This window comes from Lytechinus variegatus, chromosome 9 (assembly GCF_018143015.1).
Source record: "Lytechinus variegatus isolate NC3 chromosome 9, Lvar_3.0, whole genome shotgun sequence".
NCBI lineage: Eukaryota > Metazoa > Echinodermata > Echinoidea > Temnopleuroida > Toxopneustidae > Lytechinus > Lytechinus variegatus.
This window is the reverse complement of record NC_054748.1, coordinates 34,845,136-34,917,224: the sequence shown is the minus strand read 5'-3', so window position 1 is coordinate 34,917,224 and position 72,089 is coordinate 34,845,136. Positions and strand designations below refer to the sequence as shown.

The window sequence follows — 72,089 nt, the reverse complement described above, 5'->3', positions numbered from 1 at the left end:
TGGATTGCTTCCTCTACCTCATAAATGAATTCTGAGTTTGTTAAACTGATCCAGATCAGATTATTGACATCTCAACACCCAGTGAGTGACTTCTGTGTTTGGTGTTATATTCATGTAAAAATTGACACCTACACCAAAAAGGTCAACACTGAACTTGAAATCACCCAATGATGGAGTGAATGGGGGTCTTGTATGACTTATTGGCATCTATATTTGACTATGATGTATACATTGCACACATTGCCACAATAAGTGGAGTTCGGGATTCCCCCTCCCGGCTCCCTTTTCTACCCCTTGTGCCCACTGATTGATCTCCTCCCCGAGGTATGTTTGAAAACAACTATGTTCTTTGAGTACATATACGTGGCCTCAAAAACGGAGTAGGTTCAGAGTAACTTAACCATGTTAACGAGACAATACATTTTCCCCGGTATTCAATGAAGGGCGATTCCATGCTAGAAAAATCAGTTATTTTCGCAACATTTTTCAACCTATTGTCCAAACAAATGAAGAACTTCCATTTGTTTTGTGGTAATAATAGAGTACTACTGGGGATACATATGAAAAAATGACAACCAAGAAAAATATGCTGTCCATGGGTGAATTAGAGGTGAAAATGTTGCGTGTCGTACGGGACATTTCCGAGTCCCGTACGACACACAACATTTTCGCCCTTAATTCAGCCATAATCAAATATTTTTTTTGTTGGTAATCAGTTTTTCACATGACTATACCCACTATAACTTTATTATTGACCAAAAATAATTTTTCATTGCTCAAGCAATCATCTAAGAGACTAGAAATTGTCGACAAAATGTCCCGTACGACACGTATTGAATCGCGCTGAATGTTTTTTCAACTTCACATCTGAGGGAATCTCTTCTTTTTGCATATACCCATTTCCCACCTCATTTATTTTCTCCGACACACGCACCCCACATACATACACACACCCACATACAACCACAAGCCCAAATATCTCTCCTAGAAAGATTGAAGTGCTAGACAGTTTGTTCACGTAGTAGACTATGTAGAAATGTAATATTACAATTTAAGACAGTACCTCACCGCGAACACCTCGACAGTGTGGAAGTTCATAGTTCTTCACACAGTGCACAATGTGGCAATGTACTTCACACTGTTAGAATAACCAAGTTCGAGATAATACCTTGCTACGGACACTCCTACAGTGTGAGTGTTCACATCGTGTTCACATCCGTGTTGTAGTGCATTGATGCTCGGCCTTGGCCTTAAGGCCCCTTAAGGCCTACTTTTTCAAAGCCTTGGCCTTGAACATTCAAGCCTTGGCATTGAGAGGGCCTTGGCCTTGAGGATTTTGAGCTTTGAAAGTTCTAGGCATTTTCAAGGCATTTTGTTTTTTGTACTTTTAATTTGTTTTTATATAAGTAATTATAAATGTTACTATGTTATTAGTAATTGTTCTTTATATTCAATGGCACTAATTCCAGTCAGCAGAAGTAAGTGTACTAGCAGTGCCATAAATTGTGATTATCACCATCATCAAGAATTATCATCATATTTATGTATGTGACAAAGAAAACAGTAATGATGAAAAATAGCATGTTGTGATCATGACTAATGATATTAATGATAATAATCTTATGATAAAGATTACAGTGATTTGATGACAGGAATAATTCTGACAGATCTGACAGCTAGTTTTGACAACAATTTTCATAAAAAATAATAACAAGGACCTTCCTTGTATTATTTTCTATGGCCAAGAAGAATGTTTTAAATCTTAATGTTCTGAAAAGATTTGGTAAACTTGAACACAATCTTCAATTTTGTCATATCCAAATGGGTTATGACAATGGCATAGTGAACCAAAAGTTTTGAGGGGCGAAGCATGGCATATATATATACAGTGCGTATAAAAAAAAACAGGACAGATTTGAAAAGCCTATAAATTTTTTGTTTCAAATTATGTCTATATTTTGGTGTGAATAGGTGCTCTAAGGTCTTATCTTTGAAATGCAATTAAGAAAAAACAAATTATTCATGCTTGAGCGAACACGGGACGTTTTTGTTGGGGGTTCAAAAAGAGGCTTGCGCCAGAATTGCAGAGTAATATGATGATCAGACTTCTTGCTAATCAGGAGACTTCCTCTTAACTTTTTCATTATCTGTCCCACAATTTTCGAATTATGCTGTCAAATTTTATTTAAAAATCTATTTATTTACTTGAATTATTTGTTGTTTTTTTCATTTAAACTTCTCTTGCATTTTATTTTTCCTTCATAAGTAACTGAGAAAAGAAGATTTTTTTTGTCAACCCAAGCAAGAAGATTTGCATTAGTAATTGGGAAAACTTGTGATTATTCAAATCCTTTTATTACGTGAAAAAATTATGTTATGTACCTTTAAAAGACATGAATCTATTTATCAAGGGGTCATCGATTCCTTGACCAAGTTTAATTGCTTGACAGGAAACACAGGAAGGAATTCATGTCTTTCAATGACAATGGTGTATTGGGTCAGTTTTGAAAGGGGCTAGATATGCTAGATCGGGTAAAATGTATTAAAAAAGTTGTGAGCAAGCGAAGTGAGCATGCAAATATTCCCATTTTTTATTACAATATCAAATTTTGTGATATGAAATGAAACAATGAAAGGATTCGAAAAAAAATTCACGCTCTCCCATACTTCGGTTGAACAGAAAGCATATTAAAAAGAAACAACAATAGAACAATTCAAGCAAATAGATCTGAAAATGAATTTTGACCGCATGATTTTGAAAATTATGGCAAAGATAATGAAAAGGTTAAGAGGAAGTCTGCTAATTAGCAAGAAGTCAGATCATCATATTTATTATTTTATGCCATTTTGTCGCAAGCCTCCTTTTTAAACCCAGACAAAAACATTTCGTGTTCGCTCAAGCATGAACAAAACTAATGTTTTTAATAGCATATGAAAGATTAGATCTTAGAGCACCTATTAACACAAAAATATAGACATTGAAATTCGAAACAAAAATTCTAACGACTTCAAATCTGTCCCGTTTTTTTGATACGCACTGTAGAGCAAAATTTCTGCCAAAAGAAGCTGAAAGCGATTGAAGCAAGCAAAATGTTTCACCCACTTACTATAAGAAAAGCTAATTTTTGTGATAGATTGTAACAATATGTGAAGAAAATGATATCACATTTACTCATTTATACCTTTCCTTTTCCTTTTCTAAGTTTATTCTTGGTGGTGGAACTTCTCTCTCTTTTTTGAAGGGGGGGGGGGGTTCTGATATTTGTAAAGAGGTGAGAAAGAGGGAATATAACTTAATTTTGTTAGATATTCTTTATTCCGGTTTTTGAGGTAAAATAAGTGTAGAAGATACAAGAAATGAAAATTGAAATATAAAAGGGGTTGTGAGCAGGAAAAGAAACATGAATACGGAGACGAGTCCCAAAAGTGACTCATTTTCAGGTGAGCATTCGAAAATTTCAACTTGTGCTCTCTTGCCCCCCCCCCCCCCGAAAAAATCCTTATAGGAAAAACTGCCCCTTTTCCAAAATCGAAAATGCTTATTTTCCAAATGAAATATGCCCTTTTAAAATAAAATACATTTTTTATAGTAAATTATAATACATTTTAGGTTCGAAAATTGCAAAATTTTGCTTCGCGCTTGCATCAATTATTGTTTAGTTCAGTATTAATCCTATTCATGGTTACAAAAATGTTTAGAATTTCAGGTTAGAATATCACAAATTTTTGGTTCGCGTTCTGCACTTGCATCAATTATTGTTAGGTACATGTAAGGTACTCAGTATGTTCCTGTTTACAAAAAAAATGTTTAGAATGTCCAATTCTCAGATTGGAATATCACAAATTTTTGAGCTCGCGCTCTGCGCTCGCAATATTTGATCGGTGAGTTATGTATCATATTCATGAGTCATTAAAAATTCTGAATTTAGTACTTAACAGCTTACTTTGCAGACCTGTCAGTATATTAAAAATTTCAGCTCGCGCTTAATTCTTTAGTTAGATAAATTATGATAATAATAATTCAATATTAATAATAATAATAATTATATGTACAAAGGTAACTATATAATTATTTTTGAATCTACCATGAAATTATTTTTGTTTTTCATGTACAAAAGTAAAAATTTCTGTTCGCTCAGTTCGCTCACTCTCACCTATTAAAGTTTGAAATGCCTTGGCCTTGGGTTGAACTATGTATACTTTTAAGTGGTTACACTTCCTAATTCCGAAGGTTCTTTACTTCAAAGATCCGTAATTCCGAAACACGTAAATTGCCTATAGACCAATTTCACAACGGGTCGATGTGTGAGAGGGCAGCAGACTGGTCGCCATGCTGCGGTGGGCGAATCAACTTTTATAGTACACAAGTCAATAGGGTATTTGGTACATTCGTTCGATTTTTTTTTTATTTTGGACCAATTGAGCAGATTTCTTGTAAGATTCACAATGAGCATTAATCGGAGAAGTTCAGGTCGCAGCTGTGCTGTGTTCAATTGCCACAACAATTGGAGAAAGCTTCAGGATTGGAAGCAAAGTGAATGTGAAATTCACTCGCCTTGGACTCATGAAGCCTGTTTGTGTGTGAAGCCGTACTCCCTGCATCCTTTTACTCTGTTTGTAGTCAGAGATAGAAAAGAAAGTGTGTTTATGTGTGTGTGTGTGTGTGAGAGAGAGAGAGAGAGGGGGGGGGGGGGTGGATGGCCCATAGGTAGATTTACTTAGATGAAAAAAGCATTATGTTGTTGGATCTGGACCCCATTTCATAAAGAGCTGTTACAATAACTCTTGCTGGAATGACAACTTTCACCAAAAAAAGCCATTCAAGGCCCTGTTTCATAAAGAGTTGCTATGATAGCAACTCCTGCTGGAATGGTAACTGCCATGGCAAAAGTGAGAATTCTGCTTCCTGATTGGCTTTTATAATAAAAGTTGCCATTCCAGCAAGAGTTGCTATCATAACTTTTTTTATGAAATGGGCATTCTCACTGTTACCATGGTAGTTAACATTCCAGCAGGAGTTGCTATCATAACAACTTTTTATGAAACAGGGCCCTGGCCCTCTCTTCCCCTTCCTCCTTTCTCCTTCCTCTCTGTTTTATTCTCTTGCCTTACCCTCTCCTTTTGGATACTTATAGGCCTGCATAAAATATGATGGTGGTGGTTTTTTGTGGGGGGGGGGAGGGAGGGGGATTTATTTGATCATGCTTAGATGAAAATATCAGTCCCTCTCTCTCTCTCCCTCTCACTATCCCCTTCTCTGTATAACACTATCCCTCTCTCTCCCTCTCTCACACTCTCGCTAGCCCCCCTCTCTCTCTCTCACTACCCCCCCCCTTTCTCACTATTCCCCTCTCCCCTCTCACTATCCCCCTCCTCTCACACATACTCTCTCCCCCCTCTCATCCTCTCTCTCATCCTCTCTCTCTCTCTCACTCTATGTCTCGTTCACTCTCCCGCTACTCTAACACAATTTACCAGCAACAAGAAGTGAGTTCCCGATAAACCAACAGCGATTCTTGGTCATCAACTCACTTTTACTGACAAAACTAAGGGGAAAAAGTAGCCAAAGTGCAAAAATTTATCATACCTTCATCGGTCAAATATGGCCATTGTCTCACATCGTCTACCCAGGTGTCCATGCTTTATTTTATTGATTTATGATGAAGTTAATGACACAATATCAGAGCTTATCTGTAATCTTTCATTGAATTTGTACACAGAGCCAATCGCGGTCAGCGCACTTGCCCACCGCAGCAATGGCGTCACCGATAGAGGGCCAAATACATAAACCGGCCGTGAAATTGGTCTATACCTCGATGTTCGTTAATCCAAAATCGTAAAAGGGTTCGTTAATCCAAACATTTGTGGCGTTATACCGAATGTTCGATTATGCGAAAATGAAATAAGGTTCGATGTTCCGAAGGTTCGATAATCCGAAAACGAAATAAGGTTCGTTGTTCCAAAGGTTCGTTAATCCGAAAATGAAATAAGGTTCGTTAGTCCGAAAACGAAATAAGGTTCGTTAATCATTTCCTTTTCGGACTAACAAACCTTTGGAATTACGAACCTCATTTTGTTTTCAGATAAACGAACCTCCAGAATTACGAACCTCACTTCTTTTTAGGACTAACGAACCTTCGGAATTACGAACCCCATTTCGTTTTCGGACTAACGAACCTTCGGATTTACGAATGTATGCGCTTTTAAGTAACAACAGTCAAATTACACCCCATGTTTTTAAAAAGTCATCTTGGATTTTTTTTAAACATACAGACAACTGACTGGTCTTGTAACTTAGCCTAGTATATCACTTGACACTTTAAACCATTGTTTAGACACCAAATTTATATTCCCAGGACAGATAATGAACAAACTATGTTCTTTTGTAACATCATACATTTATTTACTCCATATTTGGAAGCCATCTTGGAATTTTGGACATACTAGACGACTGACTGTCATTGTAACTTGTAATATATAATTTGACCCTTGAAACCATAGTTTTGACACCGAAATCAAATCTCACAGGTGGATATAAAATGAGCTATGTCACTTTAAAGTATCAGCAGCCATTTTAGAATCAATTTTTGGAAGCCATATTACATTTTTGGTCATACCAGAGCACTGACTTTTTTTAAAACTTGTCCTAATGTATTATTTTGACCCTTAAAACCAGTGGTTTGGACACCAAAATCGCATCTCCCAGAACGATCTGAAATAAGCTGTAACCGCTTCAAATAACAGCAGTCAATTTAGAATCAATTTTTGGAAGCCAGCTTAGATTTTTTGACACAATTAATTGATTATCTTTAAAACGATTTTGCAACCTTCACTACAGTAATCTTAAGTGTGAAAATTGTTTTTTTTTATTAGCCTTTAAAGTTGCTAATGTCCAGGTAGCTTCAGGGACGCTACCGCTTAAACTCCGCCGGGGGCTCTGCACCAGGACCCCGCCGGAGGCCTAAGTGACCCCTTGGACCCGACTGCTGGTTGTATTTTTTAAATGTTGGCAGGTATGAAATCGTCCTCATATTCCAATACGCTCAGCCCTAAAAAGAAAGAAAGAAAAACAACAAAACAATGGATGACTTAAAGTCCGGTGCATACTCTTGGTGTTGGTGTTGAAATTTGGATTGCTTCCTGTAGCTCCAAAACTAATTCTGAGTTTGTTAAACTGATCCAGATCAGATTATTGACATCTCAACACCCAGTGAGTGACTTCTCAGGAGCCTCTTCATTCTGTGTTTGGTGTTATATTCATGTAAAAGTTGACCTAACACTAACACCAAAAAGGTCAACACTGAACTTGAAATCACCAATGATGGAGTGAATGGAGGTCTTATATGACTTACAGGCAAAAGCCACATCTATATTTGACTATGATGTATACATTGCACACATTGACACAATAAGTGGAGTTTGGGATTCCCCCTCCCGGCTCCCTTTTCTACCCCTTGTGCCCACTGATGAAACTCCTCCCCGAGATATGTTTGAAAACAACTATGTTCTTTGAGTACATATACGTGGCCTCAAAAACGGAGTAGGTTCAGAGTTACTTAACCATGTTAACAAGACAATAAATTTTCCCCGGTATTCAATGAAGGGCGATTCCATGCTAGAAAAATCAGTTATTTTCGCAACATTTTTCAATCTATTGTCCAAACAAAAGAATAACTTCCATTTGTTTTGTGGTAATAATAGAGTACTACTGGGTAGACATATGAAAAAATGACAACCAGCAAAAATATGCTGTCCATGGGTGAATTAGAGGGGAAAATGTTGCGTGTCGTACGTGACATTTATGCGTCCCGTACGACACACAACATTTTCGCCCTTAATTCAGCCATAATCAAAAGATTTTTGTTGGCAATCAGTATTTCACATGACTACCCACTTTGACTTTATTATTGACCAAAATAATTTTTCATTGCTCAAGCAATCAGCTAAGAGACTAGAAATTGTCCCTTACGACACGTATGGAATCGCCCTGAATGGTTTTTTTTTCAACTTCACATCTGAGGGAATCTCTTCTTTTTGCATATACCCATTTCCAACCTCATTTATTTTCCCCCGACACTCGCACCCCACATAAATACACGCACCCACACACATATACAACCGCAAGCCAAATATTACCCTTTTTACAGAGGATTTTTTTAGCCCCGGACTATCGCTAACCCCATATTATCCTTAACTCCGTACTATTTTCCCCCTTTCCACACATGCCAAATTGTTATTGCTAACCCCGGATAAGGAATGCTTGCTTTTCACACACGAAACTCGCAAACCCCGGATTACTGCTAGCTCATGCTTTAAATACATTTGTCGATCATTCGTAGTACAAGTACTTCACTCGTACACTTTTTACACACTCGAACATTTCTTTAGCCCCGTACTATAGGTGGAGCTAAATTGCCATTTAGCTATAGTACGGGGTTAAGGTTAGCCCACTTTCGTTTTACACTAGCGATCTTACACTATCGCTCTTAGCACCGCAATTGCTGGGATAACCCTGCTTTTTTGCAGGGCCAATTAATCTCGTACTAAAGGTGGGGTTAGCCCACTTTGCAAAAATGCTCTGTGGGCTAACCTTAACCCCGTACTATAGGTGGGGCTAAATAACAATTTAGCCCCACCTATAGTACGGGGTTAAGAAAATTTTAGCGTGTGTAAAAAGGGTATAGTCTCCGAGAAAGATGGGAGTGCTAGACAGTGTGTTCACGTAGTAGACTATGTAGAAATGTAATTAAGACCTGTAAAATATTACAAATTAAGACAGTACCTCACCGCGAACACCTCGACAGTGTTAAAGTTCACAGCATGTTCACATAGTGGACAATGTAATTTACACTGTCAGAGTAATCAAGATCAAGATAATACCTTGCTATGGACACTCCTCCAGTGTGAGTGTTTACATCGTGTTCACATATTGGACTAGCTGAGAGTGTACTTCACACTTTTAAATGTTCAAATTTCACAATGTGAACACCTCAACAGCGTGGACGTTCATAATGTATTCACGCTCAAATTTAATATCTGAAGGAGATTTCACATTATGTGATTTACGCTGTTGTAATGCTAAAAAATAACGTTACAAGTGGATTTCTCAATGTGTAATTCACGCTTTAAAATGCTCAAATTTCATATTTGAAGGGTATAAATGTCGAAAAAAATTTACCGAAAGCAAATATGTACTTCCGCTGTACATACCTAATACATAGAGTATTAGCAAATAATGGCCAAACAACTTGAGAAAGAACATGCTATTGATGATGGCACGGAGGGGGAGGGGGGCATTATTCAAAAGGAATGCACGAGCATTTGATTGGACTAGCATTTATTAGAGCACGTCTGCATTCGGATAAAGGAGACTTATTTTGTGACATCTCGTGACTAAAGTCGTAAAGGTAGGTTGTATTCTATGTTCACAATAAACCCGAACAATGGTTTGACTTCATGAATAGGTTTCCTATTGAAAGATGATTCATTCAAATTGTAAATTGGCTATTCACATTTATTTGTCCCTCAGGCTACATTCACGCTTGGTCATTGCATGGACCTACCACTCTGTAGGTCCATGGTCATTGTGACCATTTGTGATTTCTTGGTCGCTCGAGAATTTGATGGGATAGTGATCCGAAAATGTGAGGTACATGTATGGCGAAAAAAGGAAAAAAAAATGCTTTAAAAAAGCTGTGACCGAGGAAAAAAATGGCAGTTTCATTAAAGAATGTTGATTTAGTTAATAGATTTTACATGTTCTGGTACATTTATACGCCCGCAAAACGAAGTTTGAAGGGCTTTATACATGTTATAGGAATCAGCGTACGGTGCGTCGGTTCGTTGCAAATTTGTGCATCGAGCTACTTCCTTAATTTCTAACCAATTTTGATGAAATTCGGAACGTTCGTTGGCCTTGGGATAAAGATGTGCAAGACATAATTTTCTCATGTTTGAAATTTTGTTTTAAGCATGGTGTCATATATTATGTCAAATATTTCGTAAAAATCTTGTGGTTCAAAATACTTCCTCAGTTCCTCAATTTTCAATCAATGCTTATGAAATTTTGCACATACTTTGGTCTTTGGTAAAGATGTGCAATTTATGAAGAATTTAGGTGCAAAAGGGGTTAGGTCCACTTTGGACCATTTCGAGAAAACCATGTTTTTTTATTCTAACTTATTTACATTGGGTCTTCAATTCTTTTCTATATATTTTTTTACAGTTGGCATTGTGGACCTAACCCCTTTTGCAAGTAAACTGAAATGAATCCAATCTCTTCTTATTAAAAAAGTGATTTTTCTTTGTCACTTTCATTCACGATTTCATTTGAATTTCAATTGTCCTTGGTATTATCAGAGTGACTAAAGATTTAGAGGTTTAAAGGTATTGTTTAACTTTGTGAGCAGCCGATTTAAAAAATTCTCAAACCAAGATGAAACATGTGTACAAGTGCATGTATTAGAACTAATAAACCCTGAAAACAACCATTATTGAGAATAAAAAGGTTAAACTACAAGGCAAACCCCGATTTTGTAAATAGGCGTCTTATAGACACCTAAATAGTACACATAAGGGTATGGAATGAAATTAAGATGATGTTTCCGGTCACTTTATATTTCAATTTATGAAGCACTAAATAATCATTTTCGAACGTAATTTTTTTCTGGGCTTCATTTTCGGAACATATCACAGACACAGGTGACAAGTGTGACCTTCTAGCTCAGATTTTTTAAAAGTCAAACCAATGTTAACCAATCACTTTAAAGACAGAAAATAATAAAATTTATGAACAAGTGGAACGCCTCTGGCAGTCTCGCCTGCATTACGCGATTTAATATAGCAGCAGTGCTAACTTTGAAAATTACTATTAAATAATCATTCACAAAAACACCATTCATATAATGGCAAAATACCACGTTCATTGACCATAAATGACATTTGAACAGTGACCTAAGACTTGTCGATGTGTACACACATGTACACATTTCATTTGCATTATCCATAATTGTCAAAGTTATGATGGCAATTCAACAATTACCCCAACATGGCCGAAGTTCATTGACCTTAAATGACCACTGACCATGGTCATGTGACCTGAAACTCGTACAGGATGTTCAGTGATAATTGATTACTCTTATGTCCAAGTTTTGTGAACTACATCCATAAACTTCCAGAGTTTGGATGGTAATTTAACAAATACCCCCAAAACGGCCAAAGTTTATTGACCTTAAATGACCACTAACCATGGTCATGTGACTTGAAACTCGCACAGGATATGTAGTGGTACTTGATTAACCTAATGTTTAAGTTTCATGAACTAGATCCATAAATTTTCAAAATTATAATAGTATTTCAACAAATACCCCCAACTTGACCAAAGTTCATTGACCATAAATGACCTTTGACCTTGGTCACGTGATCTGAAACTCAAACAGGATGTTTACGAATACTTGATTAAACTTATGTCAAAGTTTCACGAAATAGGTCCATATACTTTCTAGGTTATGTAATTTCAAAAACTTGCCTTCTGTTAAGATTTTGAAAATAATTGTTCCAACATGGTCTAAGTTCATTGACCCTGAATGACCTTTGACCTTAGTCATGTGACCTGAAAGTCAGGCAGGATGTAATTGATTAAGCTTATGTTCAGGTTTCATGAAATAGGTTCATATACTTTCTAAGTTATGATGTCATTTCAAAAACTTAACCTTAGGTTAAAATTTGATGTTGACGCCGCCGCCGTCGGAAAAGCGGCGCCAATAGTGTCGCTCTGCTATGCAGGCGAGACAAAAATGGACCGAACCCCTTTTGACAAATGAGTTCTTCAGAAGAGTCTGATTGCAAAAAGGGTTAGCTCTACTCCAAGAAAATCATTTGTTTAATTCCCCCATATTGCAATATTCTTATGCGAAACTAAATTTTCATGATACCCTACCATAATAACATAAAACTGGGTATAAGAGAAATCTACCTGTCTTCATATTTTTTAAGATACTCTCCCCTCCCCCAGAAAAAAAATCTGTGTGGACCTTACCCCTTATGCAACTAAGCTGAAATAACATAACTCCTTTGGAAAAAAAGGTGATTTTTCTTTGCCATTTTAGTTCACTTTTAATAGGAATTTCAGCTTTTATTTTGTATCATCTTATACTGCTACTACAAATCTATACATTGAGACATAAAAAATCAAATTTGATGAAAAATGGACCTAACCCCTTTTGCATATGAGCTCTTCATATTTTTGTGTGTTTCAGAAATCACGTTTCCATGATAACATCATTATATGGCGAATATTAGGTGTAAGCCTTGCGATTCGAACTACTTCATCATTTATTAGCCAGTGCTCATGAGAGTTGGCACAAATATTCATCTTAAGGGAAGACGAGCAAGATTCATTCATAAATGTGTTCAAAATTTCATTACCATGGTAACGCCACAGGGCGCCGGTATTAATCACTTTTCCTTTCTTCTTTCCTTTTTTCATTTTTTCTTAGTCGTATAGATTTTGGGATATCCATGGCCCCAGACCAGCTAACCAATCTGTATACCAGTGCACGTACATGGATTTGTAGTTCGCCCTAGCCACTTTTTCGTTTGAATAAAAATCAAAACAAAACAAAGCAAAAATATCCACAAAACGTCATTTATTTCAATAGTTTTTAGTGAAAGACAGCGATATATAACAACATTAAACCATACTAGAATACTTAATGTATATGCAAAAATAGAAATCATATATTTTTTTACACGAGAAGTACATATACAATACATCGATCTCACCATTCATTAAAAGATATTACTTAAAAAACACACAAACACACACCTACAGAATATACCTGGTGGATGTGTCATAAAGATGTTCGGAAATGTTACGCATGACTTTACGCACGACTGGAACATGTTCTTGGGCCATGAAACAATTGCATAGGGATATCACATAGCACAAGAAAGGATCACCAGTAGTGCGTAAAGTCATTCGTATCTTACGAACATCTTTATGAAACACCCACCTGAAATATCACCGGATTGCCTGAGATGGTGTAAAAACAACAGTGAAAGTTACAGAGATCAGAGTTTCAGCGTTTCATGAAAGGACTTGTCAGACGTTTCATCCGACAGTTACCATAGTAACAGTGCTTCTCAGCCAATCAAAATAAACGAAAGTTGTCAGATCTGACAACTTGTTAGACAAAATGTGATGGAACGCTCCCACAGGTGACAAATGTTAACATGGTTAATACAAGATGGTGTCAATATGGGCTGAATCTAATTTTACCCGGACCAAAGTCGTTTCTCATATGCGTTTCATAGGCCCGTATTCTGAGCTCGGGTTTAAATTAGAGCATGGTTTAAAGTTTTGGTTTAACAATGAATAACCAATTTGGGCACAAATGCCTAAAAACACACATACAATTTATTAAATGATTTAACATTCAGATTGTTCATAATTTTCTGGGAATGATAGCTGTAGTATTTTGAGGTACTATTCTTCGTTTTGAAAGCAAAAGGAAACATTAAAGTAATCATATGAAATATACAATACAGACAGAAATTTTGAATTTTTGGCTCCCCATTACTTCAGAACATGCAGAATATGGGCCAGAGAATCGATGGCGCGTATTCTTACACCAGAAGTCAAATTAAACCTTACACCAGCATAACCATGCTTGGTCCAAGGTTGTGGTTTACTATGGGTCTTAATTAAAGCCAATTGGTCTAATGACTACTTGGTCTAATGCCCAGCTGGGCTAATCGTCACTTGGTCTAATTTTTATTTGGTCTAATTGCCATTTCGTCAAATAGTCGGTTAGTCTAATACTAGTTGGTCTAATACCAGTTGGTCTAATCGTCACTTGGTCCATTATTCATGTAGTCTATATTGCAGTTTTTCTAATGTGAAGTTGGTCTAATGTCCGGTTGGTCAAATGTGAAGTTGGTCTAATGTGCAGTTGGTCTAATTTCCATTTCGTCTAATTTCCACTTGGTTTAATTTCTCTTCGGCTAATCTCCAGATAGTCGAACATTATTTCGTCAACATGCCACTTTGTCTAATTTTTAAAAGTTTGGTGACTTGTTTTCAATTTTCTGGTGAAATTTGTTTAAGTTACTTTCCGCGCACTGGCTTCGAATCTTCACAAGCACGCTTGCACGTGCTTGATTGGAGAAGAGTTTCAGATTAGATTTGTGCCGGAAAACTAAATTGTCTACCTATACCAAGGCTCAATTATCTCATAATAATTGTCGAACTTGGCTTGCATCTCAGACGACATGGGAGTTTTAAAACTTCCAAAGGCAAGTCTTGCATATCCCTTCAAGGCTTCTCCTACTCAGAAAGGAGAAGGGAAAATGGGTATATTTATTGGCGGTGCAGGAACCGAAGTGAAGGGAGAGCAAAGGAAGGGGAAAAGAGAAGGAAAAGGGGTAAAGGGAGGAGAAAAAAAGGAAAATAGGGGGAAAGGAAACGAAAAGGGTGAAAAGAAACATACGGCATCGAAAAAACGTATCTTGCTACCATAAGTAACCACATACAAAACTGCGATTTCTTCAAATAGTTTGTTAGGGACAAATCTAATCTTAGGGATCGGGCGCCCGTTACCCCCCCCCATCAGGGTTCCCAGCTTTTCAAAAAAAAAAATCCCTGAATTTTCTCAGAAGTTTAAAATTCCCTGATAATTATTTAAACCCATTTCCAGTTTCGCATGTTTTCTAAGTTGTTTCAGTTAATTTCAAGGTAATATTTTTAATTACAATTTACGTACCAATACTTGTACTGCAGTCAAAGAGGCTACAATGAAATCAACAATAAAACTAGTCATTTAGTGGATGTTGTTTTGATATGCAACAAAATATTAATAGAGACTGACTGGCTATCGTGCTTTCGACTTTTGGGCCGATAAAAATTTCCTGATTCTGTCCTCCTTTGAGGCATTTCTCCCTGATTTGAGGTATTTAGAAAAATCAAATTCCCTGATTTTTCCCTGACTGTAAAAATGTAAAGAAGAGAAAAGAAAAAAATCCTGATTTCCCTGGTGGGCTTGGAACCCTGCCAATCCATTTTAAGGAGGAGGAGAAAAATAGAATGAGAAGATTAATGACAACTAACAAAACATTCAAAACAAAATTGCATGTTCTAATGGCTTTGTAACTTTTTGGAATTCCGCATAACTGCATAGCTATTAGCTCATTTTCTGTCAAGTTCTAGTATTGTCCGTAATTGTGTATGATAATGATTATAAAAGAGGCATGTTTACATCAGATAAGTATCCACACAACCAATTACATTGTATTTTCGTTCCTTTCTTCATAATAATGTTATTCAGATGAAACCCGCCATTCAACCATTATCATGATTATAAGCTACCAGGTCTCCAGCTTATTGTTCACCCAAAACTTATACCATGGTCACATTTGTTTTACGGCGGCCGTACGGCGAGTCGAAACCAGCCGTTTTAACATTTTGTACTAGCTAAATATATAGGTGGTTTGAATAAAAATGAATGAAACGGCTGTTTTCGACTCGCCGTACGGCCGCCGTAGAGCAAATGTGACCAAGGTATTAGTACACTGTAAAATCTGTGATGTTAAAACTGACACCAGTTGGTGTTAACAGAGGACCACACCCTGAGGTGTTAAAACTACACCCTAGAGATTGAACAAACCACCAAAGAGTGTAAATATAACAACAAAAATTATCGAATAACACCTATGTGTGTAAAACTAACACCACCAATTTAACACCGGTGTAAAACAACTGGTGTGGTCCTCTATGTACACCGGTCAACACCACAGTTTTTGTTGTGTATCTGTAAATGTGCATGCGGCGAGGTAATGATAATGAGTATGGTGTAACTTTCATCATCTATAATCGATAATTATAAGATTTATTTTTGTATTAGAATTCATTCAATGGGCGAATATCTCGTCGTCGGTAGTCATTCACGGTGAGGTTTTGCGCCCACCAGCCCTACCCTGGCTCTACCCCTCCGGATCCTTGCGACATGTATTAACTGATGCATGGCGTATTTATTTATTCATTACCATACTTGTTAATTATAGGTCAAATAAATCATAATGAATGGTGCTATATTAGACTAAATGGACATTACACCAGGTGTGAATTTAAACAAATGAAAATTAGACCAAGCGACGATTAGCCCATCTAGACATGAGACCAATTGGCTATTAGACCAAGTAGTCATTAGACCTTTTGGTTATTAGACTAAGAGGTCACAAGACCAATTGTATATTAGGTCAAGTGGTCATTAGACCAATTGGATATTAGACCAAGATAAAATTAGACCAAACGGTCATTAGACCACCTGATAATTACATGAAATGAAAATTAGACCAAGTGGTGTTAGACCAACTGGAAATTCGACTAAATGGATTTAGCCCAAATGCTCATTAGACGAATTGGATATTAGACCAAATGGGGATTAGACGAATTGGATATTAGACCAAGTGAGAATTAGCCAACTGGTTATCAGCCAAAATGGAAATTAGACGAATTGATATTTGACCAAGTTAGCAATTAGACGAATCGGATATTACACGAACTGGTTAGACGAAATGGGTTTAGACTATGTGAAATTGGACGCACTGATAAGTACACCAAGTGGTATTAGACCATCCGATAGTTCCTCCACATTTGATGAATGATAAATCAACCCGACTTCAATATTTAACTTAATTTATTGATTGATTTTTCCTGCACTATTAGTAAACTGCATTTCATACAAAGAAATGTTTATCCAAAGATCCGTAATCAACGAACGTAGAGGGCGTAAGTCGCCTGATCTACACCCAGGGGCCCGTGTTCTTAAGTCGGGTTTAACTTATACTCTGGTTTAAAGTTGTGGTTTAACTATGGACAGCCAATTGTTACATAAATCACTAACAGTAGAGCTGTAATATTTCAGCTCATTTTGCTCTCAAATCATTCATAATTGTATAGGAGGTATACTGTACATAAATTATCGTCTTGACTATCGATGAATCAGGAAAGAGCACAGTAAACATAAGAATCATACAACTTAATAAAAAAATGACACTTCTGGCTTCCCATATGTTTTTAGCACAGAGTTAGACCGTGGTCTAAGTTGAACCTGACTTCAGAATACGGGCCAATGGCTCTGTATCTACATCAAAGACCTACATATTACCTACCACATCTCACCTGCCACACCAAGTAGCAAGAAGTGGTGACAAAGCATAATCAATTAGATCGACCCATGGAGTTAATAAGCATGCGACAACGTCGAATGAATATGAAGAAAACGTTGATTACAAAGGCCCGGAAGTTCCGGGCGACCTTCGACCGGGTCATGAGGATACGCCAAATAACGACAGCGAGGACGGTATTGAAGGTCCATCGGAGGTTACGCAACCTGAAGAAATGGAATTTAGTGCTATCGAGGTCATACATTATATATTAAATCTTTTGTTTACAAAATAGTTTGTATCAAATATAGAAACAATAATGATAGAAATAGCATTAACAAAAATAGCGATGATAAAATAATGATAAATTCATGAATGATAAAAAACCTACTCAATTATGGAATGGGCTGAAAAAATCAGGATATAAACTTTTTGTGTAGCTTTTAAATATTAATTAATAAATTTTTAAAGTAAGGTTGTTTTCAAAAAAAACACCTCGAGAGAGGGTGCTCGATGCTTAAATATGAATTCAAATGGCTGAAACAAACGTCAGTTTTTATTCTCCGGCTGAAAAAAAAAATCCAATGACCATAACGCGTTGTAATGTTTGGAATGTTACATGATACAAGAGTGTAATTCACAAACCAGTTGAATTCTTATTAAATAGAGGACTAAAAGAAAGGATCAATAAAAGTTTGAGGAAGATTGAATGAATACTAAGAAAGTTAAAAACATTTGAAAACTGAGATTACTTAAGATTACTCTCATGAAATATTTACTTAAATTCTCTTTTTTTATTTTTGTATAGCCAGATTAAGTGTTCTTTTTCTACGAGAGCACATGTATTAGAGGTGTCATAACATATCGTGGATGAAATGTTGGTCATACCATTAGAATGGGCAAAAAGAGATATTTATCTTGTTCACATTGCCAATGAAAAAGAACAAGCAGTCAGAGGCTTCGATCCTGGGGGGGGGGGCGATCGCCCCACCAATGAAAATATTGGGGGGGGGCAAACATATCGTTTTGCCCCCCAATTATTCCACATGTGCAACTAAAAAATAAAATAAGATTGTAATGATACACTGAAATCAGCGAGGGAGATTGAGATACCAACTCGATTTTGATTTAAAATCGTACTCAAAATGTCTGCTTTTCAGATTGGAATATACAATTTTTCAGCTCGCGCTTCGCGCTCGCATCATTTCTGTACCAAAAACCATACTTTTCATGATTAAATGGGTAAAGAGAATGTCCCGTTTTCAGTTCTAAACCTCAAAAGAACCCCCGCTGCGATTTGCAATAATCTTTGTTGGATATATACCTTGTTCTTTATTAAAAAACATCCATTAATCTGTCTTTTTTTCCAGATCGAAATATCAAAATTGTCAGCTCGCGCTTCGCGCTCGCATCTATTGTTCTTCTAGATACCCATCTTAATCATTGGTACCAAAAATGCTTAGAATATCAAGCTTTCAGGTTAGAATATAAAGAAATTTCAGCTCGCTCTCTAGTGAAATACATGTATCTATCCTCCTCATGAGTTACTACAAACAAACCTAAACAGGTACATTTTTTTCCTGTTTTCACGTCATACTAAAAATTTTTAGCTTGCGCTTCGCGTTCGCATTGTTGGTGAGTGTGAGATATGTTTCTCTTTCTCATGAGTCATACATACATATATATATATTTATATATATATATATATATATATATATATATATATATAAATATATATAGGCCTATGTGTGTGGTGGTGTAGGGGTGTGTGTGGGTGAGTTTGTTCGTTTTGTGTAATCGAGCGCCTTTGGAACGTTGATTCATGATTTGCCCCCCCCCCCCCATCTGAAAAATGGATCGACGCCCCTGCAAGCAGTATAGCTTACATTCTTTGATGACCGTGTGCTGCAGGGAGATTTTCTACATCTTCATTTAGAATGAATCTCTTGACACCAAGAACGTAGGCTTTCATGTATGACGGCCAATGGAGCGTTCTCACATCAGTAAAAAATACCTGAAAATGTAAAATGGCGCTATATTCATTTGTTTAATACACAAGATACATGTATATTATTTGACGAAGAGCATGATTTGTTAACTTATATTGTAGGTTAGGGGCTTCACGTCCCATTAGCAGTACATGCTATTTCTGTGGAGTAATTTTACCAATGACGTTTATATGACAATTTACCCTGTATCAATGTATTATGAGAATATTTGGTAATAAATTCAGTTCAGTTTATAATTATAATAGACATTCTTCTTTCATTTAGTTATTTTGCAAAGAAAATAAGAAAAAAAAATGAATTCTACACATAACTTTTCAGTTTTCAGTTTCTACACATAACTTTTCACTTTTCAGTTTCTTCTGTCTTCTGATAAATAAATCGTTAACTTGGCAACAGTGAATGCTTGAAGAGCATTATTTTTCTCTGCAAATTGACATTATCAATCTCTATTTATTTTCGGTATGAAAACTGTAGATTTAAAAGATGTAGCCATGAGGAGAGGGAATAATAAAGTTGCCAATTTGAGGAAACAAAATCTGATCAAAGAAGGCTTTAGGTAATGTATTATCATGAAAAAAATGTAGCAATTAAGATAATAAAAATTGTAATGTTTCCAATTTGAGGAATAAAAGTTGATCAAACAAGGATACAGGTAATTTATCGTCTTGAATGGGTTCGCCTACCTCCCTGTCTTTCTCGTTCATTGCAGTGGAAAGAACTTCTATATTCTGGTGGCTAAAGTCCCAAGAGTTTAACATGAAGTACCTCAGTGCGTAAACCAGCCTTACGACCCTTTGATTTATCTTCATCATCCTGTTAAAAATATATGACAACAAATCAGAAATTTGAGGGAACTAGCATGGCGTATTGGGCATTTTTTTCCAGAAAGCTACGAGAAAGCAAATCGAGCGAGCAAAATTTTGACCTTTCTAATACAAAAATCCACTTTCGTAATTGATTTTAACACACTCCCCCCAAACAATGTCATGAAGGCGAATGAGGTCGTCGGATTTTCATTGTTTGTCATTATTATCATTTGGAATGGAATAATGCAATAATTTCCATTATCATATAAATATGAATTGGACAGTTGAGAATTTAGGTGGTTTATGATAGTAACAATCATTTAGGGATACCTATGTCGAATTAGTCCCTTTTTAACGATATGTTAATGCGTCTAAACTTTGCGTGACGGTCATTATCTAAAAAAAAATAAAAAAAATTGAAATATCTTTCATACCTAACATCATCAAGAAATGATCATTTAGCGTAATTTTATTTAAGACGAGATCTGGGGAGTGAAAGGACTTGTCGGATGTTTTATCAGACAAGTCTGGTTTTATTTGACAGTTTTCTTTTTTAGAAAAAACGTGGTAAATTTTGGGTAAATTGATTTTAGCTTAATAGTCTTGAAATGTCGGAAAGTTTGGACACCCATTCATACTTACATAGGTTTCTGTCCCCTCAGCTTCGAGACACAATCCATGAAAAAAGCTGGTATCTTCCCATTGAACAGGTTCATCCATTCAAATACTAGTCTATTAATAAAACATAAGAAGGAAAATATTGGTTAATACTGTACACGTGATAGATATTTTAAATAGAGTGTACAGAGTGTTACAGAAAAATGTGACTTTTAAGCCCCTTTAAAGGACAGGTCCACCCAAAACAAAAACTTGATTTGAATAAAAAGAGAAAAATTCATCAAAATCGGATGTAAAATAAGAAAGTTATGAAATTTAAAGTTTCGCTTCATTTCACAAAACAGTTATATGTACATCTCGGTCGGTATGCAAATGAGGGAACTGATGACATCACCCACCCACTATTTCTTTTGTGTTTTATTATATGAAATATTTCTATTTTCTCGTCATTGTCATGTGAAATGAAGTTTCATTCCTCCCTGAACTCGTGGAATTCCAATATTTGAACATTTTGTGCTTCACGCAAGGAGGTCCTAATCATCAAATTCGTAAAAAAAAGAAATATTGTTTAATTCAAACAATAAAAAACATTACATAAAATCATTTTTTGTGATCTATGAATAAATTTCATATAAATCAAGCATAAATGATTTTCTAGTAAAAATTTCTTAACTCTGTGTAGAACCTTCAGTTGGTGAACCTCATGTAGCTCTCAGATTGAACAAAAATAATCAAAAATCAATCAACAAATAGATAAGTATTTTTGGTGAGTTTAGAAATAGTTTCAAAATTCTGTGTTGAAATTTTGTATCACCACCTCGATCTATCATATAAAGCAAGCAAAATTGATATTGATCAACAAATGAAGAAAAAACATTTTTTATTTCTGTTTTTATTATAGCAATTTTTTTTTGTGATTTATAAATTTTTTTTTGCATGAATTAGCAAAAATAATTTTCTAGAAAAAAATTCAAAATTTTGTGTACAAGTTTGGTGAACCTCATGCAACTCTACCAGATGGAAGAAAAAAACCCATCTTAATCGGTCAACAATTGAAGAAGAAAAAGCATTTTATGTGAATTTTCAAAAATACGCATAAATTAGCACATTTATCGAGTTTTAAACTTCTGTATAGAAGTTTTGAATCCCCCACCTAATGCCATCATATAAAGCAAACGAAATTGCAATCAGACTTGAAGTGACGATGAAGAAGCATTTCGAAATACAGTCAACAAATAATAGAACATAATTATACTTACGCGTATTTGGTGAGTTGAACCATTGGTCGGCCAAGTGCCTTCTCCATTGGAAATATCTCGAGACAGTCTACGAGATCAGCTGTGTGGAAGTGGAATATATGTAACCAATATTTAAAATCAGCAAGTCGACTATTGTATTCATACTTATTCAAACTCAACAATTAGTAGTCCATTGAAATAAAGTACTTTGTAAATGGCAAAACAACAAATTAGCAATTAATAATAATTATAATAGGTGGATTTATAAAGTGCTTTTTGCCAGAGGATACAAAGCGCTGCTATTATTACCCCGGCTTTAGCTCGAGCTACCATCACTGGCACTCGGTGCATGCAAAGAAGTTTTCCTGCCGGGTACCCATTCACCTCACCTGGGTCGAGTGCAACACAGTGTGGATAAATTTCTTGCTGAAGGAAAACCAGCCATGGCTACGATTCGAACCCACGACCCTCTGTTTAAAGGCGAGAGTCAGAACCACTAGACCACGACGCACCCACTTCAGGACTGAACACTTCAGGAATCATGTAAATGGGACCTAGGGAGCATTCAATGAAAGATTTGTCGGACGTTTTTGTCCAACATGTCCTGTTTTATCAGACAGTGGCCATGGTAACAGCGCCTCTCGACCAATCAGAATCAAAGAAAGTTGCCAGATCGGACAACTTTTGTGAAACAAAAATGTTGATGAAACGCTCCCTAGCCACCCTACACCAACAATAAATCCTTAGGATCTTGCTTATTAGTTTCTTCTACATATACATTCAATTAAGTACTTGTTTTGGCTATTGTTGACCAAAATTTTGACAAATCATCGGACCGTGGCCAAGGGCCATCTGACCGTGGCCTTGAAGCCGGCCTCGACTACATCCTACAATGGATGTGGTTAAGGATAGTCTTAAAAGGGGAATCCAACCCAGATAAAACTTATTTTAAAAGACAAAGAAAAATCAGACAAAATGAAATTGATAGATGAAAGTTTGAACAATATCAGTCAAACAATAAAGTGATGAATTTTCAAAGATTGTAAATATTAGTACTTACGCTTGCGCTGTTAAATATAACTGTGGCATATTGTCTTTAATAATCGAAATGAATTACATAGAAGTGCATGTAATATAAATATTTCTTGACTGCCACAATAATTATAACAAATTGACAAAGAGGCTGTTCTCACCACGTTCCTAAAACTAGTTCAGTGGAAACTAGTCTAACGCGTAGTGAGAACGTCAAAGCGGTCTTGGAAGCGATCTTCCAAACCAGTTTGGAAAACCACCTCGCGATGTAGTTTTCAAGATCGCTTTGCCTCGTTAAACTGGTTTTAGCGTAAGTGAGGACACAACCGTTCTTCGGGAAGCGATCTTCGCACATTTTGAGCGCGCTACTCCACACAACAGGTGTACATTGTAGAATACCTATGCTGCGGTTTCGAATTTCGCGCGAAACGTCTCACCCAACTGAGAGCGTTTCCATAGCAACAAGAGCGCTTTACGTGAAGTGATCAAGTTTTGAAAACCACTTTCGTGTGATCAAGTGAGAACGCTAGCAAAGCAATCTTCCGAAGTGGTTTCCTGAATCGGTTTCCAGTAAACTAGTTTTAGAAAGCGTTATGAGAACTAACTCCTATACAATACAATGATATTAATCTTCCATATGAAATGTGAAATCACATTAAAAAACAAAGCTACAAATGAATAAACATAAAATCATAGTAAAAATATCTTTGCAATAACAACTAGATATCGTAAGTAGGAAGTATTGTTGGAGATGAATGTTATGAATGGCTCCTGCTCAACTTACCCCAATGTGTTCCTAATTTGTATGGAATATCGTGACTGTTGACCAAGTTGTAGACTGGGATGGAGGCAGGTCTGTGTATGATATTAACAAATGAACTGGGTTATTGATCATTCTTTAATGTATTAATAATTTGGATTAACAAGACTGGGGACCAAATTATGAACTGAGATCGTAGAAGGTGTGTGTATAATAAATCAAACGTATAAACTTGAATTGGTTTACCAATCTTTATTTTTGTTTTTTTTTCTTGAGAACAGTGCTTGGATTATAACAGGGCTGGCAACCATGTTTAGACCGAGTTCATTGCAGATCTGTGTAAAATAGCAAACATATAAATTCGGTTACCAATCTTTCTTGTCTTTTTTGTCTCGCCCACCAGAGACTTAGGGATCCAAATGTCGTCCGTCACAAATCTAATAGGCACCTTTCGCAAATTTCTACAACGCGGGATTAGAGTCGGGTAACTCAAAAGTTAACGATTAATCATAGACTCGATTTTTTGATTGATTGTACATTACAGTCAATACAATCAAACGTCGAAAACTGTTCTACAATCATTGCCAAGCTTTGTGTTACAGGCCCTATAGATCTTGCTTTTCGTATGCAAAGTTCTTTCATACATGTACGATACCAGCATGCCATGCTATGCCATTTGCCTGCCTAAGCTCGCGGCGGGACTGTACCTGTATCATGGCTATGACTCCAGCTGGCTGGAGACATGCGAAATGTAGATTATGACATGGATAAGAAAGTGGTTTTTCAAACAAATCGAGTACATGTTGAGTAAGGAAAAACTTACCGAATTAAGGCTTAGATATAGATCATTACCGTCCATCGATCACTGGCAATTGATTCCATGGGTCAGATCACCTCTCAAACCGAAACATTTCCCATGCGTTGACATGTACACAGCATGCAACAGGCCATAAACCGTCTAAATTTGCGGAGTTTTTTTCTTTTGCAGCACCTTCTACATAAACGATATGCCTCTAGCACACAATGTAATGGGCAGTATGTTTTACTTTTCCGCAGAAATGGGGGGTTTGCCGGGGGGTACACTTCCATTGATGAGTGGATACCAGGCGCGACCATGGGGTTTCGAAAAGCACCCTAAACAAGGGAAGGTCTTTTCCAGATTATGAAAATGCATCTCTCAACAAGTATTTGGGTTGTGACACCCTACAAGTAGTGGAAATATATCCCTTTTCAGTATTTTAATCATTGTTTCTCACACCCTCATAACGCTACATAGGCCTATACGTAACGTACTTACCCACTCTTTCCATTTTTACGTGTGGTCGCGCCTGGTATCCACCATTCAATGGAAGTGGGTCCCCCGGGCGGCCTCTCGAGCTCTGGGAGGAACCAAATTTGGATTTGGAAAGTCGTCCTAAATCAGATATATCGCTGTTACCATAGTAGCAACCAGAATTTTGCACACGAAACGCAAATTGAATGTTTCCGTTCCAGATGCGAAACGAAAAAAAATCTCATGTCACACAATTTGCATTACAGGACGGAGTTTTACGACCATGACGACGGGCCCAAAAGTCTCTTCCAAAATGAACTACCGTTCTAAATAAGCGTGCGCGTCCTCAAACGAAAGGTCGGGAATGACACATAACTCCACAACCGTAAGTCGCTTTTCAACCAAACTTGGATGGTAGATGGACTTGGGGGACCTGCATGTTATGCTGTAGTTGGAGGTCACATGGTAAGGTCAAAGGTCATTTTCAGGTCAACGTTAAAGTTTACATGCAAGACTCTCTTATGACACCTAACTCCGCAACCGTAGGTCGCTTTTCAACCAAACTTGGATGGTAGATGGACTTTGGGGACCTGCATGATATGCTGCAGTCGGAGGTCACATCGTAAGGTCAAAGGTCATTTTCAGGTCAACGTTAAAGTTTACATGCAAGACTCTCTTATGACACCTAACTCCGCAACCGTAGGTCGCTTTTCAACCAAACTTGGATGGTAGATGGACTTGGGGGACCTGCATGTTATGCTGTAGTCGGAGGTCACACGATAAGGTCAAAGGTCATTTTCAGGTCAACCTTACCTAACTCCGCAACCGTAAGGTGCTTTTCAACCAAACTTGGATGGTAGATTGACTTGGGGGACCTGCATGTTATGCTGTAGTCGGAGGTCACACGATAAGGTCAAAGGTCATTTTCAGGTCAACCTTACCTAACTCCGCAACCGTAAGGTGCTTTTCAACCAAACTTGGATGGTAGATTGACTTGGGGGACCTGCATGTTATGCTGCAGTCGGAGGTCACATGATATGGTCAAAGGTTAACATTAAAATTTAAGTCAAGTGTTATTCCATCCCAGTCATATTACAATCAAGTTTCGATACAATTCTGTTGCATGCCCTCGCGAATCACGATATTTCTGGTTATTTTCATACGTGGGCGAGACACAAAATCGCTTTTGCTTTGTCTTAAGAACAATGTTATTGACTAAGATGGTGGCAGGAGCAATCAGTCATGTTGGGGACAAACAATAAAAAGAGGTGCGTTAACCTTCATCAACAGTGACGTGATATTGGGAATTCTCTACTGCTAGTGACCAATGACTCAAATAAATAATCTTAACTATATAAATTTACTTGGATAAGTGACCCTGAGTTAGACCTACAAGTCAGGCGACGTGTTCGGATTCGATTCAGGCTAGTTCGGAAGGGTCATGTTCGGCAAACTCCGATTCGGTTCGGCTGCAAAGAGCACTAGTATCAGTCCTTTCGGTCAACTCACTTGTGGATGCCTGTATACCACGTCACGCCAATCATTGCATTCACTATAACATCGACAGGAGTGACGTCAAGAATAGCCTTTGGATCACAGAGCACTGTAGTTAACAACCCTTTCCCAACCTACAAGAAAAGAGAGAATACCACACAGTAAAAAGTTACTAAATTAACTTTACAGTGCATGAAGTTGTACGATACATTAAGCAACCACATTTCATTTACAGAAGATTGAATAAACATTAAACCTGGCTTTGTGGCTTAAGCTGTTAAACAGCATCTTTTCATGTAGTAAACAGCGTTATATATAAATCTTAAACAGTGTTTCACTGTGGATGGACTAGCATATGAAATTCCTTGATTTATATAGTATTCTCTATCCTATTTTGTTTTATTATTTTATCATAATAGGTACACTCTAAAAAACGAAGAGCTACGGTTGGTTGGTGTTGGAGTTAAGTTGGCGCTCTTCAATATGGTAGATTATATGCGCCATCTACGAATAGCTAATTTAGCTCTTAAAGAGCGTGTATATAGCACTTAGGAGTGATGATTTTTCTCGTTAAAATTCGAACTAGACAAATCAGCACTCCGAAGTGCAGTCACTGTACACGCTCTTTAAGATCTAAATTAGCTCTTCGTTTTTAGAGTGTATAAAGTATTCATATGTACTATAATTATTATCTTAATATGATCAGTGATGTTACCACAATTGGCCAAAGCAATAAAAGTAGAGGTCAGTATTACACTTCGCTGCAAAGTGTCACGCGCTTTGGTCAAAACGATATCTCTGAACAATCACGGATGAAGGAAATTTTTAGAATACATGCGGAAAAAAATAACCCCCAATATGATGGGTAAAATATACACTAAACATTATTTAATTGCCCCTGGAATAAAAACAATAACACTGAATGTTGCCATTATCCCTTCGAATCCATTTTTTTCTCATTAGGTCTGTTTAGTTTTAAAAGATTAAATCCTATCTACTTCATGCGCATATGGCATCTTATCCTGCAAAAAAGCTATCCTATTCAGAATTTTCTGGTCGCCCGTTTGAAGCGTGATATAATGGTTGACTATAACACTCATGACCCTTATATGGTTGACAGTTATCCTGTTGGTGCCATGAAATTTGCTCCGGCGACAATTGCTCCGACGATGGAATATATGCACGTTAGGTCAGACTTAAACTAAAGCTCTAAAACTAAATAAACTATAATCCTAATCTTTACATTATTCTGAACCAAAAATTCTATTACAATCCTAATTCTAACCCTATGTCCTCTGAGATAATAAGAATGGAGCATATGTCGCGTCTCGATCCTGCTGCATCAGTCAAGAAGTAAAAAATGAAATGTCAGTAACTTGAATAAAACTCAAACCAATTAAGGAATGTTACCGTTTCTCACAAAATTCCTTTCTAAAGTTGAAAGCTAAGGCAGTCTCATAAGGGTTGTTGAGCCTATACCCTAAAGTTTCCACTTTCGAACTTCCAAACACAGGCGGGTTTTTATGAGCAATAAGACATTTAGTATTTATTGCTGGAGCAGCATGGTTATTTTTCATTTAAGGCTCGGGATGACTTATTCTTAGTCTAAAAGTAATGTTTTTTACTTACTGCAACAACGAGTCCACTTCCACCTAGTATGTTATCCACCCAGCCCTGAAAAGGGAAGCAAAGTTATAAGATAAAACAGACATGATAGCTATCATGGAAAAAATTATCGCACGTTGTTTTTATTTATCTATTTATTCATTTATGTTATTTCATTTCAGTTATTTATTTATTTATTTCAGGAAGATGTAATGACGTCACTGTATTGCTTTGTCCAAGGCTAAAGCCACCGCATAGCATGCCTTGGTGAACTGCATTTGGCACATCTCTGACAACTCTGTTTAAACGTATTCCTTTATCTTCTGAGAGGGGAAGCTATCGAATTCTGACGTCATATGCATAACGTTTATAATCTGATTGCCAGTAAGATGTGTAAATGTGTGTGTGTGTGTGGGGTAAATTATGACTCTTTATACTCCATGATATGCTTAGTTGGAAACAGTAAACAACTGACACATGCGTTTGTTTCGAATATATTTGGCAATGCTCTAAAACTGAATGTGACCCTAATTATTTTCTCTTTTTTTCTAAACGTGTCCTCACGAAGAACAAATCATAAATTTATGAACAAGAAAACAATGACATTCACGAGTAATAAGTAACAAAATAATTATCAAGTCAAACTGACATTGAAAGGAACAGCTAATTACAAATCAGATGAAATAATATGCTACAAGTAGGAAAATGTATATTGAGTGTGATTAAAAACGCTCTATTGTGCCACGTACAGCTAATACGAACCAGAATTTAAAAAATACCTCAAATCAAATAAAAATACCTCAACAAATGAAAATAAAGCAAAATTTGTGTAGGTGTTAAAATAATTTTGCATTAAAGCAGAGTAGATCGTTTTCATTACAAAATTTGTAATGTATGTAAAAGGTTGGATGGTCCCAGTGTGCTAAACCATATGAAACCAACAAACACAAACCAAAGTGGTCGTAATGAAGGAGAATATGGTTTTTATTTTGTAATTGTCGAGTAATTATCTTACATAAATCATGGCTAACACCTTTACGAAATCACTCAAGGCACAAAAATACACTTATACTAAAACTAAAATGCCGAAGACTAATACTATTCAGTAGCTTAATGAACCGAAAACTTTGAGGGGGGCAGACATGGTGTATGGGCGAAATTATTAAAAGCTGCGAGGGATTGATTAAACGATCGAGCAAAAATAATACATATTTTGACATCATATTCAGAAAACAAATATATTTTTTACTTTTCATTTCCTTTTCTTTTTTCATGGTCATAATTTATTTCTTATTTTGTATTTATTTATTCATTTATTTTTTTTTCGTTTCATTTCTTTTATATTTTCTTTCATATATTATTATTATTGGGGGTCTTGGCCATTACTTACAGGAAATGGCTCTTTCCACGCTGCTAAAACAGTAGACGGTCTTGAGATGCAAATTGGCAACCCCTTGCCCTCTTCCATAACAACATACTCCGCCAGAGCCTTGGTAAAGGTGTATGTGTTTGGTCTCTTGCCCAGCAGCATGGGTGTTAAGCTCTCTATCATGTCGTCCGACATCCATCTAAAATATAATAATACAGTTCTTTGAGAATCTCAAAGATTGACTTTTGTATCATTTTATTTTGTTCACAAATTTTTGGAAGAAAACTTTCGAATAAAAATTCCTGGTGAATATATACTGATCATACTAATTTTGGAGAAATAAATTATATTAGCGAAATGGCTTGTGCTCTAAACCTAGATGGTTAATCTATTAACCTCAGGTCTGCAGGTGAAGTTTAGGCATGACTAGCAAATGGTGACATTAAGTCAAGGTTCAGTATCTGCAACGCTTTTGTACGTGAGGGGGTAAATAATTTACTTTGAAGTATAGTGTTAGTATTCAAGATGGGGTATGGGTCAACCCACACTGCAGCATCAGCGTTATGGGGGGGGGGGGTAACCCACTTAGTCTGAAGCGGCCAAGATCAGGGCCCCGTCTTACAAAGAGTTACGACGGATCCGATCAATCTCAAGTACATGTATATGGATATCCATCAATGTCATAATTTTTCTTTAGCAAATTTGCTCAGTGTTCTTTGAAATAAAAGAAAAGCAATGGTACGGGTCAACTGGGGGGGGGGGGGGGGGGGTGACATCTGAGTCTGCAGTATCCGAGATCTTGTATGGGTCGATGGAGGGGGAAGACAACTTACTCTGCAGCATCCAAGATCTTATATGGGTCAATTGAGGGGAAGACAACTTACTCTGCAGCATCTAAGATCTTGTATGGGTCAATGGAGGGGGAAGACAACTTACTCTGCAGCATCCAAGATCTTATATGGGTCAATGGAGGGGGTAGACAACTTACTCTGCAGCATCCAAGATCTTGTATGGGTCAATGGAGGGGGTAGACAACTTACTCTGCAGCATCCAAGATCTTGTATGGGTCAATGGAGGGGGAAGACAACTTACTCTGCAGCATCCAAGATCTTGTATGGGTCAATGGAGGGGGTAGACAACTTACTCTGCAGCATCTAAGATCTTGTATGGGTCAATGGAGGGGGTAGACAACTTACTCTGCAGCATCTAAGGTCTTGTATGGGTCAATGGAGGGGGAAGACAACTTACTCTGCAGCATCCAAGATCTTGTATGGGTCAATGGAGGGGGTAGACAACTTACTCTGCAGCATCCAAGGTCTTGTATGGGTCAATGGAGGGGGAAGACAACTTACTCTGCAGCATCCAAGATCTTGTATGGGTCAATGGAGGGGGTAGACAACTTACTCTGCAGCATCCAAGATCTTGTACGGGTCAATGGAGGGGGAAGACAACTTACTCTGCAGCATCCAAGATCTTGTATGGGTCAATGGAGGGGGTAGACAACTTACTCTGCAGCATCCAAGATCTTGTATGGGTCAATGGAGGGGGTAGACAACTTACTCTGCAGCATCCAAGATCTTGTATGGGTCAATGGAGGGGGAAGACAACTTACTCTGCAGCATCCAAGATCTTGTATGGGTCAATGGAGGGGGAAGACAACTTACTCTGCAGCATCCAAGATCTTGTATGGGTCAATGGAGGGGGAAGACAACTTACTCTGCAGCATCCAAGGTCTTGTATGGGTCAATGGAGGGGGAAGACAACTTACTCTGCAGCATCCAAGATCTTATATGGGTCAATGGAGGGGGAAGACAACTTACTCTGCAGCATCCAAGATCTTGTGTGGGTCAATGGAGGGGGAAGACAACTTACTCTGCAGCATCCAAGATCTTGTATGGGTCAATGGAGGGGGAAGACAACTTACTCTGCAGCATCCAAGATCTTGTATGGGTCAATGGAGGGGGAAGACAACTTACTCTGCAGCATCCAAGGTCTTGTATGGGTCAATGGAGGGGGAAGACAACTTACTCTGCAGCATCCAAGATCTTGTATGGGTCAATGGAGGGGGAAGACAACTTACTCTGCAGCATCCAAGATCTTGTATGGGTCAATGGAGGGGGAAGACAACTTACTCTGCAGCATCCAAGATCTTGTATGGATCAACAGGAGGTGGGTAAACAACCTCTTCTATTCTGGATTGGTCACAGTTGCTATATGCTGTTGAAACATGATGAAATACCTGCCAATAGCGAACAAAAAGGTAGAATTAAGTGAAAAGAACTAGGCTTAACCAAAAAACACAAAATTCGTGTTTTTTTTAGATCGAGCATTTAATTAGCAATAAATGTGATAAGACTTTATAATGTCCAGTGAATTAATATGTCAGAAAAAAAATATAAAATTCCATTTTTATTGACCATATAAAAAAATTGAAATAATAATAATGTATGATTTGTACAGCGCACGAATCCTTGCTAGGTGCTCGAGGCGCTCCTATATTATCCCGGCTAAGCTAGTCTATTCCTGTGCGCACAGCTTTTTGAGGAATTACTTCCTTGCCGGTACTCATTTACCTCATCTTGGTTGATCGAGTGCAGCACAATGTGGGTTAATTTCCTGCTAAAAGAAAACACACCGTGGTGTGGAATCGAACCCACGTCCTTCAGATTGATAGTCGAGAGTCTTAACCATGTGACCACGTCGCGACACCCCCACAATTGGGGTGGTTTTACGAATGTAAAAACACAATCAAACTTTAACTTAATAACAAGTAAAGTGTTGCAAGGATTGAAAAAGAATATACGCAAATATCTGAACATAATGACTGATTTTACATATTCCGGTACATAAATGATCGTAACGAATTGTACAGTTATCTCATAATGACGACAATAATGGCAAATAAGTCTTTTTATTTACTTTTATAGTAATAAAGTTCACATTACTTCCAGACTCTGCATATCAGAATAAAATTGTGTAAATCGCTGTTTTCCAGTCAAAGAAAATAAACCAGGCATTTTTTTAACCTTTTGATACAAAATACCAGCATATCAATGTGAAAAGGGAGACAAAGTTCAAAGATTTGTTAACTCTAATTTTCATTTCAAAAGTTTTCAAGTATTGAAACGTTATCCTCTATTTTTATTCACGGTATCAACTACCCAAGACTTACTACTCCTCCAGATGCACAGAAACCCAAGTTAATTTCAATGCCGGTAAATACCTTGTCTTTCCACACACTTAAGTTTCCCAATCGTGTCTGTTGTATTCCACCATCTCGTTCAAGTCATTACCCCCTCTGATGTTATTTTTTTGTTTTCTTACTGTAATCCTTCGGTTCTGTACCCATTAATTTGTTGTTATTACGACTTTATTTTTATGGTTTTCTTCCATTTTGTTTGTTTCAATGCATTATAGGCCTGATGAAGGCCCTATTGGCCAAAAGCTAGCAATAAAAGAGATACTTGGAAGCTACGTCTAGCGTCAATGCTTGAATTATTTACGCCTATACATAGAACATGACACACTGCATTACACGTTGTGCAAAGGGCCCTCAATGGTAGGCGTAGCTTAAATCAAGGTTCCCCCGAGCTATCTTCCCTTTTGGAAAAATTGGTGATGCCGAAAAAATGTCTCTGCCGGGAATCGACCCCGGTCCCCCGCCGGTGTCTTAACCACTAGATCACTTGAACAATGACAATTTCAAAACCCACCTTCACCCGACAAAGGAAATTATAATTGGTATGCTGTCGAAAATCTGTCTATCTGACGGTCAATTGGATCGGGGTCGCCCTAGCCACTAACCCGTCTCTGTGGTCTAATGGTTAAGGCACCGGCGTTCAAAGCTGGGGGCCCGGGTTCGATTCCCGGCAGAGACATTATTTTTATCGGCATCACCAATTTTTTCCAAAAGGGTAGATAGCTCTGGGGAACTTTTTTTTTTTTTTTAGGATTTTCTGCATTTATTGAAATAATATACAAAACAAATTAACAATGCTTGAGACATAATCATAATATAGCATAATATAGCATAAAGTACATAACCAAGTGACAATCTTATATGTAGTGACTGAAGACATGAATACATTAATATATATTTATATATAATGAGTAAAATGCAGAGGCAAACTATTAAAGCAAATACATCCTTGAATCATAGCAGCTTTGATTTAAGCTACGCCTACCATTGTTCTCTTCATCCATTTTTTTCACACAATATTTAATTATAAAAAGAGTTGCCAAAGCTGTTGTACATGTTTAACTTCACACACACACATATGTATATAGATATTGTTAAGTCTATTCATACATTAGAATAGTCCTGTACCTGACTTTTTACTTCTGGATAAATATGTATTTACCAATAATTTGTCCATCCCTTTGCTGAGTTGTAAGATCTTTCTGGTGGCAGACACGTTCATCCGGAGGGAGATTCTGAAAATAAAGACAATATCAAATATAAAAATCGTAATATCATATTTGTTTCAAGAATATTTCGTCTAATTTTTTTTCTCATGTAAGCAAGCAAATATGCCACCACAAAGAAATGAAGTGCCAGTTGTATGGAAAGGTCTCACTCGCCTAATTCTAACTAGATGGGAAAAGTATTCATTCGACCCAAAGTCATAGCTGATTGACAATTTAAGCCTATACGATTCGACATCTAACATTGATTCGGAGCCTTATGGCCCTGTTAATCAGTCATCAGACTTTGAAACAGTGGGCCGTGGGTTCGAATCCCAGTCATGGTATAATTTCCTCCGGTAGAAATCCACGTTGTGCTGCTTTCAACCCAGGTGAGGCAAATGGGAACCATGCAGGAATTTATTCCATGAAATGCCACCGCGCTGCAAAAGGCTGCGCGGCCTAAGCCCTGGTAATAATATTCTGTAGAGCGCATAGGGAAGAATTGGTAGTGATATGCGCTGTACAAGAATGTTGGTATTATTAATATTGTTATTCTTACACTTAGCAAGGGCAGAACTGAAGGTGCTTTATCAGAAATGTTTTGGAACTAATCGTCTGGCGGAAAGGATGGGGCTGACTTACTGTTTCAATGATTTATAACTCCTCATGAGATGGCACGATATGATCAACATAGCCGTTGATGGTCAGATGTGAAATGTAAAATATATTTCTTATCTACTGCAAGTAAACATTAGTCCTTCTTTTATATGATTTTTTTATTCCGATTGCTTTATTGAACATACGTGTCTATGCGACAATCATTACATGTGTGAAATTTTTAATGACCGAGGATGCAATTTTGGCTTGAGGACTGTTACACCCACAAATGTAATAATCGCCCACAAATGTAATAACGCCCACAAATGTAATAACACTTTACCCACAAATGTAATAACGCCCACAAATGTAATAACACTTTACCCACAAATGTAATAATTTCACCCACAAATGTAATAATGCACTTTACCCACAAATGTAATAATTTTTGATCGCCCACAAATGTAATAATGACTTTACCCACAAATGTAATAAATTTGAAGGGATTTTTGGCAAATCCGTCCTTAGCTGAAATCGTATAGTCATGCGTTCATTTAGCACAAAAGTGCAAAGTCCCATTTCCTGACCCGGTTAATCAACAAATTATAATAAAAGTCCAAAGTCTTTATTCAAAACCCGGTTTTTTCAAAAATTATACTATAAATCCAAAGTCTTTATTCCAGACCCGGTTGTTTCAAAAATTATAACATAAATCCAAAGTCTTTATTCCAGACCCGGTTGTTTCGAAAATAATAATATGAGCCCAAAGTCTTTATTCCAGACCCGGTTGTTTCGAAAATAATAATATGAGCCCAAAGTCTTTATTCCAGACCCGGTTGTTTCAAAAATAATAATATGAGCCCAAAGTCTTTATTCAAGACCCCGTTGTTTAAAAAATTATAATATAAATCAAAAGTCTTTATTCCAGACCCGCTTGTTTCAAAAATAATAATATTAGCCCAAAGTCTTTATTCAAGACCCGGTTGTTTAAAAAATTATAATATAAATCAAAAGTCTTTATTCCAGACCCGGTTGTTTAGAAAATAATAATATAAGTCCAAAGTCTTTATTCCAGACCCGGTTGTTTTAAAAAATATTCATATGATCCAAAAGTCTTTATTCCAGACCCAATTTAAAAAAAAAATTATAATATAAATCAAAAGTCTTTATTCCAGACCCGGTTGTTTAAAAAATAATAATATGAGCCCAAAGTCTTTATTCCAGACCCAGTTGTTAAAAAAATTATAACATAAATTCAAAGTCTTTATTCCAGACCCGGTTGTTTCGAAAATAATAATATGAGCCCAAAGTCTTTATTCCAGACCCGGTTGTTTCGAAAATAATAATATGACCCCAAAGTCTTTATTCCAGACCCGGTTGTTTCAAAAATAATAATATGAGCCCAAAGTCTTTATTCCAGACCCGGTTGTTTCGAAAATAATAATATGACCCCAAAGTCTTTATTCCAGACCCGGTTGTTTCAAAAATAATAATATGAGCCCAAAGTCTCTATTCCAGACCCGGTTGTTTAGAAAATAATAACATAAGTCCAAAGTCTTTATTCCAGACCCAAATTTTTTCAAAAATGATAATATAAGTCCTAATTCTTTTTTCCAGACCCTGTTGTTTCAAAAATTATAATATAAATCAAAAGTCTTTATTCCAGACCCGGTTGTTTAAAAAATAATCATATGAGCCAAAAATCTTTATTCCAGACCCGATTGTTTAAAAAATGATAATATAAGTCCAAAGTCTTTATTCCAGACCCGGTTGTTTAAAAAATAATAATGCAAGTCCAAAGTCTTTTTCCAGACCCTGTTGTTTCAAAAATCATGATATGAATCCAAAATCTTTTTTCCAGACCAGGTTGTTAAAATAATCATGATATAAATCCAAAGTCTTTTTTCCATACCCGGTTATTTCAAAAATTATAATTTTAGTCCCAAATGAGATACATTAATGATATTCCAGTGCAATAAAAATGAGAATCGAGCTTAGTCTTTTCTCCAGACGCTAATGGTAAATTGAAAATCAAGCATAGTCTTTGCTCCAGACCCGGTAACTAAAAGCTGAAACTTTATAGTAATGTGTTTATATAGCACAAAAATGCGAAATCTTTTTTCCAGACCCGGTTAATTAAAAAATTATAATATAAGTCCAAAGTCTTTTTTCCAGACCCATTTATTTCAAAAATTATAATAATTATAAAATAAACAAAGACCCACGATCCTATTTATGTTGAATAACATGGAAATGTAGCGTAGTCTTTCTGTCAGACCTAGTTATAAAAGTCATTAAAAACACAACAACAAAACAAAGACCCTGCAACCATTAAAGGTCAAGTCCTCTTCAGAAAAATGTTGATTTGAATCAATAGAGAAAAATCAGACAAGCACAATGCTGAAAATTTCATCAAAATCGGATGTAAAATAAGAAAGTTATGACATTTCAAAGTTTTGCTTATTTTTAACAAAATAGTTATATGAACGAGCCAGCTACATCGAAATGAGAGAGTCGATGATGTCACTCACTCACTATTTCTTTTGGTTTTCATTGTTTGAATTATACATTATTTCAATTTTTACGAATTTGACGATTAGGACCTCCTTGCCTAAAGCACAAAATGTTAAATTAATAAATTTCCACGTGTTGCAGGCAAGAATGAAACTTCATTTCACATGACAATGACGAGAAAATAAAAATATTTCATATTTCATTTAAGAAAATACAAAAAAAAATAGTGAGTGATTTCATCAGTTCCTCATTTGCATACCGACCGAGATGAGCATATAACTGTTTTGTGAAATGAGACGAAACATTAAAATGCCATAACTTTCTTATTTTACATCCGATTTTGATGAAATTTTAAGTGTTATGCTTGTTGATTTTTTCTCTTTTTATTCAAATCAAGTTTTTGTTGCGGTGGACTTGTCCTTTAAAAAAAATAATTTCTTGTACATTCCTTCCTTTTTTCTATGAAAAAACTTAAATAAAAAACATTAAAATACATATGGAAAAACCTGAGAAATAAGGTATCAGTAAACAATAGGGGGATTACTTCCCGAAAACGAAGTTCTAACAAGAGGGGATAACCATTCCATTCCATGTTTTTATTTGGCAATAAGTCATGATTGACTATTTTTGCCACCCACTGTATGAGAAGTAGGGTAACAATTTTATTTAGTATTATTTTTATTACTTCTTTTTGTCTCACCTGCATTGCAGAGTGAGACTATAGGCGCCGCTTTTTCGACGGCTACGGCGGCGGCGGCGTCAACATCAAATCTTAATCTAAGGTTAAGTTTTTGAAATGACATCATAACTTAGAAAGTATAAGAACCTAGTTCATGAAACTTGGCCATAGGGTTAATCAAGTATTACTGAACATCCTATTAAAGTTTCATGTCACATGACCAAGGTCAAAGGTCATTTAGGTCAATGAACTTTGGCCACATTGGGAGTATTTGTTGAATTACCATCCTATCTCTGTAAGTGTATTGGTCTAGTTCATAAAACGTGGAAATAAGAGTAACCAAGTATCACTTAACATCTTGTGCGAGTTATAGTAGTTTTCAAAGTCAGCACTGCTGCTATGTTGAATCGCGTGATGCAGGTGAGACGGTCAGAGGCATTCCACTTGTTTATTATTATTATTTCTTGTATATTCATTCCTTTTTTTATGAAAAAAAAAACAAAAGCTTTAAATACATATAAAACAAAAAAAAACTGAGGAATAGGATATCAGCACACAATATGGGGATTACTTCCCGTAAACGATAAGGTTGTTGATCGACGATCTATGAGATATTATATAAAAGAAAATCATTCTAACAAGAGGAGAGAACGTTTTAACAAGTTCTTCGGTACTTTAAATTTTCAGTGTACCAAGCACCATTTGTAATATATTCAGCATTTTTTTTATTAGTTACAATTAAAATAATCTCAGAGGCCTAAGATATATTTTCTGGGGTTATATTGACCCGTTAAGCAAAGAGAGAGAGAGAGGATTTATGTGATCAAGAAGTGATAAGATGGGGAAAAATGATTTGAAATGACTGAAAGAGAGACAGGCAAAGAAAGAAGAGCCCCCTCCCACACCCGTACCAGAGTTACGGAGTAAGGCTGTCCCGTCGGTGGATTCAGGTCCATCAACATCTTGAGGTTTAATCTTTCCAGGGGGCAAACGAGTGTGTGTGTGTGTGTTTGAGTTTTGTCAGACGTGTCTCAATCAGATATGATTATTTACGCCTGGGACCAACCTTTAACGTCACCATCCGAAAGACATGACCGGGGCTCGAACCTCGAACCTCTGCATCAATTTGTAACTTCCCCACATAGCTTGGATTACAGGCGCACGCCACAACGCCCAGTTTTTAAATATGGTGTAGTCTTTGCTCTAGACCCATGCAGTTATTTCAAAATAGGAAATTATTAGAAACGATAAAAACAGACAAACAATATTAACAAAGACGCCACAATATCATTGATGTAGAATAACGTTGTTGTTGTTGTTATTTTGGGTTTTTAAGGAGCGTACCATTCAGATCTGAATATTTACGCCTTTTATTAATTTGACGTTTCTGTGGTATGCCTTATCACAGGGTTTTATATTTTGGGAGATGCTGGTGTCTAAGTTTTTAGATTAATCTTTTGCTTAATTTGTATTTTAGGAGAACTGGATGTGGGGTAAATACAACTCTCTAAACCCAAGCATTTTAACTGGGTTTACTTTTAAAGATTGGCCTTAGCTTTGATTTTTTTCAATATTTGTTTATCTTATAAATAGCTGGGTCTAGACGAAGGTCTAAGCATAATAATAATGTTATTCAACAGGAATAAGAATATGACAAAGTCTTATGTTTTTAAGATTGTTTGAATTAATTTCTAAATGACTGGGTCTGGAATAGAGACAACGCTCTAAACGTGTGCTTTTGTACTTGGTCTTAATTTGGAGGATTGTTGGTTCTTAGATTCGTTGTTGGGGGTTGGGTTTTATTGTTTTTTTATTCTTGAAATAATTGTGTCTGGAGGAAAGTCTACAATCGATCTCCATGTTATTCCACAGTAGTTAGATTATTGGGTATTTATTTTAGACAATTTTATTTTTAAATAATAACCAAGTCTGGAAAATGGACGTTTTCTTTGCAAATGCATAATTACAATGTTTTGTAGGGGTCTTAGTATTATTATACAAAAGAATCTGGTTGTTGGGTACAGACATATTTTTTTTACTGGGTGTAACTTTTGAAAACTGGTTTTAGATTTGTTTTTCTTTTTTAATTCATTTCTTAGATAACCTGGTCTGGAGGAAAGAGTATGCTTTACAACTCATGTTATTCCAAGAGAATATGATAGGGTCTTATGTTAGAAGATTTTTTTTTCGTAATTTTTGTAAAGATTTGGTCTGGAATAAAGACAACATTCTAAACCTCTTTTTAAAAACATGTTCTTAGGTTCAAGGATTGCTTGGTATTAGATTTGGAGTTATTTATATTTTTACTCTTAGCCTTATTTTGAAAAAAAATAAATGACCGGTGTCTGGCTGAAAGACTACGCTATATTTCCATGTTATCCAGCATTAATAAGATTATGGGGTCTTTATACGGTTTTTGTTGTTGTATTGTTATTTACAATTTTAAAATAACTGGGTTTGGAGAAAAGGCTAAGCTCGATTTTCTTATTTTCCACTGGAATATCATTATGGTATCTTAGTTTGGACTTATATTATAATTTTTGAAATAACTTGGTCTGGAAAAAAGACTTTGGACTTTTGTGCTATATGAAGGCATTACTATAGGGTTTTAGTTTTTAGTTTTAAATAACCGGGTCTGGAGAAAAGACTATGCTTGATTCTCAATATACTCATAGCGTGTATATTCACAATACGTTCAGTATAATTTAAAACAACAACAAAGACTTTGATTCCACCAGTTTTAATTAACTGGGTCTGGAGAGACGACTAGGCTCAATTCTCATTTTTATTCCACCGGAACATCATTATCGTATCTTAGTTTGGACTTATATCATAATATTTGAGACAATCGGGTCTGGAATAAAGACTTTGGAGTTATATTATTATTTTTTAAACAACCCGGTCTGGAATAAAAACTTTGGATTTATATTATAATTTTTGAAACAACCGGGTCTGGAAAAAGACTTTCGATTTATATTATAATTTTTTAAACAACCGGGTCTGGAGAAAAGACTTTGGACTTATTATCATTTTTTAAACAATCGGGTCTGGAATAAAGACTTTGGACTTATATTATTATTTTTGAAACAACCGGGTCTGGAATAAAGACTTTGGATTTATACTATTATTTTATAAACAACAGGGTCTGAAAAAAGACTTTGGATTTATATCATAATTTTTTAAACAACCGGGTCTGGAAAAAGACTTTCGATTGATATTATAATTTTTTAAACAACCGGGTCTGGAGAAAAGACTTTGGACTTATATTATCATTTTTTTAAACAATCGGGTCTGGAATAAAGACTTTGGACTTATATTATTTTTGAAACAACCGGGTCTGGAATAAAGACTCTGGATTTATACTATTATTTTTTAAACAACAGGGTCTGGAAAAAGACTTTGGATTTATATCATAATTTTTTAAACATTCGGGTCTGGAGAAAAGACTTTGGACTTATATTATCATTTTTGAAACAATCGGGTCTGGAATAAAGACTTTAGGCTATGATTATTTTTTTAACAACCAGGTCTGGAATAAAGACTGTACTTATATTATAATTTTTGAAACAACCGGGTCTGGAATAAAGACTTTGGGCTCATATTATTATTTTTGAAACAACCGGGTCTGGAATAAAGACTTTGGATTTATATTATAGTTTTTGAAACAACCGGGTCTGGAATAAAGACTTTGGATTTATATTATAATTTGTTAATTGACCGGGTCAGGAAAAGAGACTTTGCACTTTTGTGCTATATGAAGGCATTACTATACGATTTTAGTTCAGAACGGATTTACCAAAAATCCCTTCAAATTTATTACATTTGTGGGTAAAGTCATTATTACATTTGTGGGCGATAAAAAATTATTACATTTGTGGGTAAAGTGCATTATTACATTTGTGGGTGAAATTATTACATTTGTGGGTAAATTGTTATTACATTTGTGGGCGTTATTACATTTGTGGGTGTTATTACATTTGTGGGCGTTATTACATTTGTGGGTGCAACAAGGACTCTTACAATATTATACTCACCAGAATAATGAATCATTCTCTGCAAGTCTTTATTCATAGCATAATATTTGCCCCCCCCCCCCCACAAAAAACAACACCGAAACGTTACAAGCACAAGCATTTATGTTTTTAAAATTATTTCATTTGTCACGCATTTTGTTAACAGGAATTACCGCCTTTTCACACGGTAAAACAAAATCGTAATTTTAATGATGATTCCAGTGATATGGCTTATTAATATTTAGCACGTATGAAACCAAACTAGAACATGATTAGAATCACGAATGCTAATCACAATCACGATGACAATAGCAATCGTCATTACAATGATGATTCAAGATTCACGTGTGAAAAGGCCCTTGGTCAACAACTTGAAATCAGATATCAATGAGTAATTGCACTTACGATAGTTTTTCATCGAATCTGACAGTAGCTGCAACATGAAATACAAGCTCTGTCTCTTCCTGCAGTTTCCTGATGTCTTCTTCTTTTAAGGCAAGGTCGGGTTCACTGAGGTCGCTCTCGATGGGGACAAGTTTTGCCCGGAAGTTCGGCTGGGCTTCCCTGACTTTATCAAATATCTATGGATTAGAAACAAGAAATAGCAATACTGAATTCTTGAATATTCACTGCTCATTTTCCCACGTGAATCTTGAATCATCATTGTAATGATGATTGCTATACATCTTTAAAATAATCGGACCTTTCACACGGAAAGTTCGTACCGCAATTTGAGTAAAACCTAACTGGAATTCACCTCTTGAGAATTTGAATTCGAGATTGTTATTAGTGTGCGCAATTCTAGTTTGGTTTCACTGGAATCATCATTCAAAGTACGATTTTTTTCTCTTCGGATGAAGGGGGGGGGGGGGGGGTAGTCGTTTTACAGGGACCATCATGCATGGTAGGTAATGAGTTAATTGAGTAAGGAGCAGGAGGCATTTGAATACGAATGGACAGAAGAAAACCCGTCTGATTTTAAGAGTCAGATAACAAAAGGAGGGGGGGGGGAATAAACAGGGTGAAAGAAAAACAGTACCAAGAGTATTTATTGATAATAATGATATAGAGTTATAGAGTATAATACACTATAGCTATTTTTACATTGAGCGAAAAAAGCCCTTTTGTCGTCTCCTGATGCCCCCCCCCCCTCCCCCCCCCCCCTTGGTATAAGTGTAGGCCATCCCAGCGCTCTCCTTTGCTTATATATGCCATCCCAATAAATATATAAATAAGCAGGCATCTACCACAAATATGTTTTGGAAAATTATGTCAGGGCAGGGGAACCGGGGGAGGCATTTTTTCAAAAAACATGTAAAAACCCGAAAATTTTACCATCTAATTATGATTTCGGGGCATGACCAGCCCCTCTCCCTCCACTCTCGGCTCAGTATCCAACGTTCTAAAGTCTAAACGAGTTCTGCGGTTACCATGAAATGAAATATCAAAGACCAAATCGCAAGTAAGAACAACTTGTTATCAGTTAAATTTAAGCTTTTTGTTTGCTTTAAAAACATTCATATTTACACAACTTGGAAATCATTGCCTGAATTGCGCTTTCAATATGAAAAATTAGAATAAAGCAAGGCTTCGACTTGCTAAATGGAGCTTTCTGAAGACAGATTTGCATGTGAACGCAAACACAAGTCCCTAATGCAAGCTTCTGATTAGTTGGAAATCAAGTTGCGATTGATGTATACAACTCAAGTTGCTATTGATTGAAACTCCTTTTTTTTTGCAATTGGCCTTTAAATATACTTACTATGCCAGAACTGATCTCTTTGATACGGGCGGCCGCTCCCTTGTCCCTCTTCGGTCTGACAAGGAGGAATATCTTCTTGATGTCTGGACAGCACCGAAGGAGTTTCTCTAACAGCACCTTACCAATGAAGCCAGTGGCACCGGTGATCATCAACGTCCTGCCGGCATAGAAGCCACTGACAGAGCGGTATGCCATGGTGGAAGGGTGACTTTTCAGGGGATATAAATTCCAGTAATATCAGGTTAAAGCGTTATGCTAAAATAGGTTCTCAGTTAAAGCTATAAGAGTTATGACATATCAATATATTTTATTATACGCTGCTTGAATAACCGACCAGATTATAGCTGGGCTCTCACAAGAATTACTAGAAATTCAATTATTTTGTTGAAAAAAGGTTAAATCTATACCTGTATTGAGGATTGAAAGCGTGGATATTGTTTGTACATCTACATGTTTACACGTCACTGTAACGTGCATTGGGTCATATAGGCTAGAATTTCCCCCTTTCCCTAAAAATGTAAGAGGGACACACACGCACCACCCTCAAACTGCACCTGGCACACTACATTGTACCAAGAATAGTACCACAGCACCTGACACATGAAAGTACATGTATGTAGTTGATTTTACCTTTAAAATTGCATGCTGTTTAGTAAGAAAGTCCGTATAGAAACATACACAGATTAAGTTTCCACTTGATTTCACCTGAACTGACCCCCTTAACAAGTACAATGATATCTTCATTGTTATGTCAGCGACGACTGTGATCATGGACGTCGGCTTTATCTTCACTTTAATTTGGGTTTAGTACCACTCAACACACCTAGCTCAATTCGGAACCAAAACACGTGGTGGTGGGGCAAAAATAAAAGTGTAATTTAGTTTTGATACCCTCGCAAATTTGACCGTAAACACGTAGTTTTCCTAGCGAAATAGATACCCTCTGTCATTATTTCTATTTTATTGACAGCCTTATTGGTGTACGTAACTTGCCCTATCATGAACAATTTATCTTTTTTTAAGCCCGGGGCGCACTTCTACTGACGAACGGATACCATGCGTGACCACAAAACACGTACAAAAAGATCTCTTTGTCAAGAAAGGGCACGTTACGTACGTAACGTAATAAGGTGTCAAAAACACTAAAATAAAGAGAAAAAATATATATATTTCGCTAAAAAACTACGTGTTTACGATCCAATTTGCGAGGGTATAAGGATGTAGGCCCTACTTTTTGCGCTGCCCCAATACTACGTGTTTAGGGTATCATTTGAACGAGATGTGTGGGGTAGTAACCAAATGAAAGTAAATATGGTAAAGGTAAAGCCGACGTCCGTTATCACGGTCAGTGACATAGCAATTGTTTAGGGGGGGGGGGTCAATTCAGGGAATACTTGTCAAGGGTACCGTTTTGTTTCCAATACTTGTTAAGGATAGGGTTTCACACGCCAATACTTGTTAAGGGGTGCTTTTCAGAACATGAAAAATACTTGTTTAGGGTGCTTTTTGAAACCCCATGGTCACGCGTGATATCCACTCGTCAATGGAAGTGGCGCCTGGGTTTTAACGTGTATTTTGGTCACGCATGGTATCCACTCGTCAATGGAAGTTGCCCCTGGGTTTTAACGTGTTTTTTGGTCACGCATGGTATCCACTCGTCAATGGAAGTCGGACCCCCCCGGATGCGTAGAGGAGAGCCACCACCTTTGAACGTTTAAGGGATGGTCCAGGCTGGAGATATTTATATCTCAATAAATAAAGTAAAATTCACAAAGCAAGATGCTGAAAATTTGATCAAAATAGGATAACAAATAAGGAAGTTATTTAATTTCAAAGATTTGCATTATTCCGGTGAAACACTTCTAGGCATGTCTTTTTGAATATTCATTATGTGGGCTGACGATGTCATATCCACTCTTGTTCTTTTGTATTTCATTGTATGAAATTAGGATTATTGAAAGTTTTTCGACCGAGAACTAAAACAATGGGATTGACAACTGATTAAGTGCATTTTATCATAATGGAGACAAATCAGTTATACATGTAAGAAAAAATGAAACAATTATGATTACATGTACATGAAATAACAGAAGAAAAAGGGAAGTGGGGATGTGACATCATCAGCCCACCTAATGAATATTCATGACGATGCGCATAACTGTTTTCACAAAATATTGAATTAATTTTAAAATTCAATAACTTCGTTATATATTTGTTATCCGATTTCGATGAAATTTTCAGCATATAGCTCTGTGAATTTTCCTCTATTCATTTAGTTATAAATGTTTTCGGCCTCGACCATCCCTACATGAACCCACTGCACAATTTGTATACGAACTGTTGGTGTAGTGGTCCGCATGCACTCCCCTCACCACTTTTTATATCGGGAGGAGGGACCTGCGGGACAAAGTGATTTAGTTCGCTTTTCGCCTCCAAGGCACAGGTGACGCCAAATAATGGTAATAATAGTAATAATACGAAAGTAGTATACGAAAGCAATACATACTGGGCGTTGCCTGTAATCCGAACGTAGTGATGATATTACAAATTGATTCAGAGGTTTAAGTCCTCGTCACGTCTTTCGGATGGTGACGTCATAGGTTAGTCCCAAACGTAAATGATCACATCTGATTGATATACATCTGAATAAGCTCAATTTTACACACACACACAGGTAAAAGGCGAGCTGTTTTCATATCTATATAGTGCTTCTCAGATCTCAGATCGCCGACCAGATCACAGTGATGATCTTTTGTATTTATGTATGGAGATATTGAATAGGTATTAAAATATCAACGGTATCGCATGCTGCGCATCGATGAAGATTAGTGTGCAAGAACAGACCCATGTTGTTAAATGTATATTCTATCAGTTTGAAGGGAAGAGTAAAAGAAATGAACAGATATCGTGTACTGAAGGTATATTATCCAAATAATGCCAACAACAAAGCTAACAAACCTGTGTTTTAACTTGCCTTTTCTTTAATCCTATACAAATTTCAAGGAGTCAATGAAGGGTATGATTTTATAGACTACACATTACCATACAAAACCCAGAGAGGTAATAATAATTATTGGGGGTCAAGGAAATTCTTTCGCAGCGTGACCAAAAGAATGGGAAAATGACGAGAATACATTATACCCTTTTCACGAACCCCTCTATACCCTTATGCAGGTACAGACCCGTTGGTTTTCGCAATTTGCATAAAGTGCATAATGCATACTCCAAAGCAGTGAGACTACTTTCACTATGTAATGTGGCTGGCTCTCTGTAATGTGAGTGCCCCCCGGTGCCCCCCGGGGGGGGGGTCATTCAGTGGAGGTAACATGCGACAATGGAGCAATGCGACTGTATTCACCCGCGGATTTTCATCTCGCCGGAATCATGTACAAAATGACGTCATTTAAACACGTTTACGATTGTGGTTCTGTTTATGCTTCCACAGAAAGCCTGATTCTGGTCAAACGACGTTTATAGTAAACGCACACTTTTGTGAGTTTACGATCGGCGTTTTGAAACAGCGTTTAAATGAAAGAAAGCATGGACGCAACTGCGTTTTGGACTAATCACGTTTGGAAACGCTGATTCTGGCTTGAAAAGTGGAAGCATAAACACTGCCATAGGGAGTTTGGCTTTTGGTCTTATCTGCAAATATGGTTTGGTTAAAGTGTCAAATATAAGTCTGTGCTTGCGGACTAACGCCTATTTTCGCAAATACTACGCAGACACTTCCTGGAACGTAGAAAACCTATTGTAAAATTCCCCCTTTTTTGCAGGAGTTTCTGCATTTATTGTAAAGTCAAAATACATTTACAATACATAAAACATAATCGTAGTATGACATGAAAGTACATTGTAATGTGACAAATTATAGTAGTGTCATAAGAAAATTTAGACATGAATATAATTAAAGGATAAGACAAAGTAATGAAAAACAAATGCAGTGGCAAACTATATAAGCAACAAAAAGTGCTTGAATAATAGCAGCCCTTCATGAAACGCAGCCTTTGTCGAAACTTGGTGTATCAAAACATTATTTTCGTCCTGGACTCTGGACAAACGATATTTAGGTGCCACGAGTCCAATAACAATAGAAAGGCAAAAAATATTCATTCGACCCAACCCATTCCACTTTTTATACGCCCGTCCTAGACGTATTATAGTATCACACCCGATGTCCGTCTGTCTGTCCTAACTTTTTCTTGTTTGTTTTTTTTTGTATTTATTTCCATATAAAAAGATAAAATATATACATGATCTATTTAACATAACATACAGATGGAGGATGGCCCATTTCAGCGGTATCAATAAGATACCACTGTTCTTCCATGGGGTCCTTAAAACATAAATACATGTATATAAAACAAATATACAAAATATACATAAAACTTAATCGAATGCATGAAAAGAATGAAAAATCACTACCCACCCCCCCCCAAAAAAAAGAAAAGAAAATGCAACAACAGGCAAATCATTATGGAAAACTGAGATACAATTGAATATTTGATTTAAATGACTGTATCGTTGAACTAGACGAAAAATGAATTGGTAATTTGTTATAAAGTGTAGCCCCCTATACAAAAATGTCCGTTTACAGCTGTTTGACTTTGGTTTTGGGAGACTGATGTGATTTTCTGTACGGAGAGAGTAAGGGTATGATTTTCTTGTAAACGCGATAACTTCAGTTTAATTTAACCTAGGCTTATATAATTTGATGTGTATGATAATAGCATGGATCCCGGGAAGCCTATTGATTTTGGGTCATAAGGTCAAAGGTCAAGTCGCCACCTTCACCTTCATTTTTCTTGCTTGACCAAGATCTCCATTTTCCGCGTTATAGGCGGGCGTTTTATTTGCCCGCCCCAGCGACACTCTTGTTATTATTTGATATTGCTGATTGGCAAAAGTGTATGAATATGATTGTCAATCCAACACTGATTATGGAGGGCAACTAATCGGAACTTCATCTGCCCACAATGGGAAGAAATATTGATGATTTTGGAGCTATTTTTGGCTGGCGGAAGAATTAGAGCTACTTTGCTGTTTTAGGTGATGAATTTGATCCTGTCTTCCTAAATGCCGATTCGTTTTTAAAACGAGCTGGCTAAGATACCCTTTTCTGGTCAGATATGGAATGTCAGATATACATCCTATCCACTGGTAGTAAACATTCGACCCTCTAATTTCAACTTAACTTTCTTAACAGTGCCATTTTTACACACAAGTTTATGGGAAACGTTTTACGCACGTGATCCCTTTACGACATCAAAAGCTATTTGCGAACTGCTTTGGAAATGTTAAAAATTGTGTTCGCAAATGCAAACGTACGCCGCATATTTTTTTCTCAGTTGATAAGTGATTTCTTAAGGGAGTCATGTGACCACGTGATCGCAAGCCTTGGCGAATCAAAAATAACTTCTGATTCGGCGACACCGTCATATCAAAAAGACCATTGCGAAGGTCATCAGACACTTTTGCAAACATGATTACACGAGCAACTGTTGACGGAAAAATTTAGATTCGCCGGGAGATTCGCAAATAAATTCTGAACAGGTTCGACCGTTTGCAACAAACGAACTTTCTTGCAACCTTGACAAACCTTCAGGAATTATTTTTTTGCTACTCTGATATTTGTTCATATTTGTATATCATAGGACTCATCATGTTCATGCGAGGCCTGTTTGTATTCTGGAGCACAGCATCATTCGGTAAGGATATTTTATGCCAGAGGCTGTTATAACATTGCTCGTTATTGTTTTAATAATTGGAATGGAAAGAAGAACATGAAGAAAGTGTTGAAGAAGTACACTGTAAAAACTCTGGTGTTGATTTAACACCAGCCTGAAATCTATATATGTCCCCACCAGAGAAGTGTTGAAACAACACCAGTTTGGAATCAAACCGATGCTGTTTTAATACTAATTGGTGTGGTATGAACACCTTTCTGGTGTTAGACCAAAACGAAACTGGTGTTGTTTAACACTTCTCTGGTGTGGACATATATAGATTCCTGACATGTAAATAAACACCGGAGTTTTTGCAGTGTAGAAGAAAGAGAAAAGAAGAAGAAAAAGGAGGAGAAGAAGGGGAGGGGGGGGGAGGAAGAGTGAGAGGAATAAGATAATCACCATTAGTATTATCAGGTACTATCAAATTTGTCTTCAAATTAGTGTTGATGCCAATTAAGTCAGCATTTTCTAATGATAAAAAATGAACAGCAAACGTAAATAACTAGAAGAGCAAAACTGGGGATATTTATAATATTGACTGGTCTTGAGGGGAACATCAAATATATTGCCAGCAATATAATTATATTGGCCCGAGTCTTTAGAAGAGGGCAATATGGGTCTTTTAAGGGCATTATATTCAATCTCCGAAAGAAGAGCCTGTCAATATATATATTTTTTATTTTCCAAATAAGGTATCTAGAGCAAATGTCATGATAATGGTGATATTTCTTTTAAGAATAAAGTAGGGTCTAGGCTCTGCACTTTGCCATTATGACGTTTTATAGAATGGATGAGAAAATCACTGCAATAGGATTGTTTGAGAGCTATGAAAGAATTTTACTGGGCTGCATGAACGATACCGATAATCAAAACGATATCCATTGTAAGCAATCTATCGCCCCAAAAGGTTATAAGTTAATTATAGGTTGTTAAAGAAATTAGAGAAGATTGATTCTAATTTAACATTTGAAATTCATATATATTCCTTTTCTTACCGTGTTAGAAGTTTTATGCGTAAACTTGAAACAATAATGTTAATGATGTTTATGTTATATTTATTTTTACATGTGATATGAGGAAAAAATAAAAAATGCAAAAGGTCATTTTTTAGCAGGGGTCATTTTGAAATTACATAGATTGAATGATAAGTAGGGGCTCAAGCTCTCGCAGTACCAAGTGTATGTACACTGTAAAACTGCGGTGTTAAAACTGACACCAATTGGTGTTTAATAGAGGACCACACCCTGAGGTGTTAAAATTACACCCTAGAGATTAAACATAACACCAAAGAGTGTAAATGTAACAACAAAAGGTGTTGTAATAACACCTATAGCTGTAAAACTAACACCATCAATTTAACACCGTTGTAAAATAACTGGAGTGGTCCTCTATGTAAACCAGTTAACACCACAGTTTTTGCTGTGTATGCAGAAGAGCGTGCCAAACAACACGGGATGTATGTGTGTTTGGGGGTGGAGGATTTAAGGGAGGGCTTGGTTAGTGGTGGAGTGCATTATGTATATGACTGGGTGTGTGGGTAGATACCTGTTTGAGTAAAAAAAAATCAGCAACAAAATTGAATTGTTCTCGTTAGCCCTGTCGCTAGCATTAATATGTCATTGAGAAAGGCGAGAAAGATGAGATTTATTACTCCCTTATAATTCTGTATGCATTGTGACGTACCAATAAATTGTAATTTCATTTCATTAAATGTAAAAAGAATAAGGGAAGAAGCAAAAAGGTGAAAAAATGAAAAAAATTGAATGCGGATATTATTTCGTTACAAGAGACATTTAGTACAGGAGATATTAAGGAAAAAAATGGAAACATTTTTGGAATCGAAACGTAGAGTTTAATCACGGCACAAGTCATAGTAAATGGGGTTATGATATTATTAGATTCAAAATTAGATGTCAATGTTACAAAAACAGTCAAGGATGAAGGTGGTAGATTTATTGTTTTAAATTGCATTATGCAAGGGTTTATTAAATTCAATCATCGCGAAATATATTTTCCGGTTTGAGGGAAACACTTGAACGAAAAGTTATATGAGATAAACGAAAACAACCATCCAGTTATAATAGGAGGTGAATTTAATATTATTAGGAATATAAACTTATTTTGTTTACTACTTCCCATATAATATGGGAAGTAGTTAGCAAAATATAAACACCCACTGTAATGTCCTGTTTGATCCATTCTTAGACCAACATGAATTGATAGATATATGGAGGGAAAGAAATGTTAATAAAATACAATACTTACAGGCAAAAAAGCGTTTATGCAAAGCAGGTTGGATTATTTGTTTGTGTCTGAAAATATAGACGAAGTTGTGTGTAAATGTCAATAATACCTTTTGTGGCACCAGACCATTCGGCAATCCAAATGCATTGTTATAATTATGCCATGTAAAATTCAAAGGTTCTTACTGGAAATTTATTAGCAGCCTATGCAATGATGAAGAATATAAAAAAGAATGGCAGAATAGATTTTAGGATTAAAAGAAGAGTTAGAAAGAGAAGTTGAAGATAAAACTGTGAAGTTTTGAAAATGGAAATTAGCAAAATTACTCAGAAGTATTCTAAATATTAGGCAAAGCTATGGAAACAAAAATTGATATTTTGGATAAAAAAAATTATCTTTGGAAAAGGAGTTATTAGAAAAGGTCGATGACGGTGAGTTAGAATTGCTAGAGATCAAAAGGAACCAGTTAAATGGAATTTATGATTATGTTAATGAGGGTGTTAAAGTGAGATCCAGGGTATCATTTTATGATGTGGGAAGAGGGATCCCAGATATTTTACACAGCTGATGCAATCAAGCAAACGGAAAACAGTGATAAGCAAATTACAGATAGAAGGAAAAGTCAGTTTTGATCAAAAGAAATAACTAAAGATATACAAAGATTCTATAGTGGATTATATTCTAAATCAATATAAATGATTTCTGATGGCTTTGATGATACTTTTTTAAAAGACCCAAATTAGAGCCAGCTTCAAAGGAAATTTGTGAAGGGACAATTACTCAACGTGAGTGTCTAGAAGTATTGAAACAAATGCAACTCAATAAAGCATCTGGAAAAATGGTCTCAATGTTGAATTCTATTTAATATTTTGGCAATTAGTAGGAGATAATATGGTTGATGCTTTGAATGAGGCTAAGTCTAAAGGAAAACTTTCATCTCAGAATGAAACTGTTATTATTGTTTGCCAAAGAAGGGAAAGATCCAGTGTTAATGAAAAATATAGGCCAATTTCATTATTAAATGTCGATCACAAAATCTTAACTAAAGTACTATCAAATAGAATTAAAAAGGTATTACATGAAAATTTATCGTCCTAGTTGGTTATATAAAGGATAGAAACATTGGAGATGCAATTAGATTGATAGACGATATGATTTACTATACAGGGCAAAGCAATGGACCTGGTTGCTTAATGGCAATAGATTTTGAAAAAGCGTTTGATTCTGTCTCGCACATTTTTTTTTTGCAAAACGTTTTACGTTCCTATGGCTTCTGATCCTCATGTCGCAGCTCGATTAAAACATTTTATAAAAATGCCTTGAGCTGCGTCTTCAATGGGGGTATATCGACAGGATATTTTAGTGTTGAAAGAGGTGTGAGACAGGGGATCCACTCTATCCTTATTTATTTATACTTTGTATCGAGGTCCTTGCTAGTACCATTCGTAAAGATAAATCCATCCACGGAATCAGTTTTGATAAAGTAGAAGTCAAACAAGCGCTCTACGCGGATGATGACACCTCTTGTGGGAGACTCCAAATCTATATAGAATCGGAAAAACAATATTTGGAGATTTTGCTAATATTTCAGGCTTAAAATTGAATAAAGATAAAACAATTACATTAGCGTTGGGTCCTCTTTCCCCAAAATACACTGAAGTTTCATTTGGTAAATTAGTTGAAACTGTCAAAAATATTTTCATTAGATGTGGAAATTTAGGAAAATATTAATTACAAAGGGCTGTATTCTGATAGCAGGTTTAAAGTTGTCTAGGTTTAAGTATGGAAAGCCAAAAGTATCAAAAGTTTTATTAAGTTGTATGTTTTTAATGTTCACTGTGCTCTTTCCTGATTCATCGATGGTGAAGACAATCATCTATTCATACTTATGAATTATGAATGATTTGAGAGCCAAATGACATGAATGAGCTGAAGAATCATATCTCTATACTGTTAGTGATTTATGTAACAATTTGCTATCCACTAGTTTGAACCTGAAGTTTAATTTAAACCTGCTACATGTATCAGAATACGGGCCAAAGAGTTTTAAAGTAAAAAAAATAATATGGTGGAAGCAAATAAATCTCACCCTGATGGGCAAAATACAACTTCTGAAAACATTTGCACTTTCTAAAATAAATCACGTGTCTTCAATTTTAACAGGACCAATATGGGTGTTTGATCGTTAATGTTTGATTTCGTATGGAATGGTAAAGGATAAGGTAAAGAGAAACGTAATAAAGGTCACCCACAGTGTTTACATGTGATCGGCTTTTGGTTCTCCTTGCACAGCGTTTACAAAGCTCGCGGTGCAGAATCACGTGTCAAAAACCTGAAATGATACGCACACCATAGAGTTATATAAACCTAAACTTTGGTGGTGCAAAATTGCCAATTCTGAACCGAGAGCCGATGCAAGTTAATCGCGTTTACACGCTATGAAAAAGCCGATCCAAAAGCCGATCACATGTAAACACGGTAAATAAAGTCAACGCTGGTCCGGGCGCTGGATAAGCGTCCCCAATGCGCGATCTTATAATTGCAAGTATGTCATAATGGTTAAGTGAAATAAATATCTAAATTTTCATGATTTTTGCTCTATATGTCTGAAAAAGATGATAAAAAAAATACAAACTGGCTCTTCTTTCGGAGAACTTCTTATATATTGCCCTTAAAAGAACCTTGTTGCCCTCGTCTAAAAAGACTCGGGGCAATAATTTTTATAATTCTTTTGTAGGCAATACTTTTTCCCCTCGAGTTCAGTCAATATTATATCAGTATATCATTATTCTATGCGATGACTATCTAGAATAGCGAACAGAGAATATTTTCAAGGTTCCATACTCGGGAACATATAGAAAGGGCGAGAAAGCCATATCTTTTAGAGAAAGAAAAAAAAAACAGAGAAAGAGATCATGGGGATAGGTAAATGAATAAAAATGAATACGAGCCCAACTCATTGATTTGAACAAATAGAGAAACACCGGATAAACAAAGAAAAAAAAACAGAGAAAGAGATCATGGGGATAGATAAATGAATAAAAATGAATACGAGCCCAACTCATTGATTTGAACAAATAGAGAAACATCGTAAACAAAGAAAAAAAAACAGAGAAAGAGATCATGGGGATAGATAAAATGAATAAAAATGAATACGAGCCCAACTCATTGATTTGAACAAATAGAGAAACATCGGATAAGCAAAACACTGCCATTTTAATCGAGTAAGGTTATGACTTATTTTGAGGTTAGATAACCATCTTCATGATCTTCGGTTCATGATTACACAAAGGGCTAAGATTGTTTCGTCTTCAAATTTTAATCAACGACAACATCAACAAATCACTCAAGCACCTCGCGCTGCTATTCGTATTTAGGGCTTGTTTTCTAAAAAAGAAAATGCTTTAACATTGGTCTTGAGAACTACACACTCCTTCCAAAAGACACAGGAAAATGCAAATGAATATTTTCTGCCCCTGTGTCTAAATTGGTGATGAAGTCAAAACCCGCCCTCTCACACGGTAAAAAAAAAAAATCGTAATTTGAATGATGATTCCAGTAAGGCTAATGAATAATTTATAGCATGTGTGAAACAAAACAAAAATCACGATCGCTATCACAATCACGAATTCAAATTCTACTCCGGAGGTGAATTCCAGTTAAGTTTCACTCAAATTACGGTACGAATTTTACGTGTGAAAGGCTTGACCTCCAAAGCATTTTTTGGGCCGGGGCGGAGATTATATTCGTGTCCTTTCAAGCACTTCCGTAGATAATACAATCATGACAATAGACCAGTTCGTAGTTACTTCATGGACAATTTTGGTCAAATGACCTTTCATTTCTTTCATTTCAAAGCAAGATATTACGTAAGCTTGCCTTACATAGCAGGATGAATAAATTTAATAGACCAGGTGACTAGAATAGCACACCAATGAACACTTTATGAAGGTATTTGGTGCATTCCTATTTTGAAAGGATATCATAGCATGTTGCACAATGTACTTGGCAAACTGTGAAATACCAGTCGTTCGTGGACGCATTGTTGCTTTTTGTGGATGTAAATGAAAACCACTATTCAAAAGAATATATGAATAATCAAGACATCAAACTTGGTGCTTATCTGATTAGATTTTAAACCACCATGTCACTTTAGTACAAATGACCTTCCTCTGATCATGCGTAGAATCTTTTGATCATGCGCAGAAAGGAACTACGAACTGGCTTACTTTCATGCACTCATTTGTATCGATGCAGTTATCGACTTCAAATCACAGTTTTCGAGTGAGCGTGTGAAAGGCCCGCTGATTCTAAAGACGAATTGCAATCATTAATACAATGATGATTCAAGATTCACGTGTGAAAAGACCCTTAGACAAGCTTAAACTTAATGCGTTTTACGTTAAAGTCTCGACACTAATTTTGATTACATGTTAGGTTAACCCCGAAGAATGTCCATTCTTCTGCAAAGATTGAGTAAAATAGTTTCGGGTTTCAATTGCATTCAAAGCCTCAATCGTTTCGTCGACTAAAACCGAAAAGCCGGTTACATGCTGTTCGGATGGCTTCAGTCTGGATTACACCTTATCAACTTTCCACGAATGTAAGAACAAACTCCATCCCAATGGAAGCATGGTGCAAACGATTCCAAAGCTCATCCCCTACACAATGTTTAATAAAGGGGTTGCTTGCCAGAGAAGGGATAGGTCTAGAGCAACGGGGAAAACACCTGGACACAGAGTTTGTAGTCTCCCCGGTAAGTATATCGTCCCTTTCATTTTGACAGTACTTCGGGAATGGGGGGGGGGGACCAATGACGTTTAAAAATAACCAGGGAAAAATCACTCATTCAATGAACAAGGTTATGATATAACCTTGTTCTCACTTATATCTCCATGTGTGGCAAAATAAGGGTGGCAATGTTTGGCTTAATTTCTCTTTTTCTTTGGGGCAAATGCTTGATTTTTTTACACTGACAGTTTCCATTACACCTATTATTCATACAACTTGACTATTACTTAAATTTGATTCTTTAAATTATTTTTTTCTTAATTAAAAATAGAGATAACAAAATGACAATTTTCTTGCCATATTACTTTCCACCACTAGAGGGCGTACAAAAAATGCCCAAAAGTTGCTCTGGTGAATACAAAAATTATTCCCAAGTTATTAATGAAAAATAAATTGCAACTGTATGGAAATCAGTAATTTTGGTCACAAAAGTGATATTTTAATGATTTTTTAAATTGTGTGCTCTGTACAACATTGGCATACCATAGTCCTACCTGTAGATTCCCCACAGGCAGGGTGGTAGCAGTGAACAAGTGGAAAAATAAACATGTAATTGAGCACTGTCAGTAACTGTCATTTTTATACAGTCATGATCTACATACAGGGTGCTCAAAAGTTCGTGTCCTTTGTGTTTTTGTTTTATATACTTTACATCGCTTGATATCTTGTAATTATTTTGAGTTCGTGAAACCTTTATGTCGATTTTTTGTGTCCATTTTTATTAACTTCGTTGGAGCCAAATGCATTACCTCGCCAAGATAGTTTGCTATAAAAAAAGTTATTTCTTATCATCATTATTGTTAAAGATAATGCATCTACATTTAATTTGTCCATTTTTTCTACGGCACTTGGAGTTATCAAGGATAGATTGGTCGGCCTATCATCATTTGAAAGTTATTGATGATTATTTTTTTTATAGATGCATTAAGATGCACTCTCATTTTTTTTATAGACGCGTTAGCGCGTTTGTTATTGCATCAGCATTGTACTTGATGCTTGGCGACGCTTTTTTTTTTATAACAAAATACTTATCTCGTTTTTTGTTGCATCATCATTGTTCTTAATACGTTATTTTGGCGACGCTTTTTTTTTATAACAAAATACTTTTTCTGTTATAACAAAATACTTATCTCGTTTTTTGTTGCATCATCATTGTTCTTTATGCGTTATTTTGGCGACGCTTTTTTTTCATAACAAAATACTTTTTTTCCTAAACTTAAACCCGAGTTCAGAATACGCTGGCTTTTAAATTCAGCGTTTCATTGCATGAAAATGACTTTTGCGTTAACTTTGCAATGTGAAGGTGACGTACATTAAATCCTTGATTTTGATTGGCTGTAGTGTTGAGCATCGTTTTCCAAAGCCTTCATCAGATGTGAGATCCTAATCATCTTATGATATTATGCCCGTCTGGACTAGTCTGCAGGCACAGACCCTGATGGGAACTTTGATCAGCAAGTGTGTTTCCACGCAAAGACTAGCACCCCGGACTAGCACATACAAAACTTGCCGTTTCAATTCCTTCAGTACACAAGGCATGAGTAGGCTGCACATTTAGACCCTTAACTCTAGTAAAGGGTTTGCATAGCAGAGACTAGTCTGGACAGAGATACTTCGACCTTCCTCCGTTCAAGTTAGATCCGACTGTCGGCTCTGGAGGTAGTAGAATATCATAGCTTCATGCACACAGCAACAATGGTTATCATAATAGTATCTTTATAAGGGTACCAATATATGTTTGGTCAGATATCATCCGAATCACCGAATGTAATATCATGAACTACAAAAATTGTCTACATGATGGGAACTTGCAATAAAATGTCTAATTTCTTTCTCTTTTAAATATTCAGATTGTCATAATAATATTTGTCAAGGCGGCTGGTGTGAAGAGACTATGACTGCCTTCAAATGTCACTGCTATGACGGATATGAAGGGAAACTCTGCGACCAACGTGAGCCCCCGAATGTTTATATGCCAAAAATCTAAAACCAATTTGAATTTGAATAGAAATCTCATAAGAGAGAGGAATTTGGTAGAATTTGTGTTATCAAAGTTACAAGATTTTTTTTTCGTAACAAATTTACTCAAAATTAAAAAAGAATCGTTATTGAATGAAAATACAAACAGATGCCTCTCTGAACGACGAGGAATCTACAATTGTACAGGAACTTTCAATGTGTTATGTTCGCTCAAAGGAAATGAGGATTCAACAATAAAACTAATAATATTGATAAAAAATATTATGGTTATATCAGTAATAGTAATGATTGTGTTAGTGATGACGACGAAGATGATAATAATGATGGTGATGATAATAATGATGATGATGATGATGATAATAATGATGATGATGGTGGTGATGATGATAATGATGGTGGTGATGATGATGATGATGGTGATGACGATGGTGATGATAATGATCAAGTTGATAATGATCAAGATGATAATGATAATGCCTGTGGTGATGATAATGGTGAATATGGTGATGATGGTGATAACGGTGGTGATGATGATGATGGTGGTGGTAATGATGGTGATGATGATATTGATGGAAATGATGGTTATGGTGGTGATGATGGTGGAACTAATTATGATAATGATCAAGTTGATAATGATCAAGATAATAATGATAATACTTGTGGTGATGATAATAGTGAATATGGTGGTGGTGATAACGGTGATGATGACGGTGATGATGCTGCTTCTAACGAAAATTGCGGTGGTGATGGTAATGATGATGGTGGTGGCGGTGATGACAAAATTATGCACACAGTAGCTAATGAGTCGCGTCTCTTTGTAGTTACCATGACAACATGCGTTATGTTTTTTTTTTAGAATCAACTTCTAAACAAAACATCACAGCGATCGATTCAAACAAAACCACCTCATCTCCTACAACTATGCCGCTAGAGAATGGTAAGAAAATTGAATTTCCCGCTCTCTCTTTCCCTCTCACTGATTTATTCATTTATTTTGTTGTCACGATGTCCAAAAGGTCTAGTACAAGAAAATCAAATGCATAGTCTACAGTGCGTTTAAAAAAGTTTACACTTAGACATAATCCTGTAAAATTATATATTAGTAATATCCTGAACCCTTTCCACGTTTAAACTTTGATACATATCTCTAAACAAATGACGATATAACTGTCGAAAAATCTTTCCGCTAGAGTGAGCACTACTTGCTTTTGAAAAGTGATTTGCGCAGAACTTGGAAATAGTTATATGACTAAAAGTAAATGCAAATCTCGAAGAATACATGGAATTCAGGTAGGAAGATTGATTGGGAGATATCTTTTACCCTTTTAACTCGTTTCCGTGCCCAAAGCACTTCATAGAGCACTATTGTGCCCATTGGCGGCGGAAACCAAAAATTTAAGGAGGGGACAACCCAAAAAAAAATTTGACAAGCAAAAAAAAAAAAAGGTTCTCAACTACAAATTTAGGGGGGACCGTCCCCCCTCCTCAAATTTGAGGAGGGGGGAGACACGTCCCCCCGTCCCCCCCGCTTCCGCCGCCTATGATCATTGTGCCCCTCCCTTCCCCACACACCAAGGCCATCTTAATGATATGTTCTTTACATGGAGCTATGATTCACACGAAACGTTTTAGGCTTGATATTCGTTTTCTTAATCATTGTCAAGTTTGGAAGTGTGTAAAAACAAGTATTAAATTAAAAAAAAGGACTAAATAAAAACTGAAATAAAAACTTGGTGAAAGAATGCTGGAGATGTCTCAAATAATTTTTTTTACATTGAGTTATGTCCTCAGATCAAAATGGCTAAAGGTTATACATTCGTACAGTTAAAATGTTAATTTTGGCGGCAAAGTTATTACAAAATTTTAATTTTGCTAAAGATGCTAAATAAATGTATGAGAAATGTACCTCACAGTCCGTTTGTTTTTGTCTTATTTCCTTGACACAGCGTGAAAATTAGCATTTCTGCGCAAACCTATTTCTGCGAGCTTTACAAAAATGAACAGTGCTCACTCAAGTGTAATACTTTGTCAAAATTTTTACTTTCATTTGATAGATGAGACCCTAACCTAATAATATGTGTGAGAAAATTATTCACACGTTGTATATTTTTCAATTCCTCGGACTTTTTCTAAGTGTAAACTTTTTATTGATACGCGCTGTATATCTACATACAGGGGCGTCGATCCATGTTTTGGATTGGAAGGGGCAAAGTGTGAACAATTTATTGGTCATTTTGTTTCTGACCTTGGGGTTGATTTAAATTCTGGTGATTGGTCTAAAGTTTTGGATTAGTTATCGGTAGCCAATCATGACACAACCTCTAACATAAACATTCAACAGCTCATTTCAAATCCATATCATTCCTAGTTGTCTTGGAATAATAAATAAGAGACACCTCCATCATCAACATGGTCAAAGAATAAGGAGAGCACAGTAAACATGAGAAACATACAATGTAAATATAATTTTCACGTCTTTTTGTAGACAGGTGCATAGCCGTTCAGAGTGACAAAGAATGCAAATAGTATTTCCATTTTTAAAGTTCTGAATGTGGGATGAAAGAGCACTGTTAATAAGCCAGTTCGTAGTTCCTTTCTGCGCATGATCAAAAGATTCTACGCATGATCAGAGGAAGGTCATTTGTACTAAAGTGACATGGTGGTTTAAAATCTAATGAGATAAGCACCAACTTTGATGTCTTGATTATTCATATATTCTTTTGAACTGTGGTTTTCATTTACATCCACAAAAAACAACAATGCGTCCACGAACGACTTGTATTTCACAGTTTGCCAAGTACATTGTGCAACATGCTATGATATGCATTCGAAGAAGGAATGCAACAAATACCTTCATAAAGTGTTTATTGGTGTGCTATTCTAGTCACCTGGTCTATTCAATTTCTTCATCCTGCTATGTAAGGCAAGCTTACGTAATATCCTGCTTTGAAATCTGCCTATCATAATGAAAGATATGAAATGTCATTTGACCAAATTGTCCATGAAGTAACTACAAACTGGTCTATTACTTGCATTTCTCGCGGCCATACATGTGTGACATGGCCGTGGATCGAACCACGGGCTTTTATGTGCTTGGGTACAGTAGCGTACCTACGATTTTCCACAGGGGGGAGCAAATTCGTCCGCCCAAAAATCTGTCAAGCGAAAAAAAACAGAGGTACGCTTGTGCATAGGGAGGTCCATAGACCACTCAGCTGCAGCATCTCAAGTTAACTGATTTAACTTTTTTTGGCTTCCCATAATTTTAGTGTGTGGACGTGGGGGCGCCGTTATAAGATACATAAAATAAATTGTTGTTTGTTTCATTTTAGGTCCATGTTCGTATAAGTCGTGGAAACTTCACCAAGGAAGTTGCTACCAATATTTTGGCAATGAACTCAATTTTCTCGAGGCTTTGTTCTTCTGTCGGAGTTTAACTAATAAGCAATCGTGTCCGATAGACTTGGTCTCTATTCATAGTCGGGAAGAGAATGGATTCGCTGCTGAATTTTGTTATAATAATGTGAGTGTTAAGTTAAGGGGTACTCTCGGCTGACAACAATATGATTTGAACAGATGAAGTAAAATCAGGTATAAAATAAAACATCAAAATCAGACCATGAAAAACATTTTGAATTCTTGCATTATTTTCGTGAAACAGTTCTATGACCATGAATGCCTTTTGTATTACTTTTTTTTCAGATTTGTACAGCAAAAAAGATGATTTATGCCCACGATATTCACTAAAACTCGTTTCAAGGGAGACTAACCATACACATATTTATATGAACTACACTGCAAAAACTCGGGTGTTGATTTAAAACCAGCCCGGAATCTATATCTCTCCACACCAGAGAAGCATTGAAATAACACCAGTTTGGAATCAAACCGATGCTGTTTTAATACTAATTGGTGTTGTATAAACACATATGTGGTGTGAGACCAAAATCAAACTGGTGTTGTTGAACACTTCTCTGATGTGGACAGATATAGATTCCGGGCTGGTGTTAAATCAACATCGGAGTTTTTGCAGTGTAGTTCATATAAATATGTGTATGGTTTGTCTCCCTTGAAACGAGTTTTAGTGAATATCGTAGGCATAAATCATCTTTTTTGGTGTACAAATCTGAAAAAAAAGTAATACAGTGTACAGTGTAATTATGATTTCATGTAATAAAAACTTAGAAAAGGGACAGTGGAGACACAATATCATGAGCCCATCTAATGTTTTATTTTGATTACTCCGATTTCATCAATTTTAATGTCATATATGGCACCAGCCAATACCTGATGTTGTCTCTTATTACATGTATCTTACAGACTGAGTGTGATAGTTTTTGGATCGGTCTGTACCAGCCAGGACCAGACAGTGACTTTGTTTGGTCAGATGGCACCCGAGTTAATTACACCTCATGGAAAATGAACGAACCAAGTAATCATGATGGGGTTGAAGATTGCTCGCTCTCTTTTCAAATAGCATGGACTGAACCCGAGGATTATAAATGGAATGATGTTCGCTGCGATGAAAACTTCACCTTCGTCTGCAAACACCCTGTTTTCTGCTAGGGAGTTTCAACGGTTTATTTCCAGTTCGCCTAATGCCAATTCGTTCAATTGCCAACTCGTCTATTATCATTTGGTCTACCATCAGTTCATCCATTCACCACGTGGTCTACTTTTATTTAGTCTAAAGCCTTCCGTCTAATAACCAGTTGGTCAGCTAGCTATTTAAACCAATTGGTCTAATCAAACTAAAGTGTTAATTGTGCAAAATTAAACGGAAAGAAAATGGGTATTAGACCATCTGGCTAATAGACGAAATGGTGATAAGACGAAGTGAAGATTGGACCAAATGGTTGTTAGACGAAATGTTGATGGACGGAATGGCATTAGACTAAATGAAGGTAGACCATGAGGTGAGTGGACGAGTTGGCAGTGGACGAATTGGCAATTTACCGTTTCAATTCCGTTTCATTAAGGTCAAGTCCACCCCATAAAAATATTGACTTCAATCAATAAAGAAAATGAGAAGCATGTTGAAAATTTCATCAAACTCGGATGTAAAATAAGAAAGTTATGACATTTTAAGGTTTTGTTTATTTTTCACAAAATGGTTATATTTAGAACTCGGTGACATGAGACAGTTGATGATGTCCCTTCATTTTTTTTTAATTGTGTGAATTTTAGGGCCTATAATATTTCAATTTTTACAAATTTGACAAAAAAAGACAAGCTTTACTAAAAAACTACAAACTATTAAAACAGTGGTGATTCCACATATTAAGGGAAAACTAAAACTTCTTTCACATTACCATGATGGAAAAATTAGAATATTTCATATTTAACACAATAAAATACAAAATAGATAATGAGAAGGTGGAGTCATCAGTCCCCTCATTTGCATACAAACATGATGTGCATACAACTGTTTTGTGAAATTAAGCCAAACTTAAAAATGTCATAAACTTCTTATTTTACATCCGATTTTGATGAAAATTTTCAGTGATATGCTTATCGGATTTCTCTCATTAAATCAACTTTGTTGGGGTGGACTTTCCCTTTAATGTCCTCCCCACATAATTTTGATTTGAATCTGTAGTGATTTAACTAATTTCTTAAATTTTACAGTTTGATTTGTTACTTTTTATCACGATGACCATTTCGGGCGTGGTGAAATTACGTCACAGACCGCGAAACCACATTACTTTTTGGTCACGTGGTGCTGGTATCATTCCACCGAGGAAAAATAGTCCACCCTTTTTCTATCGTAATCTTATATTGCTATATTGTTGCCGAAAACATATAAAAGAATATGCACTTATGCATATGTATAATTACGTCAATTAAGTGTATATTCACAAGTATAATATATTTTCAATGTAGTACAATATATGACGTCATGAATTTAAATGCGGAGCAATATCAGGCAAGTCTTTGTAGCTTGGTAGCAACTTCATTATCCTGCGCACAACATTAAACGAAGTCTTCATGACTCGTAGATTTGAAAGCTGGAAAGCTACACCCTTTCATATTTGGATGTGAGTTTCCAGTTAATTATTTACCAGGTATGTTAAATAAATTGATCTGATAGTTCACTTTGCTTTCAATTACAAGAAATATCTTGTTGTATTGAAAATATTCTTGTCTTTTTTGGAAATGTTTTATAGTTGGCTAGATAATGTTACAAAATACAGTACTTTACCTTTTTGAGGTGTTTTCTTTTCGCATCCAATCTAAAAATTTAAAATCTTGGATTGCTAATTATGTATGTATATATCTCTCGAAATAAACCGCTTGATATTTCATGCGGCTTTTGCAATTGTCAATGATTGTATTTAATCACTTTGTATTTATTGAATGGTATGTCATATTTATAAAACGATGGAAAGAACATGTATAAACATATTGCATATAAATGTATAGCTAGTCTGCAGTTTATTTTCGATAATTGATTTATCTCTTTTTGAAGTAATAAATTATATTACTGTGAAATACATAGTAGATAATTAATATATTCCTTTTTTACCATAGCTGCTGAGGCCGTTATCAGGCTGCTGGCCATGGACGTAGCTGACCGGAGACGCTCATGTAACTTAAACCTTGGCAAACAATAACCTAGGGTGATTCATTGTAGCAATTAATAATATGAAAATATGTATATTCTTGGAGTCATAAATAATAGGTATGATATATCTTTTGGATTTCCCACAGGGGGGGGGGGGCAAACCACCCGCCGAAGAAATTTGACAAGCAAAAAAAAGCACAGAAAAAAGGTCTTCAATCTCGCCAGGGGGTTGGGGGCAAGAAAAGGTATTCAAGCTCGTCCAGGGGGGGGGGGCAGGGATACGTCCTCAGCATGGGTTGCCCCCGTCAAATGCCCCTGTCAAAATGACAGATGAATACAAATATTTAGGACTCATATTCAAACCCTCGGGTTCCTTCAAGGCAGCTATCAAACAGTTTATGTGGAAAGCAAAGAAAGCCCCTTTTTGTTCAGAAACACCATACCAGACAATAGAGTTGCAGCACTTCTACATTTTAACTTATTTGACTCATGTGTAAAAGCAATCCTATTATATTGTACTGAAATTTGGAGTTTACCATCGCTCTTAGTGAAGATAAAGAAATAGAAAAACTGTATAAATCATTTCTTCCTGAGAAGATACATAACCAATACTTGAAAACGGTTCTTGTCATTCATAGATCAGCAACTAATAGTGCTATTGTGGTCGAGTTTGGGCGATATCCGTTATATATATATATATATATATATATCAGCTTTAAAACAGCATTGGATACTGGCATCACGTAATTTCAATAAAAGATAAGTCTTGTAAAAAGAGCATATGATGTGTCGCTTCATTTTGATAACGGGTTCCAAAATTAAAACAAATCGGTTTCCTAAATGTGTGGGAAAACCAGGGAACCTTCTCAAAAAAGGCACTTCTGAAATCAATTGTGAACAAACTCAATGATCGTTATATAATATCATGGAAAAACAGTCTCAACGATAACACCCGACATTCCCATGACCAATGCAATAAACTAAGAACCTATAAAACACTGAAACAAGAATATAAAATTGAAAATGACCTACTATTAGATATTGAAGATACACATCACTAATTTTGCATAGTTAAGAATAAGCAATAGTAAACTTTTGATAGAACAAGGTATGTATAATAGGATTGCTGTAAACGATAGAATATGCCCTGTTTGCTTCGGGGGGGGGGGGCTATTACATTGACGAGTGGATACCATGCGCGACCCTCCCAAAAAAAACTTAAAAGGATGTATTTTTCAAGATGGGGCACGTTCAAAAACACAAAAATATTGAAAAAGGGTATCTATTTCAATTGGAAAATATACATGTTTAGGGTGAAATATGCGGGGTGATAAAACAAAATCAAAATATTTTTATAAAGGATGTCCTTTTTGCCCCAACACTACGTGTTTTTTGCTTGTAATTTGTAGAGGATGAATACCATTTCACTGTACACTGTAAGGCCCTCGAAGAACCTCGAAATAAATTATTTAACAAGTTAAATGATGTACTGCCGGATTTCATGAAAATAACTAACAAAAACCAATTCCAATTAATATTAGGAAGCAATCACATGGATATTAGCAAATTATGTGTTAGGCCGGGGGGGGGGGAGCCACTTCCGTTGACGAGTGGATACCATGCGCGACCATGAGGTCTCGAAAAGCACCCTAAACACGAAATTTCCATATTCTGAAAATGCACCCCTTAACAAGTATTGGAAACAAATACCTTTATACACATCTTCTACACCTCGCTCAAATCGGACTCTAAACACTTAGTGTTGGGGCCAAAAAAGACATCCTTTATAAAACGTTTTAATTTTGTTTTATCATCCCCGCCAATTTGACCCTAAACACGTAACTTTCCTAGCGAAATATTTTCATTATTTTTGGTTTTTGACACCCTTATCACGTTACGTACGTAACGTGCCTTATCGTGAAAGAGACATCCTTTTTACGTGTTTTTTGGTCGCGCATGGTATCCACTCGTTAATGTTAGTGCCCCCCCCCCCCCGGGGTTATAGGAATAAGTTATATGTACGTGGAGAGACCTAGGATGCTTGAAACTTAAGTATGATATTATTCTTATGTATTTGTATATGGGTGTATTAATGTTTAGGTAGTATATTATGTATGTGTATGTATATTGAATGAATTTATGTATCTCGCATCTAACATTTCATCCAAGATTGGTATTTTTCTTCCGTTTTTTTTTTCTTTGTATTTTTTTTGGTCAATACCTCGTTGTCACTATGCTTTGTTTATGTTGTATTATTATTTTTTCTTGTTTCTTTGGTTTTGATGATCATCCTTATATGTGAGGATTTTATATCAATAAACTTTTGAATTTGAATTTGTATAAAATGTAAAAGTGGGTTGTGACTCGTCAGGGGTGGGGGGGGCAGACTGCCCCCCTACCCCCGTAGGTACGCTAGTGACCTAGATGATATGTATAATATCATAATATGATATAAATCTTGTATCATTTTTTTATTATTTGATTGATATTTCGTATCAATTTTATTTGTAATACGGAACTGCATTTTTAACAGAATTCTGAGTATGAATACTGATGATGGAACTTATAATACTTTTTTTTTATCATTTTGTACTCATGATGTTTACTTCTATCTTTAGTACATTGTAGGATTTTCGGTTTCTGTTTATTACAAGTAACCGCCATGCACTTTAACGTTCTTAAAGTCTGATCTGCGCCCTCTGTCGTTCTTCTCTTCCGCCCCTGGTGTGAATGAATGGGCGTGGTATAACTGGCCCCGCCTACATTTAATAGAGAAAAATCAAACAAGTATATTGCTGAAAATTGGTGGGTGTGTATGCGTGAGCGTGCGTTTTTGCCCCGTTCCAGTCCATAAGACATGTCAAGAAGTACTTGATTATGATTGACAGCATGAAAGTCTACATGTGGGACTACAAATTTACCTACCGGACCATCATAAATCGATCTTTTAGAGGCAAGAAAGCGCTAGATATTCTTAATTTATTCGGTACTTTCCAACTTAATGAAAACAAGGAAATGTGGCAAATAGATGGCCATTTCATACGCCAATATTTCTTGATAATAATCTACGTGTTATAATAGTCTGTATCCGATTTCCAGGAATGTCTGCCATCAACATAGATCCCTAGAACATACTACATTGAACCTGCAGGGCCTGGTAGAGATTGAGGCAATAGTATTACTAAATGTCATGTAATGTGTTATGTTAATATTTATGGAGAACTTACACTGTAAAAACTGCGGTGTTAAAACCGACACCGATTGGTGTTAATAGATGACCACATCCTGAGGTGTTAAAATTACACCCTAGAGATTAAACATAGCACCAAAGAGTGTAAATGTAACAACCAAAGGTGTTGTAATAACACCTATAGGTGTAAAACTAACACCATCAATTTAACACCGGTGTAAAATAACTGGTGTGGTCCTCTATGTACACCGGTTAACACCACAGTTTTTGCTGTGTATCCAGCATTGTAAATGAACTGCTTCAAATTTCGTTTAATTCATGAGAATTAGAGGATCACGCTGTGCGAAAAAATATTTCAGCCATCAGAAAATAATAGAAATGTTAAGATATCAGATTTTTTTCAAATCATTGTATTTATATCTTTATTGGAGAAAATAAACTTGGATTGTTATATTCGGTACTTTGTAGGTAAGAGAAACTAAATTCGAGCTATTTATTGACTTCTTTGAACTTATTCCCCTTTCCGGTCATAAAATGTCAACTATTAACAAAATAATAAAAATATGGTACAAACGAAGTAGTCCAGCACAACTTATTTACTAAATATTATGTGAGTAACTGTTCATTCTACGTAAACGTGTTAGCAATTTGGTGCAGTGTCATATTTGTTGGAACATGATATAATAAATCTTCTAATCGTTATGGTTATAAATTGTTTTGGAACTGATGCATAAAGATGATGCGTGGTAGAACTCCAGACCTCGTATTGTGGTTTGTTGATTAAGTTCAAGTTATTTTTTTTTTCATTCCATGATTAACATTATAAAAACGAATACAAATCAAACATACATGATATATATAAACAAATACAAATCAAATATGATAACAGTATGAACACAAATCAACTTCAAGTTACAAAACATTTTTAAAATAGTTAAGACTAAATCCTGGAGATGAGGGGATGATGGGGATCCATTAAAAGCATTGCTTCTAGAGGGTGGATCTCCTAAGAAAATATATATCAAACAATGGAGAATTGGGGAAGAATTAAAGGGAAAGTTCGCCCTGACAAATAAGTTTATTATAGAAGAAGAAAAATATATATATTGGGTGAACGTTTCAGGTACAGTCAATCAAATTTCTTTTTGAGACTTCCATTAAAACACATGAATAAAATCCATATAAGGATACATTCATAAGCTTGTGTTTTTCATAGTGATATACATAACAAAAAAAAGTACAGGATCAATGCGTAATATTGCGTGTGTAAAGGATAAGTTTGGAATAGGCGAGTCTAGAAAAAAAACACCTTATTTGTTTCCAGCAATGACTATAAGTAATTAATGCTATATCACAAATCCATTTGCACACGCCAACAAATTTCGGGGGTGCTGCAGCCTACAGTACCTACCCCGCTGCTGCGCCTTCCCTTGGCATTGGTCAGTAATCGATGTTAACCAAATTCATTGAACTGTGTGACCGGGTAGATATTCTGGCTACCTTGATGCCTGATGCTGGGATTTTTCTGTCACCCTTATAAGACTGGGGGCCTGATTCAGCCCTCTCGACTTTTTTTGCCATAAATCTGCCGAGCGAAATTTTCTGACCGGGCCACTTGCTGCCTTTTTAATGTCAAGTTTGAGACAAAATTTCTGGCCATCAGGTACGCAGTTTCGAAATTTCCGCAACAATTTATTAATGCATGCAGATCCAAAATTGTGAATTATTATACAAATCCAATGGTAATAGTGGGTTTTTTTTATCCCAAATTAATATATGCATCATTATTTCTCCTTTTACTGATTTAACTAAATGAATTTTAGGTTGTTTATGGTCAGAACATAGTTCCTGGCAATTGATATTGAAAAAAAACCCCAAAAATCGAAAAACAGGGAAATACATAAGTACATTTTATCAGAATCATATAAAACACTGTAAAAAGACAGTTTAGGAGCCTTATTCAGTTAAAGCAAAATTGCGAATTTACGCATAAATGGGCATAATTACTCAGCAATGATTTTTTTTATTAAAATGAAGATTTTTATTTTACAATTTTGTAGACTATGCCATCTGTAATGCGCGTGCCAATTTTTGTCGCGATCGACGGCCGAGATCACAAGGGCGGGTGCTGCTGAATCAGCCCCCAGTCCTCTATTAGGCGTCAAAATAGCATAGTCTTTTTAGGGTTACGTGCAGTGGTCCACGTCAAAGACTCGTGTGAACAGAATACAAAATCACACAAATAATGAGGTAAAAAAACTTAATTACAGTAAACTATTCCCACAAGGATAACAGAATTCTATCGACAAAAATACAAACATGTTAAATAAAGATATTAACAGATTTATAAAATTTAATAATTTATAACGATGCTTAGCTATATCTTATTCTTCGTCTTTGATTCTTGCTTGAGTGTCCTGATGATGGCTATCAGAGCCCCTTTTTCTGGATAGACTTGTATTTAATTTATATTTTTATAGCATTGCTGTCACACTTAAATACAAACATATTAAACATCCTAAATGCCATTTTAGTTCTTTCTTCAAAATCCCTTGCATTATTTGAATATTTTTTTCACCCTACCATTGAATTAGAGGTTTTGAACACTGTTGAATGTCTAAATTCTTCCAAAAGCCAGGATTTCAAAGGACTAACGCAATATATTATTTAAACTTGTTATACATTTTGTTGTCTATCCCATTGTACATATTAATTTTATCAGGTAAGGTTCCCATGGACTTCAAAGTAGGAACGGTTGTACCCATATTTAAGAAAGGGGATCCCCATATATTTCCTAACTATTTCCCTAAAACATTAATCTCTTGTATTTCCAAGATTTTAGAAAAAAACAAATTACAATAGTTTTGTTATCATAGTAATAAATACCTCCCTGGTGACTCTCACTACGCGCGCTGATGTTGCAATTTTGCACATTCATGCAATTAAATTCAACAATTGTAATAATTAGTATTCCACCCTATCTTCACATTACATAAGCTAATAAAAGACAGCAGTTCTTGGATAACATCTATATAATAATAACAATTATAATTGGTGCAATATGGATATTTCGATTTAAAGAAAATAACATGGAAACAGCTGTCATTATCCCCCAAAATTAATTCAGCGTGTAAAGAGTTAAGAAAGCAATCCTCTTGCGCACATGCTTTATTTGACCTTCGCGATCACATCCAAAACAAGTTAACAAACAAATTTCATACATTAGGCTTATTTTTTATATCTATCTAAAGCATTTGATGTCATCAACCTCGATATTCTTGTTGGTATACGTGGTATACCCTTATGTTAGATTAATAATTATTTCAGTGATCGTTTCCATCTCACTTCTTATGATAATTTTGTTTCCAATAGAGAGGATCCAGTATGGAGTCCCACAGGGCTCTATACTGGGTTCTCTCCCATTTTCTGTCTATATTGAAAATCTAAGCTCTTCTTACTCCTTTTTTCTCATTCTGTACTGTTTGCCGACAATACTGAACAAATTGCAGGTCATAAAGATTTCGATATAATATAGGTAAATAGATAATTTGATGTCATACATTGGTTTGATACTACTGAACTAATTATGAAAAATGACAAACATTAATATTATATTTTAATAGAAAATCTCATAGACCGCAAAATTGTAATGATATTCAAAAAAGATAAACAATGTTGATTTAAAAGTGTGAACTTCAGTTAAAACGTTGGCATATCCTCCGTAAATGGTTTATACTAAATTTTAACCCCGGCAAAAGGTTTGCTGTACAAATATCCAACCAAAAACAAAAATCACTAAATAACATTGGTGAAAGTTTGAAGGAAATCCTTCAGAGATTAAAGAAAGTTATGAGAAATCTACCTTTTTTTTATTTATGACATCATATACGAGCAGCTGCCCTATATATTATAAAAAATGAGTTTCAAATTGTTAATTAGTCATGATGACTTTTTTTTTGTTCGTTTCAGAGCGGATATGAAATGATTTGTCTGTTTATATACCCACTGTAGGTACAATAAAACCATTTCATTTCCCCCCTTACTAATAGAAATTTCATTGGTTTTTGTTTTGCATGTACCAAAGGATGGGAAAGCTCCTGGCATATAACGTCGCCAATAACAAAATCTAATATCATTTTTAATCTTTAATGGATTTTCCTCAAACATTCACCAATAGATTTTATCATTTTTCTACTGTTCTTACAATAATTTAAACTTTTTTGTCAGGTTAGATTTTCCCTTAAAAAACGG

At 36.0% G+C, this 72,089-nt stretch overlaps 2 protein-coding genes across 2 annotated transcripts; one reads left to right on the top strand and one right to left on the bottom strand.

Moving 5' to 3' along the window:
* Nucleotides 1-17,090: 17,090 nt before the first annotated feature.
* Nucleotides 17,091-44,083, bottom strand: LOC121421999 (fatty acyl-CoA reductase 1-like). The gene is made up of 14 exons (XM_041616802.1): nt 44,055-44,083; nt 43,340-43,547; nt 41,983-42,158; nt 33,729-33,801; nt 31,500-31,606; nt 29,389-29,566; nt 28,023-28,067; nt 26,409-26,527; nt 23,651-23,721; nt 21,856-21,934; nt 20,621-20,710; nt 19,856-19,985; nt 19,050-19,177; nt 17,091-17,390 (listed from the first exon to the last, which is right to left on the bottom strand). Exons 1-14 carry the CDS (start codon nt 44,081-44,083, stop codon nt 17,219-17,221), a joined length of 1,605 nt encoding a protein of 534 aa, XP_041472736.1. The 3' UTR covers nt 17,091-17,218.
* An 11,861-nt stretch (nt 44,084-55,944) lies between these two features.
* On the top strand, nt 55,945-61,639 carry LOC121421998 (versican core protein-like). The gene is made up of 4 exons (XM_041616801.1): nt 55,945-56,068; nt 57,954-58,055; nt 58,940-59,020; nt 61,416-61,639. The coding sequence occupies exons 1-4, from the start codon at nt 55,945-55,947 to the stop codon at nt 61,637-61,639; spliced, it is 531 nt and encodes a 176-aa protein (XP_041472735.1).
* Nucleotides 61,640-72,089: the final 10,450 nt, after the last annotated feature.

Coding starts and splice junctions, on each gene's coding strand:
- LOC121421999 (XM_041616802.1), bottom strand. CDS start 44,083: ATGAAGATATCATTGTACTTGTTAAGGGG. Junction 29,567..31,499: donor AAGATCTTGGATGCTGCAGA/GTAAGTTGTCTT, acceptor ATTATATTTTAG/ATGGATGTCGGACGACATGA. Junction 19,986..20,620: donor CTGAGGGGACAGAAACCTAT/GTAAGTATGAAT, acceptor TATTTTTAACAG/GATGATGAAGATAAATCAAA.
- LOC121421998 (XM_041616801.1), top strand. CDS start 55,945: ATGGTGCAAACGATTCCAAAGCTCATCCCCTACACAATGTTTAATAAA. Junction 56,069..57,953: donor CAGAGTTTGTAGTCTCCCCG/GTAAGTATATCG, acceptor TTAAATATTCAG/ATTGTCATAATAATATTTGT. Junction 58,056..58,939: donor AGGGAAACTCTGCGACCAAC/GTGAGCCCCCGA, acceptor TTTTTTTTTTAG/AATCAACTTCTAAACAAAAC.